The following is a 70,035-nucleotide window of genomic DNA, read 5'->3' as shown; positions in this document are numbered from 1 at the left end:
GGCCAAAGGACTATTTTCCAAGCAAGTTTATTTCAAAGTCACATTTATAAGATTTAAAAAATTTAAAATCTCACTTATTGATTAATTACAGTTAAAATTTTTTGTTGAAAATAGAGATAAAATTATTATTTCGTTAATAATATTAAAAAAATATAAAATTTATTATATTTTTTTCTCATAAGTTTTAAAAACTAACATTTCATCAATTTTAAAGTTTTTTAACTTTAAAATGTCATATTTTCTCTCCTAAAACCTTAGAAATTTTTTCTTTTTCTCTTGCCACTTTCTCCAACTATTTGGAAAGAACAACGACGAAGTGTATTCGTTGACGAAGAGATTCCAAATTCTTCATCGACGAAAAGATTTGGGTTCTAGCTCGTTTCGTCGATGAAGAGATCTAGGCTCTGAATCTCTTTGTGGAATTTCTTCACCCAGGTCTCATCAGATCTCTTTATCTCCGATGAAGAGGTCCATTTCAGATTTGTTTACATGCGTTGACCAATGATTTAGGATAGAGAGGGGAGATCGTCGGCACCGAAGAGGTGAAGAAAAAATTTGGAAGGAAAATACGACTTTTCAAAATTAAAAAATTTAGGTTAGATGGAGTTGTTAGTTTTAAAAAAAAAAAATCACAATTAATATTTATGGATATGGGGATATTTGTTTATGTATTTGGTGAAGTGGTATTTTATAATGTAAAATTATTATATATTTGACCAAGGGTTAATAGAAATTATACCATTCGAAACTATTTGACATTTAGCTGTATATAGGCTAAATAGATATTTTATTATATTTGGTGATTCGATATTTGTTAAATTTCATTTTTTTAATTATTTATAAAAATTGATATTTTTTAAATTTTGTATCAAATTTTTTAAGGTATACTCTTATTTATAATATCTAATAAAACTTTGAAATATGTTTGTCAATTAGGATTAGATTCAAATTAAATCGATTTAATTTTAAAAATCAGTTTGAATTCATTTAATTCAAATTTGAACTAAAAAAATTGATTTTTTTAAAACTAAACTAAATTTGAACTAAGATTTGACTTGATTCAGTTCAAATTTATTATTTGAATTGATAATTCATACATATGGCTTGGTCTAATTAGAAATCATAACTAGAATTTATAATTTAATTCAATTCAAATTTATGTATTTTTATTTCATATCCTAAAGCCATTTTTTATATAAAAATAAATAAAAATATGTCAATTTTCATATTTTATACTTTGTTCAGAAAAAAACAGGCACAAAATTTAAAAATTATACATTAAAAAACTTAAAATGAAAAAAATTTCAATTTATCCCTTTATTGGATAATGTTGAAAACTCCCCACAGTTGGAAAATCTCAAGCCCCACCACGCTTGGTGGAAAATTACAATTATCACCCACCACGCGATCCCACGTTCCCTGCACTGTTTGAAAAATCGCAAAAACTCTCCCTGTCTCCATTCCCGCACTGTTTGGGCTCGTCAAATATGGTGTTCTACCATTTAAAATGGTCTCGATCATTTTACAAGTAATTATCAAGCATCGCAATCATACATTTCCTTGTTGCTAACCAGAGTTTCAAAATAAAAAATATGATTCAAGTTATCATTTTTGTTTTGAGTTTATCCTGTTGCAAGTACGTAAGCATTTGGGCAATTGAGCTTATGGGAGATATGTATTAATTAGAAACACTCTTTGAAAACAAACCTAATGTCATCAAATAATCTACTTGGTTTTGCAGGTGTAAAATCTTAGGGCACAAATATATTCTGCGGGGTATCTGTCAGGTGTCAAAGCCAAGTGAGTTATTTCTTTGTGAAATGTGAACCATTGTTTCCTTTCCTTAAATCTGCGCAAATCTCTTTTTCCCATATTGCATGGGTTTAAGTCTGACGCACACCACTTGTTCGATGAAACGACTAAAAGAAGTTGAGAACAAGTTTTTTGAGAATCCAGTTATGTTTAATTGATAGTTTTAAGCATGATGTAGCCACATTTGGTCTTATGATCTCTAGGTTAGTGTCTGCTAATCAGTTAAAACAAGCTGAGGATCTTCTTGACAGAATGAAGAAAGAGAGTTGTAAAACAAAGAAAATATATTGCTCTCTATTTGTAGGGGCTATGGACGTGTTAATTGCCGGTTGATGCTATTCGGGTTTGCTATAGGATGAAGGGAGTGTGAACCTACTGAAAAGTCTTTCAGTACCACGTTTGGTATTCTTGTGAAGAGAATCAATTAAGGACAGCATTTAGGTTTTATATGTATGTGCAAGTAATGAGTATTCCGATTAGTGTTGCATCCCTTAATGTTCTGATCAAAGTTCTGTGTAAGAACAGTGGGACAATTGATGCTGCTATTTTAATATTTCGTGAGATTCCTCATCACCAGTGCACTCCAGATTCATATGCGCATGGTACTTTGATCAATGGGTTGTGTAGATTGGAAAACGTAGATGAAGCAAAGGAGCTGTTCAAAGAGGTGGGGATAAAAGGGTGTTCACCAATTCTTTTTACTTACATCTCTGTAATCCATGGTTTGTGCAAATGTGGGAATGTAGATGAAGCTATGGGATTGTTTGAAGAGATGAGGAGCAAAGATATAGATCCAAGTGTGTTTACTTATAGTTCTTTAATGGATGGGTTGTGCAAGGGTGCATGTTCTTCACAAGCTATGGAGCTATTTGAGATGATTATTAGCAAACATCATAGACCTAACCTGATAACATAGAGTATTTTAATGAATGGTCTATGTAAAGAAGGGAAACTCGAAGAAGCCAGGGAAATTCTTGATAGGATGAAGCTTCAGGGCTTGAAACCAGATGCAGGGTTAGACAGCAAGATCATTAAAAAATTTCTTCTGCAATATCAGCAAATTTCAAGGGGCTGCAAACTTCCTTGATGTGATGGTTGTTCAGGGGATTTCACCAAATCAATTAACTTGGAGTCTCCATGCTAGCATTCATAATATTGTTGTTCAAGGCCTCTGTAAAAGTGATGCAAATTGAGCATTTCAAGTCTATCTAAGTATGCAGACTAGGGGTATCACAATTGAAGCTGGAACTTATGGGCACTCATAACAAGCTTTTGTAAGAATGGTGACCTTCATAAAACTACTGGCATGTGGATGAAATGGTGCTTGATGGATGCATTCCAGACGAGGGAACATGGAGTGTGGTGGTGAGTGAATTTTGGGATCGGCAGAAAGTGCAAAAAGCTGCTAAATTGTAACAGGCTGAGTTAATAAAAGAATTTGTTGAACATGAAGAAGACACCCGATGTCGAGATGCATGATTCCAAACTGCAAGGTATTGTGTACCATAACTTTTAACCCGCTTTTTACCGTTTGAAGTTTTAATATACTTATTTACAGCACCATGCACTTCTTATTTATCAATCATATTTTGGGTTGCGGAACTTGGAAGTATTTTATGCTTTGTCAATAATTTAACAGATTACTAAGTTTATAGATGTCAAGTTCTTGTATGGATTGGGACATAGGAAACTCTATGATTTCTTACAAAATAGAAATGCTTAAGTTCTCTTTCCTTAATTGTTTCTGCATGTAATGAAAATAGGCTTCTACACCCTTAATGAGAAAATGGGAAAGAGGTTGCATTATTTTACTTTCTCTCCCACTGTGACGCTATACAATCTGTGATTATAATTTTCTTTGTCTTTTAAGTTTTTGATGCAAGTTTGTACATCAAAAAGAGTTTTCCAAAGTATGATAGACTGATATTGGTGTATTGTTGCATTTCAAAAACTTGCAGTAGACTCTCAGCACTAAAAAATTTAAATGATTCAGGGTCTGAATTAATCAGTTAAGCATGTATAAATATCAAGAACCAGTATCATTTTATGACTCCATTCATATGCAATTCCACAAGAAATTATTGGGCCCAATCACGAGCGTTATGGATTTATGGGGGAGTGGGTATAGCCCTTCTTGATTAATTTTTTTGAATGAGACTGGAAAGTCATCATGGAATTATTCTCTCATTTGAATTACTTTTTGAAGATAATAACCTTGTCATTTTTAGCATTCAAGAATGGTACTTTCAAAGAGAAAAAATAATAATAATAGTAATAATAAATACCCAGGAACCCGCAACTTACATGACTTTGAGAAAAATAGCAGTGAAGAGCAAACCAGTGGAAAGCAAACTTAATTACTGGTCAGTGGAAAGCCAATTCCATGGCGCCGGGTAGGAAACACAACAAACAACATGCTACAAATGATACCAATCCCAACTGGCAAAGCTGTGAGCATCTCCTGAGTCTCATCTGAAGGTGTTGGGTCGAAACAATTCACCACATTCTGGTCAAACAGTGCAACAGCTGCAAATACCAGTATTGACATGAAGGCATGCATGAAATCTATAAACCGCAGTCGATATTTTTGAGCAAATTCTGGTGGAATTGTTGCTGAACCATCAATGATCCACAAGCCCCTTATTGTGGCAAATCCATAGCAGATATTTCCATTCTTGTCTTTAAAGCTGTCTGTGAAGCTTAGTAGAAAACATGATAAACCACAGAGGGCTACAAGCCCAGCAGTCATGGACCGGCTGACCGAATCACAATTACCTCCATTTGTGAATATGGGTGATAGAAGTTGGAATGCAAGAACTGTTCCTGTTGGTAGAAGATGGGCCAAATGAGCCGTGCTTTGAAACGTCTGACTAATAGCTTTTTGTATCATGTTTCTCCTTTCCATTTCAGGTAGGGTCATATTTTGCAAGAGAGGGAGTTTTTGTTCCTCATGATGATGAGAGTCAGCTTCCACCTTAATCTCCATGAAGCAAAACTTTAAAAACTTCGGTGAGTTTCTAATACTTTGTTCTCCTATCTGCTGTTGATTTTTATGTCTCAGTTTTTTGTCAATACATTGGCGTGTTTATAAGCAGTGTAATGAGATGTTGCATATTGAGTGGGGGTAGAGAGAGGAGAGAGTAGTTTGTGTTGACTTGCAAGAAACAGAAACCGAAATGTGGATGAAGTGCTTTTTCCAGAACTGCAGGGAGAGATGAGGTGTCAAGTTTGCTTTTAATAATTAGTTAGAAAAACTTTGAAGGGAATGTTGCCTAATGTACATGAGAGAAATTGCCTGATGAAATACGTGAAGCTTAATTCATTTTGCTGTTCTGATTTGGTGGGGTTCTACATCTGTTGCTTTTGTTTTATAATATGTTCAATGTTGAATAGATAGAGCTTGGATTTGCCTTTAACTTATATGATATGTCTAGTTTAGGTGTTTACTCTTTAAAATATAGGAATTGCTGACAAAAGAAGGGGTCATATTACGCTACTTTTCCCATAAGTATTTATATCCTTGCACGCCATATGATATGTTGCTTGGCTGAGGTAAGAGCTACACCAGCGAGCTTAGCTTTTTCCCTTTTAAGAAATAAAGAATTATATTAAACAAAAAAATAAAGTGAAAAGATATGAGAGCGCATGACCAAACAAATGTTAAAAAAAAAAAAAAAGGCAAAAATGAAAAATAGAAAATAAGTAATGTTATATATGCACACTTTTGGTATACAATTTGAGAATATAGATAATGTATCATTATGTGATTTAATGTTATTTTATCTTTAATTCAAAATAATTTAATATATAATAACACTAACATAAAATTAATGAGGTAAATGATGAATAAGCATATAAAAAACAAAAAAAAAAAAAAAGATGCCCATGAGTGTCGGCTGGAAAGATTAGCTGACTCTATAATTCCAGCTTTTATTCTGCAAGTGTTTATGGATCTTCAAAATACTCAGACAGGATGATTTAACATTATTTTCTTGGGCACTTTGTAACCTAATTGAAAAAGATATAAATTAATAAATAGCATAATCTAATACCATGGATTGTAACTTTTTACATTTGGAATTGGGTTATGTCCCCTGACTAAGTTTTTAGGCCAGGCCGAAACAAAGCGGGCATTTTTTACATCCCTATTCTCAGTTATCAGCCCGCTATCAGAACTAAACTAAAAACGGCAGCATGATATGTGGGGCGACGAGTTCGGCCGGGCCGTGGAACAAAGGACTTGTTAGATGTTGTGTTGGGGCAAGCAAAGCCCACGAAACACTTTACACTTGTCTTCCCCTGGCAACGTTTCTGGGTCTCTTTCTTGACTGATGAAACACAACTTTGCAGAGTTTGGTTTTTTCGCCCTTTGGAGATTATGTAAAGTATCCGACCTTTCCTGTTTACATGTGAAAATTAAACCCCAGATCTATATAACTTCCATTTTTTCGTACCACTTTTTACAAATATATAAACACCTTTGTAACAGTCGTCTGCTTTTCGGCTGAAATCCCTCAAAGGTAATAACAGCTGAAATCCCTCATTGTTAATAACCAACATTATTTGTCACTTCTAATAATGTTTTCAAGACTGCATAAATAATAACAGCATCAAAATGGGTCCAGTAGTTGTAATTTTGTGTCCATAAAAAACCTCCAAGATTAATGAACAAAAATTATGAACGCCCATGAGCCATAGTAGAACAGAAACACAGAATCAAAACGACAATTTTCTGTCCAATCTCAACCATTTTTTAGAGTAAATATAGAGCAGTGATAATGAAAATGAAAAGTGGGAATTGGAATAAGGCAGTCTTTTCACAGACAGCTCATGAAAGCTAAAAGACCTATTTGCACAAACAAGTACGTTGATAGGTTGTGACACTTGCAATATTTTTGAGAATTTCCCAAATTATTAAACACCAGAAACTTTGCATTCAATGGGTTTGCCTTTTTGAGTTTCTTTGTATAAATTGATTGGTAGAGTGACTAGCTGGCCTTGCCCTCAAGGTCTAGTGGCAAAAACATCAATCATACCCATGTGAATGGCATTTCACCAAGCAAGTTGGTTTCATAATCAATATATCAATAAGTTTAATATTAATATGTTGTGAAAAGACTTTGAGCATATATTCTCTTGTTTGAATACCATCATTTTTGTAACTCAAACTATTTTTAAGGATTACCATCAACATTTTGCTTTTCGCATTAACATGAAATCAATATAGTTTACCAGTAAATTATCAAACACTTAAAAGGGTTCCATTTCCTTGTCTTCTTCTTCTTCTTAGAGTGTCACGGGTAGTGGGTTTCAAATTTTTTAAGTTTTTAGCTTGCAAGCAAGCATAGACATCAAATCAATTTCTATTTTTCATGAATTTCCCTCATCATTTCTTCTCTTTATCAGATCAAAGAAGAAGCTTTTAAATATATTTTTAAGTAAATGCCAAAATCTAAAGCTTAGAGAGAGCACTTTAGAATATGTGGTAAGATTCTTGACACAGTTTCTGTGAAAGAACATTCATGCCAGTTGGGACTGGTTGATGAAACCACAAGCGACATGACTTTTTCCATCTCTCAATCACTTCTTCTTGTACAATTTTGGCTCTTTCTTTTCATCAACAACTAGCAAAAATTTTAAAAAAATAATAATAAAGATGAACTCCTTTGTTTGAAATTGAAGGCCCCGCCCCAAAAAGAAAGAAAGTTCTAAGACTTTCTAGCTTTTAACACTATTCAATTTCATAGATTAGTTGTTTATTTTTATTTTTTGACATGTAAAAAGAATTCCCAGGTCATAAATAAATTATTTTGATTGTTTTCTCAACTTCATTTATTTCTTCATTCCAGAGGGGTGGTCATTTTGGCGTTGGTTGAATAGAAAGGTGAGTCTTCTGTCAGTTTAAAGCAAGTAATGAGCATTGTCTCAGTAAAAGTCCAGATCTGCCTGAAAACTCATCCGTAACAAGTCCCAAGGCATTGGCAGAATCTCATTTGTTTTTTTTCATGATAAAGGATTAATAGCTTTAAGTGTTTTATTAAACTAGAGATCAACATTCAACATTACAAAAAATTAAACAAAAATCTTAACCAATTCTAACACCACTGTAATGATTCACAAGGATAGGAAATTGAGAAGGGTTTGTCACAAAAGAAGAGAAATGTCATTAAACCCATTTCCCACCCCCCCCTCTCAAAAATGAGGGGTGGCAGGTTGGTAGATGAAGAAATGAAGCATAAAAGGACAAGGCCAAACGACTATTTCCCACCCAAGGTTTAGCGTTTTCTCAAAAGTCCCCCCTTTAACTATGGAAACACCAAACACCCACCCATGACCAGTTAGATTTAACCAAACCCTAACGGTGGTAGAGGTAAAATCGTCATTTTAGCTATAATATTAAAAATAAACTAAAATATAATCTAATTTTGCCCCCCTAAACTTTAAAAACTGAAATTTTCCCCCGCTTAAGTTTTAAAAAATGGCAGTTTCACCCTAGGGTTTGGTTTTGAAATCTCCGGCGACCTCTCCGGCTCCGTTGCCGACGGCCGCTCCCTCCGGAAGCAACCTCTCCTTCCGGCGATCTCTTTCCTCCCATTTGGAGGTCCGATCGGTGCCCGGAGACTCCGTGAGAGACGAAGACTTCATCGGGAAGACGAAGAACTTCGTCTTCCCGACGAAGTCTTCGTCTCCCACAGCGTCTCCAGTCGTCGATCGGACCTCCAAATGGGAGGAAAGAGATCGCTGGAAGGAGAGGTTGCTTCCGGAGGGAGCGGCCGTCGGCAACGGAGCCGGAGAGGTCGCCGGAGATTTCAAAACCAAACCCTAGGGTGAAACTGTCATTTTTTAAAACTTAGGCGGGGGGAAAATTTCAGTTTTTAAAGTTTAGAGGGGCAAGAGGAGATAAAATTTTCAGCCGTTAGGGTTTGGTTAAATCTAACCGGCCATGGGTGGGTGTTTGGTGTTTCCATAGTTAAAGGGGGGACTTTTGAGAAAACGCTAAACCTTGGGTGGGAAATAGTCATTTGGCCAAAGGACAATTATAATTATAGTTCAGACTCAAATGGGTAGGAGCTATCATCGCCTTTACTATTTTTTTTTTTTTTTTTTTGCCTTCTTTTTCTACCTTATTATAATGAAATTTTACATAAACTACCCTCAAAGTTTGTAAAAGTAAAAAATTGACATTGATTTTAACCCACAAATCTTGGCTTGTGGGTTCCCTAAAAATCTTTAAAACAAGTTATTTTGGGCACAGAACAGTGGCATCACTGAGGTTGTGTTGTTCTAAAGTTTTGTTTTTGACATTTTTAATTGTAATAAAGAGTAGATCATGATTGAATTAGTAATTCACTTAAGATGTTTGGTTTTGGACCATTGATAATGATTAGGAGAATGTTTCAGTACATTTAATAACAGAACTACTATATACTAGGTAGCTTCCCACCGCATGGACATTTGGCATTAACAAGCCTCCATATATGACTCTTGTGTGTGAAAACATTTACTACAAAATGGAGAGAAGTCAAAAATACAGGCTAATAATGACAGTGGCTCATGCCTACATGTATCCTCCCTTTCTCTTTGTATGGAGATGATCCGGATTTTATATAAAATACTCTCTCAATTCTTTCAATTCTCATTCATCTTTCTTCCTAAATACCCACATAATTATGGAAATTTATATTGGATGTAGTCTTAATAAGCTATTAATCAAAGTAATTAAGGTCTAAAAGACCCACATGACATGAACAGGTATGGAGTAGCACATCATGAAACATATAATAATGTTATTAATGTCACTTGCATAATTTTATTCTAATATATGAATTTATAGGAACTTAATTTAATATACCTGAAATTAATATCCAACTCTCCAATTTATGGGTGTTTGTTCATCCAAGGACAATAATAAATTTTCCTTGAATTAAATGGGTCATTCAAACATTTTGTTACGTAAGTGTGACATTTTAAGAAGCCCAGCGCGGTAGGTGTGTCAAGTAACCAAAGGAGTTATTTTCATTTAAGGCTTAGTCAAATGTTAAATTCTGACCTGTTAAATTTTTAAAATTTAAATATATATTTATGAATTATTAAAATTAATAAAATCAATCAATTAATTATAGGAGTAAAATTATTATTTAATCATTAATATTGAAAGATGGATAAAATTTTATCTTTTTTTTTTTTGAATCTAAAAATTAATAATTTTTTTTTCAAATTAGCATGTTCATTTTTTCTCTCTCTATTTTTACTAAAAAATTATAAAATATTTATTCTATGTTAGGACACATTTGTAATTATTTAAATTTTTTAAAGAAGTTTTAACATTAAAGATTTAAGTGATATATAAATAAAAGAATAATACAAGAAAGAGACTAACTAAAAATATATATATCCTTTTTCACATTTTATTCTTAATTATAGTGATTTTGATTATTTTTACTTTATTCTGAATTTTATTTTTATTAGAAAAATTTTCCATTGCATAAAAAATGATCAGTGAGAATAGGATTAGATTTAAATCGAATCTATTCGAGTTTAGTTTGAACAAGTCTGAAACAAGTCAGTCTTAGGCAAATTTGAGCTCGAGCTACTCATCAAATTTTTTAATTAAAAATTTTGATACAAAATAATGTCATTTTGATTAGTATATATTAAAATAACATTATTTTAATAACAAAAAATGAGTCAAATTAAACTTGAATCGAATTTGAGTTTAACTTTTATGAACTCAATGAGCTTGAACTTAAACTTAAGTTCAGTAATATATGAATTGAGTCAAGCTTAAACTCGATTTGGTTGGAATCTAGCTTTGTGAGAATCCAATTTTGCAAGCCGAATTACTGTCTCCATCTGTATGCCAATATTTATCTACCCAACGAATTCCGCTCGAGAATTTACCAACAGGAACATGGAAGTGGCATCATGGGTGGACTTACATCAATTGATTGGCCATGATTGTGTGTGAGGTAAGGTAAGGTAAAATTCTCGTCATCATAATGACACATTTATTATTATTATTATTAGTAATAATGAACCCCATTTCCAATTTTTAATTTCACTGATCGCCCTCCATCTACGCAGGTGACATCTCTCATCGATTATTATATTTATGTCATCGTTTTACCAAACTTATTCTGTCCAATCTTTATCCTCATGTTGCCTCACCATTATCTAAATTAAAATGAAACTTTTATTTTTTTTCTTCAAAAGAAAATTGAAAAAACTAAATTCATATTTTAATGAATCTAAAAATTAGTAAAACTAATTAAAAATTAGATTTAAAAGAAAAATTTAAATTCAAATCTTAATTATGTTTATAAAATTTTAATTTATTTATTATAATAATTATAAATATATCACCTGTCTAACCGATTGGAGGTCTCTAATTATTCAAAAAAATGTATTTCAATTTTTCTGTTTTTACCTAAGTAAGGGTTTTTTTTTTTTTTTAAGTAAATTGTTCATTTTTACGAACTTTTGGTAATTATGGCTTTTAAGAAGTTAATTGAAGAAATTGGCTTACAGCTTCAAGGGAGAACATATTGGGAAGTGGGAACCGGAACAGAGTAATTAGAAGTGAAATGTGGGCCCCTTTTGAATCAAAATTAGTTGACTTTTCTGATAAAACGTTTCCGCATGTATGCCACGTTAACGTGTATGGGACCCTTGAGTCCTTCTCCATTCTGCAACATCACTTCATAGGCACACCTCAATTTCATTATTTCATTTTCAGGCCCCTATCTAAATTTATTACCATCTATCAACGGCCAAAACACATTTTTCCACCCAAAGTATATTGAAATCCCATTGCCAACGGTTAAGGATTGAAAATATAAATATTCTCCTTTTTATTAAATTTTATTTTTATTACAAAAATAAAATTATTATTTAAAATTTTGATTGAAATCCATTTTTTAGTATTATTTTTAAGATTTAAAAATTTTATTTTTATTCTCTAATTTTATATTGGCTAGATTTAAAAACTCATATTTTTCTTTTCGAGTCAAGAATTGTAAACTTTTTTTTTTATACAATCACCCTCAACTTTTAAAAAAATTATAGTTGCACCTAGCTTTTTTTTCCCTTTATTTTTAGTGATGATAGTCGAATCTTTTCCTCCTCCTTTCCCTCTCCCTCTTAGGCACCCTCCTTTGTTATCCAACGATTTTCGTCTCATATGAGTCTTTGTTTTAAAACTAACAAAATATAAATCAGAGAAAAATTGTGAGTTTTTAAAATTAAAATAAAAAATAATATAAAATTTTATTTTTAAAATTTTACTAAAGTAATCATTATAATTTTAGAATTATTAGATTTTGTTAATTTTAATAGCTTATAAATGAATATTATATTTTTAAAAATTAACAAATAAAAGTTTAACAACGGACTAAACCTTACATGGAAATAAGTTTTTTAGCCAAACTTTAAATTATGTTAATTAATTGTTGATAACAAATTTTATCAACAAAAGTTGAATATGTTCAAAGAAATTTTTGTGGTAAAACATAAAGCAGTCACATATAGAATAGATAGTAAAACACTAAATTTTTACAGCAGCTAGTGGTAATTATTAATCTACCAAATTTCTGAATGAAATTAACTCTCACATTCAAAGAAATTTCCTAGCTTACTTAAACTAGGAATTTCTGCCATTCATTAATTGTCTAATATTCCCCTTTTCAACTTCCTTCATACCAGTTTTATATTGAACAATAAAATTTATCAAATGAAAGTGACTTGACTGAAATTAATAATTTCTGTCTTTATTAGCACATAATTTGTTCAAAGGTTTGAACTAAACCAAATTTGAGTTTGTTTAAGCTTTCGTTTAAATTGATTTGAGTGAAGTCAAATTTGAGATGGAGTTCAAGTTTTTTGACTTTGTTTAAAAGATGTTTGAGTTTTGTTTGATACTAAAATAATATCGTTTTAGTGTGATTAAAATGATGTTATTTTAATTTATTTATATCAATTTTTTAAAAATCATGAATTTAACTATTTAAACATCCATAAAATTTAAACTCAACATTAAAAAATTTTTAATTTTTAAATTTAAGCTCAAGTTTAATTTCAAATTAGATCGGTTTAGAGTGTGTATACGATAATAGAGTCGTTCGGTTCTCAGAAAATAAAGATTATTTTGATAATATATTTTTTATTACTTATATTATTTTATTTAATTTATCAATATAAAAATTATGATAATTTTCTATTACTAATAATCATGTAACAAATAATATAATTTAATTATTATTTTTATTTTAGATATTAAAAAATTATCAAAATAATTTTAATTTGATTATAACTATATTTTTATTTATTAATTTTTTAAAAAATAATTATATTTTTAATTAATATAACAAATACTAGAAAATATATTTTAAAATAATTATATCTAAATATATTTAAATAAAATAATATATTAATATTTTTTATTATCTTTAATAAAATATAATAATTATTTATATTTATTAATTTTTTAAATAATATATCTTAAAAATAGTCTATCAAATTTGATAGTAAATACCCAAATAAAATCTCCTGGCCAAATCTCTGTCCCTGCTATTAAACAGGTCAAGTTTGACCCCCCTGACTGCCAAATTGACCATCTCTATTTGGGGATTATTTAATTGCGGGCTCAACAGCTTCTTAATTTTAAAAACAATGTAACCGTCACTCGGTCATCTTCATGCACGCAAAACGCTCCCACATCACGCTTGACCCGAGTCAGCGTAGATAGTGATAAGCCATCCTTGTGTATTGTGCTCACAAAACACAATATTACTGCTGTCTCAATTTCATAAATTACTCCAGTAAAACATCAACCGTAAGATTTCTTTTCCTCGAGATCCAGATAAGACCAACGCGATGGTTGCTAGATCATAATAGCAATACATGAGCCTAACCACATATTAACATTATTCCAAAATACTGTCACTGTCTCTTTCTTCTCCTCTTCAAATATATTCACGCCAAGTCTCACACCACAGTCCTCACACTTTCCCTCACTGCCAGCACAATACGACGATGAACTTTCTTCTTCTTGTTCTTCTTCTCATTCTCTTCTTGGTTTTCCCTTTCCCTGCATTTTCTCTAAACCAAGAAGGCCTCTACCTGCAGCGCATTAAGCTTGGGTTTTCCGACCCCGATTCCTCCCTTTCCTCCTGGGCCAACTCGCATGATGAGACTCCGTGTTCGTGGCACGGTATTACCTGCGACTCACGCATTCACTCTGTCACCGCCATTGACCTTTCCAACGCCAACATTGGCGGTCCTTTTCCTTCTCTCTTTTGCCGTCTTCAAAACCTCACTTTCCTTTCGCTCAACAACAACTCCATCAACGGCACTCTTCCTGACGACATTTCCATTTGTCAGAGTCTTGAACACCTAGAACTTGCCCAGAATTTTCTCACTGGTACACTTCCTCACACTTTAGCTCATCTTCCTAACTTGAAATATCTCGATTTAACGGGAAACAATTTCTCTGGTGAAATTCCTCAAAGTTTCGGCAGCTTTCAAAAACTCGAGGTTATTTCTCTTGTCTACAACCTTATAAATGGGACCATCCCGCCATTTTTGGGAAATATTACTTCTCTTAAAGTGCTCAATTTGTCTTACAACCCCTTTTTGCCGAGTCTGATTCCGCCAGAGCTTGGTAATTTGACGAATTTGGAGATTCTTTGGCTTTATGAGTGCAATTTAGTGGGTGAGATTCCTGACTCTCTGGGGCGACTCGGTAAACTCGCTCTTTTGGACCTGGCGCTAAACAATCTAGTTGGTAACATCCCGAGTTCACTTTCTGAGTTGAGCAGTATAGTTCAAATTGAGCTGTACAACAACTCATTAACCGGAAACTTGCCGGCAGGATGGTCTAAATTGACCAATCTCAGACTGCTCGACTTCTCAATGAACGGCTTGACTGGGCCAATTCCTGACGAGTTGACTCGGTTACCGCTGGAAAGTCTCAATCTTTACGAGAATCGGTTCGAAGGGAAGTTGCCGGAAAGTATCGCTTACTCACCGAATTTGAATGAACTCAAACTGTTCCAAAATCAACTCAGTGGCGACTTACCCCGAGATCTCGGCAAAAAATCACCGCTCAAATTGATTGACGTGTCGAACAACCACTTTACCGGCGAAATACCGGCGGGTTTATGCGAAAAAGGCGAGCTTGAAGAGTTGTTATTGAGATATAACAAATTCTCCGGTCAAATACCGGAAAGTTTAGGTGAATGCAGGAGCTTGACACGCATTCGGCTAGGTTCCAACCGGTTATCTGGTGAGGTGCCTCTGCATTTCTGGGGACTTCCTCACGTATACTTGCTTGAGCTCAATGACAATTTTCTTTCCGGTGAAATTTCTAAAACGATTGCTGGAGCAGCTAATCTCTCCCAGTTGATTATAAACGACAATAATTTTAGTGGATCATTGCCTGAAGAGATTGGTTTCTTGAAAAACCTTCTTGTCATTTCTGGTGGTGAGAATAAGTTTAGTGGGCACCTGCCGGAGAGTTTCACAAATCTTGATGAGTTAGGAACTCTTAAGCTTGATAGTAATGATTTATCAGGTGAGTTACCGAGACAGGTTCATTCTTGGACTAAACTAAACGAGCTTAACTTAGCTAATAATGGGTTTGAAGGGAAGATTCCTGATGATATTGGAAGTTTGTCTGTGTTAAATTATCTTGATTTGTCCAATAACCGTCTTTCCGGGAAGATCCCCGTTGGGTTACAGAATTTGAAGCTTAATGAGCTTAATCTTTCCAATAATAGGCTTTCTGGGAAGCTTCCACCGATGTTTGCTAAAGAAATGTATAGGAATAGCTTCCTTGGTAATCCCGGTTTGTGTGGAGATTTGGAGGGTTTGTGTGATGGTAGCGGTGTGGAAAAGAATAGAGGTTATGTATGGTTACTGAGGTCTATTTTTATACTTGCTGCCTCAGTGTTTGTTTTTGGTTTGGTTTGGTTTTACTTGAAGTACAGAAGATTTAAGAGTTCAAAAGCTATTGATAAGTCAAAATGGACGGTGATGTCATTCCATAAACTGAGTTTCAGTGAGTATGAGATCTTAGATGGGCTTGATGAAGATAATGTGATAGGAACTGGATCTTCTGGGAAAGTGTATAAGGTTGTACTTAGCAATGGAGAGGCTGTTGCCGTGAAGAAGCTCTGGGGAGGGGTTAGAACAGAATGTGAAAGTGGTAGTGATGAGAAAGGTCTGGCTCAAGGTCACCTTCAAGAAGATGGGTTTCAAGTTGAGGTTGAGACTTTGGGGAAGATTAGGCACAAGAACATTGTTAAGCTCTGGTGCTGCTGTACGACCAGGGATTGCAAGCTTTTGGTTTATGAGTACATGCCAAATGGTAGCTTGAGTGATTTGCTGCATAGTAGTAAGGGAGGATTGTTGGATTGGCCAACAAGGTACAAGATAATTGTTGATGCAGCTGAGGGACTTTCTTATTTGCATCATGATTGTGTTCCTCCAATTGTGCATAGAGACGTTAAGTCTAACAATATCTTGTTGGATGGGGATTTTGGTGCCCGAGTGGCAGATTTTGGTGTAGCCAAGGTTGTTGATTCAAGTGGAAAGCCCAAATCAATGTCTGCCATTACTGGTTCCTGTGGTTACTTTGCGCCAGGTTAGTGAGTGAATTTCTGGGTTACATATTTTATTTTAATCTTCTTATCTTGAATTGGAATCGTGTATCATTTTTTTAGATACATTCGATATGCTAACTTTTTTATAAGCTTATCAGTGATTACCTAATTTTGCTAATGATAGACGTCTGCCACTTATTCTGATGCGAAATTTCTGTCAGTCAGATTTGCTAAAATTTTTAGTATGCAATGGATAATTTGCACCATCTATTCATAAGTTTGTTTGCTTTTGTAGCGATCATATATTCATTAAGGTTTTATTTTCTATGAACGAATGAGCTTTTCTATTTCCAAATGTGCTATGCATTTTGCAAACTATGTTTTTAAGAGTTTTCTGAGTTACATTTAAGCTAATTCCTTTTCATAAATTTGTTGCAGAGTATGCCTACACGCTTCGTGTGAATGAGAAGAGTGACATATACAGTTTTGGGGTTGTCATCCTTGAATTAGTCACTGGGAGAAGACCAATCGATCCTGAGTTTGGAGAGAAGGATTTGGTCAAGTGGGTTTGTACCAATTTGGAACAGAAAGGAGCGGAGCACGTTCTTGATCCCAAACTTGATTCATGTTATAAGGAGGAAATATGCGAGGTCCTCAACATTGGACTCCTTTGCACTAACCCACTGCCTGTCAACCGCCCTGCAATGAGGAGGTTGGTGAAGATGCTACAAGAGGTGGGTGGAGACAGCCAGCACAAAACTGCTAAAAAGGATGGTAAATTGTCACCTTATTACTATGAAGATGCCTCAGATAAGGGAAGTGTAGCTTGAGAACTTTTTCTCTAGGTTTTGTTTGAAAAGCATGGTTGTCTTAGGAGTGACATAAACTCCTAGCTTTTTCTGTTCTTAAGCTAACTTATCGATTTTCATTCCGCTTGGATTTGCTTCATAGGGTGTCGAGGAAACGGGGAAAGAAAGGAAAAAAATGGGAATGGTTAAGGTGTTGATGTAAAGTTATCATTAACCCTGATAGGGTTTAATCTTACAGCTGCTTTGCTTTGGAATATCACGTGTAGACTGTGTTTGGTGATGGTGATTTTTCTCTGGCAATGCCCAGGTGCATGCTGGCCATGGGAACTTGTGGCCTCAATTATAATACTGTAGTAAAAATTCTACAACTTCTATTAAATAGAAATGAATGAAAGGTCTCCAGTGGAACCTCAAAAATGATGCCTATGTAGCTTTGGTAGTTGGCATGATATTCCAGGCTTTATACTTTGAGTCAACCCTCCGCTGCGGATTTTACTGTAGTCCACCTCTCCCTTCACCAAATTAATGCCCAATCGTTCGAGGTCGTTCCCTTGGGATGTTTCTGATGGGGCCTCCTCTTTTAATATAAAAGACCCTTCTGCATTTTAAGAAAACGACAAAGTTTTTGTTTTGGTAATTTAGCGGGGCCATTCTTGTTGGTTTGAATGTCCTATGTTTGAGAAACCAATATTAATCAATTTTCTTGGCAAGGGGTTTTTTTTTTTTTTTCTTTCAATTGAGGGGCAAAACCCAAAAATAAAAACAGAGCAAAGAGATCAAGGGGTATCTAAGACTCCCTTGAAATCACGGTTGAAGATCTCTTGAAGTTCATAAAGGACCTTAAAGAGCACGAAAAAAAAAAAATCACAAGAGTTAGGACTTTTTTTAGCAATTAAATCTAGTGTTTGTTTCTTGAGCAGAATATAGAATGTATACGTTTGAGTTTAATACTAGTAATAAAATTGACATTATGGTTTAAAATAAATCATATGATGAGAATGATGTCAACCGCACCTTTGCGATCAGAAAGAAGCTGCTTCTAATACTATATGATTAAGCAGTCTTGCTATAAACTAATTGATTTTTCCAGGAAACTAATAATAAGTTTCTGGGTTGCTTAATAAATTGAATTTGATATTACGAAGTAAACTACTGAAAATGTAACTTTGAGGGTGTAGTTGAGTTCCTAATACTTTTGTGCTTGTTTAACTAATCTTGGACGGTTTGGGCTTGCTGTTTCCCCAGAAGGCTAATGAGAATCCCCCCATATTAAATGGCTTCTTCAAGTCTCTGATTTCAGAGGCAATGCACCATTTATGGCAGGGGGGCCGTCGCACGTTAGTGCTATTGCATTTGCAGAGTCACGAGTGATGCATGTTTGAAGTTTGAATGCGAAAGTAATGCCTCTCAGCCGAATGGGGCAATTTGGGTGATAACCCCGAAAGGATGATTTGATTGTTAAAAAAGAAAACTCTATATATCTAAGAGAGCTCGAATATATGTTTTTTGTGATAATATATTTTTTAATTTATTTAATTCAATCAAATTCTTAATTTATTTGATTTAGTAATTATAATTTATAAACCTCAGCCCAGGTCAATAAGTGGACTAGACTAATTCGTTTTGAATAGTAATCCCATAATAATGAGTATTAAACTAATCACAATTGGTTTGATTTAATTATTTAATTATTGTCAATCATGCGGCCACAATGTCAATGGTCTACTGAAGTCACTTCTGCATTACCTGGTCTGCTCGGGAACTAAAATGAATAAATTAAAGGAGGATCCAAGTCTTGATTATCGTCCGTCATCTGCATTTCTTTGTCATTTTGACAACTAATGCTGTATTAGTTGACCAAATGAAATTAAGTGAACCACACTTTCCCACCCAAAGTTTGGCTTAAAAACAGTTTCCCTTTCCACCTTTGTATAAAATTAAACTCTGTTAAAAAAAAAAATTAGTAGGGGATAAAATAATAATTTTATAATATATGAATAAAAAAATAAAATATAATTGTTTATGAATAAGAGTAAAAGATTTTAAATATAACTCTTAAAAAGTTTTAAATTTTTAAAAAGTCCCTAAAATTTTTTGTAAACCTTAATGTCAATGTGCTTTACCACAACATTGATCACAAGTAGTCATCCTCAAGGTTTAAAATATTAAAATGATTTTTGAATTGAGTTATGAATAGTATTTTGGGGAAGTAAATGAAACTTGTTGTGACCATTTTACCCTTATTTAAAATATTATTAAAATAAAAATACTATTATTCTAAATTACAATTACCCTTCCACCATGCACACCACCACTACCTACTACATGCTACCATCATATGCCACCACCCACCACCACCACCACATGTCACCATGCCACTAAGATGCGAAGACTTGACACGCTACCCTCACCTACCATAGCGTGGAGCAATTCTCTCCGTATCAGATCGAGATGACTTTATGAGCTGATTTGCCAGATCAATATTAAGATTTCACCACAATTGAGGGTTTAGCGTTAACTTCAACCCCATTTTTAATTTACTAGTTTCCCCTTGTCTCATACCATTTATTTAGTTTTACATATTTAATAATTCATATCCAATAATCATTAAGGTGAAAATATTTTTTTTTTGGTAATAAATGGATTTTTTTGAACTAAACACACCTTATTAAATATTATAAAGCTGGATTATTTAAGGAATTTTGGATTTCATCGAGAAAAACAAATGTCGAATTAGTAATTTAAGTCAATTGTAATAAAAAGTAAATAATAAAATTATATTTACATACTTTTAATACACAATTTAAGTATACAAAAATGTGTTATCATTTAATTAGATTATTTTAAATTAAAGATAAAATAATACTCAATTATATTATAATATATCATTTATATATTTAAATTGTATGTAAAAAATATGTATATATAATATTGATACGAAGGAATAATTAAGAATAATAAAGATGTTAATAATTCTAATAAATATATAATTAAGGTGGGTAGAGGTGTTGGGACTTACACGGGACGTTGAAATTTCCACCAAACTTCAAACAACCTCGTTTTGTTTACACGCACGTAGGTAGAATTCTACTTTGGTTGTTTTAACTAACCATGAGCAATTATTTCTAATCTTCTTTGTTTGTGTCGAAAAATAAAAATTATTAGTGGATGCTCCAAAAGCAAAGGTGAACTTAAAAAAATAACCTCTCAATTTCCATAAATTGAATTGATATTCTCAGCTGCCCAGAAAGATTAACATATATTCATTGTTTTGCTGAATCTAAGGAAAGCTGTTGAATGTTGATTCTGGTAGGTGAACATTTTAACAATGGATAAAGTTGATCTTATCTTTGGTTAATAGCCTCTTAATTTGCCGCCCTTTGGAAGATTAGTTGGTTAATAAATATTATTTGAGTCTATTTTCTTAGGGTTTTGACAGATTAACTTTATCCCTTATAATGTTGTTGTTTATCTGACAGATTTTGATCGAAATACTTTCACTTTGAAAATTTCATATTCCACCTTTTTGGGTCAATGAGTTTAGAAGTCTCGCTCAAAATCATATTCTTTTCTTTAAGATCATCTACATATGTGTGCTAAATAAGATTAAAATGGATTCCCATTTGGCATCTTTCCATTTGTGTACCTAGATTTATCTCTATTGCTAGTATATAACTTGTCACATTATACAAACCCCATTCAATAAAACTATAATATATATATTTAACGTGTGTTATTGTATGATGTGATAAATTTAAATTTAGAATAAAATAATATCTAATCACATAATGATATATATAAATGTGTATTTATATTTATTAAGTGAATATGCATAGTATGGTGTAACCCCACCATCCCCCCATTTTGTAAAAATTTCAACAGGAGAGAGCCAACCAGGAACCGCACCATAACTAAACTGAGGATATTATTCAACTTGCTCACCAAATCCGTCTTAGTTTTCAAAGCTTAAATCTTTACGTTTTAAGATACTCCTCAAAAACCTTTCAGTTACATGTATATTTTTCAGCACTCTTCAATATTGTGGACTAAGAACTCTTCTTCCATATATATATATATCTTTTTCTTCACAGAAGGTTATAATATTACCCAAATTAATCATCAAGTTTGTATCTTGAAACCTCTCAAATATGAAGCTTATTGAGCATATTATTTTTGATTTTATCTTGGGTCTTCTTGCGGTATCCATCGTCATTCTTGGTATTTTTCTCTATTTGAGTTGCAAAAAAGAACCTGTAGAGTCCGAAGAGTCACTTCCAACCCAGCAAATTGCCGCCGCATATCAATTAACAGATATAGATGCTGCCACTGATGGCTTCAATAGCCGAAGAATCATCGGCCACGGTCGCCTGGGAACCGTTTATTCAGCAGTGTTATCAACAGGAGACCTAGTTGCCGTGAAGAGAATACATCCAAGGCTTGTTCTAAGCAATGCCGGATTCGGTTTCTCGTCGATAATAAAGAAAATCTCTCAAGCACACCACCAGAATATAGTGCCAATTTTAGGGTTTTCACAAGCGCCAGGAGAGAGAATCCTTGTAATGGAATTTGTTGGTATGGTGAGTTTAGAGCTTTATTTACATGAGAATAACGATGGGGCATCTCTTTTGGATTGGAGCCGGCGTTTCAGGATTGCAGCAGGAGCGGCAAGAGGGCTTGAGTATTTACACGAAGGGATGGCACCAAATGTAATACATGGTTGCATAAAGGCTTCAAATATATTATTAGATTCCAAATTTTCTCCGAGGATTTCTGATTATGGGCTCTCTTTTATGGCACGCCAAGAGAAAAGAGGCCTTCTGGGTTATGTAGATGATGAGTATTGGAGCGACAGAGACGGCGGAGCCTCCAAAGAGAGCGATGTTTATGGGTTTGGTGTGGTTTTGTTAGAGATATTGAGTGGAAGAAGATGTGAAGAAGGGTTACTTGTTAAATGGGCACTGCCTTTGATTAAGGCAAAGAGATTAACTGAACTTTTGGACCCTCGACTTGTATTTCCTTCTGATGTTAAACCTTTTGTTAGATTGGCTAAAGTTGCTTCAGCTTGTGTTGGCAATTCTAGAAAGAGCAGGCCTTCAATCGTTCAAGTGTCTGCCATTTTGAACAATTTGGACGATAATCACCATATCTCAGGCAAGCCTTTTATTCATTAATTATATATCACCATTTCTCAAATGGGATCATCAATTTTGAAGCAACATATTTAGACCCACATGAAGAAACTGGAGACGTAAAAGTAGAAGTCTACATTTTTTGACTAGGAAATTTTCTTTATGGATGGTGTTGAATTGTATGCAAGAGATGGCTGAAGAGGAACATGGAGGGCCAGGGTAGGATGGTGCCTGTCAATTGCCGGTGAATTTGACCTTCGTTTCCGTGTGGAAGTGGGCATCTGTTTCGTATTGAAAAGGACCAATTGGTTGATTAATTTTCTTCTTTCTGGGTTGTCATTGCTTAATCATATGATAATAGGGGAATTATTGATTTATAACAATAATCCTCATATATTCAGAGGGACCCATGATCATATTGATTGAACGGTGACAGATTTGGGGCAGCATATATATACCTAGTTTCTCTTTTTGTTTGTTTGTCCTGTGCTTTTTTGCCAACGTCTCCATTTGGGATGAAACTCCCTTGAAAATGATTTTTGTATAATCTTATCTTATTCTTTTATGGGCTCCCTTAATTATAATGTTGTGAATATAATGTTTTAATATTTCTCCATATTTATTTGTCGGTTTGTTTTAAAATTTTCAATGCAAATTCAGGTTATGTGGATTAAAATAAAGTCCCCACCCAAACATAACAACATTAAGGTGGAAAATTATGTGTTCCCTGCAGTAGGATTAACTTTCAATTTAAGTTATGTGAAGTTAATCCTAATATTATTTAAATTTGATTAGGATTGAGATATTTTGATATAATTCTAATTTAAATTAAATTAAGATAGAAAGTTTTTGATTTAAAATTAAAAAATAACATGATATGAATACGATCCACTTACATAGCCTGAGAGGTCTACTTGAGAATGAGACTTACCTTTGTTTGTTATCAAATAAACAGGTGTACAGTGTTGGGCCACGCAATTAAATCTGGCCTTTAATAGGAGTTATTGGAGCCCAAGTCATTAAATCCAAATTACATTTTTAATTTACAAATTCTTGCTCCTTAAATGTTAAAAAAAAAAAAAAATCAAATTTCCAACCAAATTTGTTTTTCTTTTATAAAATTAATGGAAGACAAAAATGCCCTCAAACTAAATAACACTTTACCTTTAAAATTTACTAAATAATTTTTATATCCTAATTTATATTAGTTTAATTAAAGATTATAAAAATATTTGTTAATACAAATATTAAATAAGGTGTCAATCACGTATAATCAAATATTTTGAGATAAATTTAAGTTTAAAATATATTAAGGGTATTAATGAAATTCTTAAAAGGGGTTTTCTCAAATTAAAAATAATTACTTACTTAGATGCATGTGCATGTACGTGTGTGCATACACGACAAGTTTAGGGTTTATACGACATATAGAATTCATACAAATCTGATGAAGCACCTAAAGATAACTTGATAGTCACGTATAATTATTTTTGAGAAAAAGTTGTTCAACTTTCTGTAAAGTTTGAAACCAATGGTTATAATGTGATGGTTGACTTTATTTTTATCTTGAATTTTTATGTTAACTAAAAGGTTTTACACGTTCGTTTTTACCTTGATTACTGTCTAGAATTAAACCAAAAAAAAAAAAAAAGAGCCTCACCCTTGTTACCTTCGAATAAATTTGATAGTTTGTATTATCATATTATGTTCGTATTATATTAATTTAGATTTTATATTAGATATTTTTAATTTTAATTTGATTCAAATTAAAATCGTATTAAAAAATTTTAACCCTACTCTAATATTTTAATGTTTGAATTGTTCCGATATAACTCAAATTGACCTAAAATAAAATTATTTATTATTTTTACTCTTTTAAATATTTTTAGTGTGTTAATTTCATCATAAAGTTATGCCAACCTAATATTTAATGAAACATATAATATAACATTTTGTTTCATTTATAAACGGTTTAAAAATTACATATCAAGATATTTAAAACACGTCAATAATCTTACCTTAAAATACATTCTCACTACTACTGAATAATGAAATAAAATACTTAAATAAAAATCAACAATAATAAAAGTAATTACAATTTTATAAAGATATAACTATATGCAATTTGTAAGGATTTCATTTGTTGTTGATATTATACTTCAACATTTCTATAGTTAATCTCTAATAAATTCAACTAAAATAATGTATTTCTAAATGTTCAAATAAGTTTAGATTAATTCGAGGTTTTTTTGTGTTAACTCTGATATTATTTAATTCAATTTTAAATTATGTCAGGGTGATTTAAAATATATTTTGTATCAAAAAATTCAATCTTAATCTTATTTTTTTGTATTATATCATATTAGATTAATAAATTATATTAAAAATTAACCGTTGTACCTTCAACTCTTGATCTCAAATAACCCAAACTTAAAAAAAAAAGAAAAGGGTTAAGAATACAAAAGAAAGTTGATAAAGTTAAAAGTCATAAAAATTTCAAATAATCCAAATTGGGAAAATAAATTAAATATGACGTAATAAAAAAGTCTTATCCAAATGTGGAAACAACACGACAAAGTCAAAAACCCTAATCCATACGTTAAAGTTGATAATGACCGCGAGAAAGCTTCTCCCCTAAGTTTTCCGTTGCGTGGCTCGTTTGAGAACCTAAAGATGGCGCCGCCTTCTATATTATTCAAAGCCAAATATTCTCTGCCAAAACTTTCTGGATAATATGAAATATGATATTTTATACAAAAAAAATATAAATATAAATTATTTTTAATAATATATTAAAATTAAATTATTAATTTATTTGATTTAATAATTATAAGATAATCATTGAATTTAAAATTTATACTATTTAATATAATTAATTTGAATTTGAATAAGATTTTTTGTACCCAAAAATAAATATATATTTTCTGCAAAGGTTTTTTTTTTTTTTAAATGTATTTACCAAGTATTGTAGCTTGTCTTTTATACTGAAAGCCATATGCATGCCAAGAAAGAATGACTCGTGAATATTTGTCTCATTCTGCAACAATTACTAGAAATATAAAATCTTCCGTCGGTTTTCCACATCAAGAAGATTGATTATGTTGATTGAACAATTACCATATTATTATAGTTTTTTAAAAAAAAAGAAAAAGAATTACTTCAAAATATGTTTCTTTCAGATTGTCAACCCTTATGCCGAGCCTATAATAATCAAAATCAACATAGGAAGGAATCTCTTGTTTCATATTTAGATAACACCAAAATTTACATTAAGAAAGAACCTTAAAACAATCATTGGGTTCTAGATAACTCAGCTCAAATATCATATCATATCAATAATCACCAAAAAAATATCAAATTTTGTATTTACACTCCTAAGGTGTGTTTGATTTGTATAATTTTTTATTATTAAAATTAGATGATTATCTTGAAAATTGATTACCTAAAGAATTACTCGGTATAAATAAAAATTGATAGATATAATATAAATAATTATTGTATTTAGTAATATTATTATATTATTTTATTTAAATACTCTTTTGTATAATTATTATAAAATATATTTCATATTATTTATTTTATTAATTGAAAATGAGGGTGATTTTATCTTTAAAAATAATAATAAGTAAAGATATAATAGTAACAAAATTAAGATTAATCTTGAAATATCTAAGATAAAATTGATAATATATTATATTAAGATTACTGGCATATTTTATTAGTGATATTCTTAAAGAATTTAAATATAATTTTTTAAAATTTAAAAGGTTAAAAATAATAACAACAATGGTAGCTTGGCAAGAGAAGTCTACGTTAAGAAATGAATTAAAATCCATACACAAGTTTGGTGTAATAGATCCGATGTTATTTTCATATTTGTTGGTTCCATGGGTATTCGTATATTATACAAGTAGGAAAATTTTTAACTTTTCCTTATCTTTAAGGACACTCTAGGTTGACACTGGAGCTAATGCCCAAAGCCAAACTTAATTCTCTTTCTGAAGAGGTGAAACGTCGTAAACTAGAACCAGGTTTGCCCCATCTCCACTCTTCCTGCTGAGTCTACTTGTATATATATTTCATTCAATTTATCCTTCTGTTATTTATCTTTTACTTTCCTAAACAAGTTTTAATTGCTGATGTACATACGAACGTATATACATTAGCATAACCAAACTTGAAGTACAAGCAACTATTTTCTCTTCCTCTTATATCCCACTTCTCTCTCTTTGTATTTTCATTCAGATACTGTAACTTGGAGCAGAATTTTCTACAAGGGAAGGAAGAAAAAGTGTTGCAGGAAATAATTTTGAGGAACATCAAGAATATTAAGTGGGTAATCAACCAAACACGTGCTTTAGTTTAAGAGACAAGTTTGCAAGCTAGCTAGCTTAGCTGTACTCGTTTTCTTTTTCTCTGTTGTTAATTGTTATAATTATTAGATATACAATTTTATTCCTGAATCTTGCTAGATTCTTTGTGTTTTGACGAAGTGGAGGAAACAAGAGGGAAAACAGCTTCTTCTGATGGGCATAAAAAGAAGAAAGCAAGAGAAATCATGACGTGGTGCAATGAGTCAGAAGAAGAAGAAAGATCAGCTATTCAGATTGCTAATACACCAGAAGAAATTCGTACCATAACTTGCCCTTCTTGTGGCCACACCATACAATATCAAGATCAGGTTTTATATGCTAATCATTATTAATTTTTAATTAATTATCATTAAACTTGTTCTTCATAAAATTTATACAAGGAGTATAATATTATAGGCGGCGATTCATGATTTGCCGGGGCTACCAGCTGGGGTGAAATTTGATCCAACTGATAATGAGATTCTTGACCATTTAGAGGCCAAAGTACTGTCTGACTCTCGCAAAATTCATCCTCTTATCGATGAATTTATACCAACGCTAGAGGGTCAAAATGGAATTTGCTATACTCATCCAGAGCGGCTACCAGGTAAGTCTTTTACTGTTATATATCTTGATTTATGCTTTTAGCTTAATTATGATTTGTCTTTGACAAAGTTCAGAAATGAAAACCTAAGGGACATGATTGAAATAGATCTTGGGTTGTTGCTTTCTCTTCTGTAATTGCATGTATAGGCTTTCTCCATTGCTAATCAATTAAGCAAATTATTATGACTAATAACTCTTCATGTTTAGCATAGAGAAGAAAGTTAACCAAAGATTCTTATTTTCATATTTAATGGTCTAATAATAAGCCAGAAATTGATCATATTAATCAGTTTTATTTTAAATTATCTTCATGTCTTTAGCGTAATCAACTGAAATTAAAAGCTCTTTGAACTGTTTTTACACTTTACCAAATGCGTTAATCCGTTTCTTCCAAATTTTTCTATACATTAAATTAGACACAGAAGCTAGAATAATTTCACTGTTCGTACATGTGAGCAAAAAAATAAAGGGCAAGCCATGTTAACATAGAGAAGTTTTCTAGCCAATGACATCCCAAGAAAAATCTTAGAAGATATACAAATATTACTTTCTTCGGAGCTTATATCTCTAATTCAAAATTACACCCTCGCACATTAAGACAATTAGTTTCAATGGACCAAGTAACAAATTGAGAAACAAGGTAATAAGTGTAATATTATTTCAAATTTGTTATATGAGTTCAAATATTAGGAAAATTGATAGAATATTAGAAATTTTAGAAAGAAATCTTAGATTTAAGTCTCTGTTATATTTGTGAAATCTTTACTTATATGATACAGTGGATACCACTTTAATGGGCAATGTAATTGCATTTTTTGGCAATAAATTTGATTAGTGTTGTCATCTAAATCTGTTGGATGATATAAGGAGCAAGTTTCTTGTCTTTACATCCTTCACATTTTTTTCCAGTGAAGCCATATGCTCTTGCACAGAGAAAAAGTGTTGCACATGCATCTTTGTTTTATGTAGTGGTTTTCTACATTTATATCTGAATCGGTTTCATATTTTATTGGGAAACTGTACTTTTGCTTAAAGGCTCTGAAAATAAAGCTCACTTTCTATGTAAATTTGATGACAAAGGAGTAAGCAAAGATGGCCAAATCCGTCACTTCTTTCATCGACCATCAAAGGCATACACCACTGGAACAAGAAAACGAAGGAAAGTACACTCCGATGAAGATGGAAGCGAGACAAGGTGGCATAAAACAGGCAAAACTAGGGCAGTTTTTTCTGGTGGAAAAGTGAAGGGGTATAAAAAGATTTTAGTTCTCTACACCAACTTTGGTAGGCAAAGAAAGCCTGAAAAGACAAACTGGGTGATGCACCAATACCATCTTGGCAACAATGAAGAAGAGAAAGATGGAGAGTTGGTGGTTTCAAAAGTTTTCTACCAAACTCAACCTAGACAATGTGGTTCAAGCGTTAAGGACCCAGTTGAGATGAAAGTAAAAGAACGAAGTGGGCATACTGCTGTACCTAAGAGTTCAAATCTCATTGAATATTACAACCCGCCAACTTATATTTCATATGATCATCAAGGGAGCTGCCACAATAGAGAAAGCCTACCTCAGCTAATCCCCAACTTGGTAGTTCAAGGTGATGGGTCTTCATTTATTCGATTGGCCGCCGATCCAAGCAAAGGAAATCTTGAAAGGAAATAGGGAGAATTTGGTAGGTAGAAATGACAAGGACTCGTTTGGTTGTTTCTATTTGGTTGGTGACAGTGAAAATGAGATGAAGGATCAGCATCAAACACTGATCAATGCCTACTTTTGTTAATTTTAGTATAGGTATATCATATAAGAGCAATGCTTTGCGTAACCATCTTTGAGTATACAAATGAATATCATATGATTGAGTGTTATTTTATCTTTAATTTAAAATCACTCAATCACTAGATAATACATATCAAATATATATTTATTTATATAGTTAAAATAGATATGTATAGTTTTATTAATATTGTAAAGCTAGTTATTCTGTTATTGGCAAATGAAAGTGTTGTTGATTTCATGTAAGAGGTGTACAGCGATTATTAATTTTGTTTTTAAGTAATTAATAGGAAGACTTACAGAGACTGTATTTTGTATTGTGTTTTGATGATACGTTATTCTTTGAGAAACTTATGATTGGAAAGAGATGCGTAACCTACCATTTTTCATTAGCTAAGGAATGAGAAACTTATGATTGGAAAGAGATGCGCACGCTACCATCTTTTATTAGCTAGGAATAATACAGTTTGGATTTCACGGGAGATATCAAGAAATATAATTAGTTAGTATGATATAATTTTACTGTTGGACATGCGTAGGGTGATTGCCAAAAAAAGTTACGAAAAACTAAAGCAAGCTGCATGCCCATTCACTCATTGCAATTTGCATGCTTCTATTAAAATATAGCACTGAAACAATAATATTTTAAATTGGGCAAAACTTGTCATGCAAGTATGGAATTTGTTGGGGTCAAACACTGTTTGAAGCAGTCCTGGAGACCTATTGAACAAGTTTCCTTCACTTTTTCTTTCCCTTCTTGACTAATTTTCTGATGTTCACATGAGCAGCAGGTCTATAAAAGTGAACCTTTACCTTATATTTTTTCAGACGATTAAATTACAGTTGTTCTATGATTTGGAAATCTAAATGAAGTTTAAGAAATCATGAAAGGAACAACGATAAGATAATTGATTTAGGGTTAACAGAAGCTGGCTTCCATGGTTGCGTTGTAAAACTTAACGAAGTCTTTTTTTTTTTTTTTTTTTTTTTGGGTAAGTAACTAAACGAAGTTCACTTCGGTATTCATGCTTTAAATGGGAAACGAGGGAAACGAAGAGAGAAGTCAAACAAGAACCTTCAAATGGCCCCGGATTTGTTTGAAAGCAAAATAGATAGAAGAGTCTTCTGGCTCTACAATATTCTAAACTTCAAGCAGTATTTGGTTTTATATAACAGTTCTTTACTTGCTTTCAGATTTCAGTTAATCAAATGAAAACTAGATGATTGTTATGTGGTTTAAGTTTACCATCTATTACAGGACAGATGTTTGATAATGCGCCTGCTATCCCTGTGACATGCTTTGTCATTAAAAACATGTAGATACCTCACGTAAAGAGTGTGCAATGACTCACGTTGTTTAGACGCATGTTATCGCCGAATGCAAACGTATGGATTCCAACACTACACACTGTTGGAAAGGACAGATGTTTTTAAGGTAAAAAGAGATTTGAGTTATTCGATTATAGTTATACATTCATCGTCAAATAAGGCATTTAAGTTGTTATAACAGAATATGAAACGATTATATTGTTTTGATGATATATTAAATGTAAAGTAATTTTATTGTTTACACATTAAATGCAAAATGAATACGCTAATCAAACAACATACATTACATTAAATGTGAAATGATAGCTTTACACACAACCATCTTCAACATGTACTAATCTTGATTATACATGCATCTCCTTAATAAGATGAATATGCAGACTTAGCAATTACTCAAAGCACCATGTGACCCTCCACCGTGATTACACTCTCCCAACTTGCCATGAAAATTAAGAGAGACGCAATGACAAGGGGGACTTCAGTTTTGGATTCAACCTTAAAACAAAATTCAAGAAATCATTCTCTGGACTCTCTCTAGAAAATCTATTAGACTTATTTTAACAACTGAAAAAACATTACACTTTTCATTTCCAGAGTATATGGAACACAATCTCTAAATTCTCAAAAGTTAAAAAGCGAAACATCCCAGATGGCAAATCAAACTTTACTTATGTTGCGGAGTACAACTATTTCCGACTCTAAACATGACATCAATTATTCTGCTCATTCATTCCGGGGACTACGGGGGTTCTTTATTAACAAAACCAAAGGAGATAAACTTCTCATACTTCAAAGTGCAATTTCCCATCTAATCCGTGCCCCCGACTTTAATAGGAACAACATATGTGGCGGCTAGGCCTTGACAAGAATGCTCACACCGTAAAATACACACACCACCATTGGATAAGACACACATCACACCCTAAAAGTTCTTTTTCTGTCGAGCAGCGACCACGGCAACACATGGTTACACTGAAATGATTTTTAGAGCTCCTATTCACATTAACTCATCTATGATCTACATTTCTGGCAAATTATATTCAACCATCCTATACATAAAAGATTGTTACGACTTCTGAAGAACACATTTCTCATAAAGAGCAAGGATCTCCCTCTTATTGGGATTCCTCAACTGAAGTAGCTCAGCACCAAAATTATGTTTGGTGAGTTCTTGCTTAAGTTTCTGCATTGTAAACTTGGTGTAATCATCATGGTTCAATTGTTGACTCAGGTTGTCCTCGTCACCTTTGAACACTGAACCGCCATCTTCTGCCTGTGTGTACTTAAGTGGGCTAGTTGTGCTCCTGGACCTCTTATTTGCTCTAACAACTTTGTCATCTGTTTCCATATCTTGGACAGATCCAACTCCCGCTTCACAGTCTTCTGCTCTTAAGCGTTTGCCGTGTGAAACAGCTCTGAGCTTACTATCCAATGCTGTTTCATTCAGTCGAGCTTTAGTCAGTTCTTGCTGAAGTTCATCAATTTTAGCTTGTGCAGACTGTACTTCAAGAGACAGCCTTTCTGCCATAGCATTGGAAGCAGTACGGGCTTTACGTTCAGATTCCAGAAGATCTTCAAGTGTTTTGACTGTACTGGCTCTCTGCTCATTGTTTGAGTCCAGCAGTGACTCTATCTCCTTCTCTCTTTCTTCAACCCTTGCCTCCAGTAGTGCCACTTTGGAGAGGGCCTCCAACTCTGATTCACGTATTCTATTTATTTCATTAGTCAAGTCAGTTTTCTGTCTCTCCACACTTTCAATCTGCCTCTGAACCCTCTCTATTACAGCCAATCTTTCCATTGCCAACTTTTCAAAGTCATTTTTGGCCTTTCTAGCAGCAGCTGCTTCAGCTCGTTCCTTTTCAGCCAATTCATTAGCCTTCTTAGCTTCCTTTTCAGCAAATTTACACCTTTCTTGGACATCTTCAAACCTTTCAAACTCAGATTTATACTTCTCCTCCAGATGCATCTTCTCCTGTTCCATCATCCTTGCTTCCCTCTCAAATGATAGGGCCTTGGAATTTACAGCTTCTAACTTCTCACTTAACTCTTTGACCTCAAGCTTCAATGATGATATTTCCACTTCATAACTCCTCATTTTTGACTCGGCAGCCTGAAAAGGACTTGTCACAGTTAAACACCACCACCAAGACATCCACATATCAAAATATGATAAAATCCTACAGATAAATACACAAACACATCCATGGGTGCATTTACACATGCATGTCATAGAAAAGAGCCACTGAACAACCATAATGTTATTACATATCAGTGACAGACACTATATTGATACTGCATGACATAGCTGGAAGACATCTATATTTTCTTCAAATAGCTCCTGTACTCAGAGCAAGCATCCAGACTAAGAGTGAAGAAATGTACATGCATGTGTATGCAAAATGGCCTCACCTTCAACTCTAATCTTAAAGTTGTCAAGCACTGCTCAGCATACTCAATCTTGGCTGTTTTCCCCTTCATTTCCTCCTCCTGCATATTAATAAATAAAAAAGGTGACAATATTTTTCTTTTCTGCATAGTCAAGTATTATATTGATCAATTAAATTCCCCCCAAAAAAGAAAAAAAAGATAAACTATGTGATTTCACATTCTTGTCAGTAGTGTGTGTTAGACACAGACAAACTGTTAGGACCCATGTATATACCTGTAAGAAGGAGAAACAGATGGTAAAAGAACAGGGCAGAACAAATGTCATTCACACAAAAAATAGGGCAGGACCATAGGGAGATAATGATGAACATGGCATGAACTGAGAAGGGCTGACAGTTAGGTAGAGGAATAAAGGTTTGAGAAGAGAGACTGGGATTTTTAGAAGTGAATGGAAAGAGAGTGCTGGCCTCTTAACTGCCAAATATAGGATAGTTTTAATTAAGACTAGACCTAAACTGCCCTGGCTCACTCTTGAAAGCCAGTTTGGCTTGAATTCATTTTAGTTGAACTCAAAACAAAAGACTCAGCTTGTTTTTGAAATCGAACTGAATTCAAGTTAAAAGAAGTTCAACTCAGTTCGCGCTTGTCTCATGGCTCGATTTAAGTCATGTTAAGTAATTGTCAAAACACTATCGTTTTGCCTAATATTAGATAAAACAATGTTGTTTTGTCAATAAACCACATACTTGAGCCACGAATTCAAGTTATCAACTTGAGATGTGCTTTGAACTTCAAACTTAAGGACTGAGCCAAATTCAAGCTACCATTAACTTTGGCTCGACAAACTTGAGTTGTCCCATTTTTCATTCGAATCGAATTGTAGATACTGCTCATGTCAATACATATCACATTATTTCCTAATCCATTTCTATTTCTATCTGACTATTTTAGCTTTGGTAGGGAGTTGTTAAGTTGCAGGAGTGGCTGTGCAGAGAATTACTTCAGGTGAGGATTGTAGAGCTGCAGTTTAGTGAGTGCAGGTACCTATCACGCACACAGACACAGAGAGAGAGAGAGAGGAGCACCTTTTCAGCCAAACTTTTAGAGAATTCTTCCCTAAGAACATCTTCCCTCTGTTGCATTTCCTTGTTTGTGCGCTCTAGCACTATAGCTGCCTTCTCTAAAGCAGCTTTAGAATCTCTCACAGCAACACCATATTTCCTTTTCCACTCTTCAACCTCTTCTTGAGAAGACATAGCTTGTTCCCGAACAGCAGCCAGCCTTGCTTCAGCAGCAGTGCTCCTGGACTTGAGAACTTCAATTTCCGAAGAGGCCTGATCTTCCTTAGCTTTCTGCTTCGATAAGACTTGATCATAGTTTCTTTTCCAGTCTGAAATCTCAAGCCGCAGAGAATCCAGTGTCTTTGACAAGCTAGAACACTTCTCTTTCAATGAAATGTTTTCACCTTTCAGATTACTTATAAGGCTAGTGTAGTCATCAGCGAGCTTCTTCTTGTCATTGATAGCATCATCATAACGCTTTAGATATTCTGACTTGTACTTCTGACTATCTTCCAGTTGCTTGTTAAGCAACCTCAGCTTATCTTCAATTGAGCGGCATTTCAACACAAGAGAGCTTTTCTCTGATCCAATCTCATCAGTAAGCCTCTTGACAAGGTCAAGAATTGGACCTTCCAAACTGGGTGGTTACACATTTTAGAAATCATTAATAAGAATAATAAAACCCCCACCTGAAGAAGAAAAAGAAACAAGGAAGAAAATGTTGTTACAAACCTTTGCTGTAAGAACATAGCCAATTTTTGCCATTTTGCTGGGCCATGGCATGAAGCTTCATATTCACATAAAAGAGCATCAAGGACCTGCATGATGTAATCCCAATCATATCAAGTGACATATTTCTAATAAACATTTGAACACAAACGATGTAGGGAACTTACTGTACGGAATATGCTATATGAACTAGTACCACTCCATATGATAAAGCATGTCACTCCAGGTTAAGGACAATTAGGATAGATCAGGTTTCCTTTAGAAAAATAATATATAAACTAAGGCACAGAATGTAATAATACAGACACTCAAAATTTGCCTCTGCATTTTTTTTACTTCTATTTCTCTTTCTTTTTACTTAAAATAGGAAACAAAGAATTTATTAACAAAAATGTACATATAGGCTAACTAGATATCAGCCTCTGTGTACTCAATAGCATGCACAAAAAACAGAGGCATGTTATATGCTATGCGCAATGATTAACAAGACACCAAAATTTGATATCTTAGTATCTTTGGGGGTATAATGTTACTGAGACAGATCATATATCTTGAAGAAAATGAAGTTTAAAACTGTTTTGATTGGAAGTTCTTTTATAGAGAGAAAAACCAAGCAATGAAGACTTACTTTCACAACATTATCTATATTGGCATCAGAAGAATGGCAAGCTGCTCTCAGCCTCCTTTCCATGCTCTGTACAGCATTAGAACAACGAATATCTGCCTCCATTAATACATTCCTTTTGTAATCCTGCATCAATGGCCAATGCAAACTTATATCACTAGGTATAAAAAATGCACCTTATCGGTGCAAAAATAAATTACAAGAATTCAGTAAACTGAATCTATAAATGAAAGGTTAAACACTAAAAATTTTGCTAGATCATCAATTACTTTTTCTTGGTGTATAAACATAAAAAAAATATTGCATAATTTGATAAATCTTTGACCTGTAATTCTTCATGGTTAATTATCTAATAGAGATTTTAGGACAATAAATTCTCAAAGAGGATCAGCACAAGAAGTTTTAGAATTGCATCCCTTTACATATACAAAGAGATACAACAAATTAAGTTACATTTATATTTCCCCAATTTTGGGGAATTTATACAGGTCAGTGGCCACACAAATCCTTTTGACTAAGTAAATCTAAATATTTATCATTAGTTCAATCAGATTCATTAACCATTATATTTCATAATAGCATTGTACATAATTGTTACCTCAAATGCCTTCCGGAAAAATTTCTGGAGAAGGCCCTCATATTTCTTTTTAGCTGAACCAACTCCTACAGCACCAGCATTAAATAGTGCCAGTGATCTTTGAACAGCTTCTTCATGTGCTTCCCTTAAAGCAACCTATGAGCACTGAAATTAGAAAATGATAAAGATCATCAATGATTAGGATGGAGCATTACTTACTTCTTCAGGTGGCTTTGAACGGTCAAAAGTAGACATATAAAACTCTTTAGCAGAATCATATGCTTTACGACACTCAGCTTCTTCAACACTCTGCATAAATTATTGGGGAGATAAGAATAAAAGGAAATAGAAAAAAAAAATAAAACAATGATTCCGGTAAAAATCTCTGATATGAGGAAAGTAAGCTTTGGTATTTACTGAAAAAAAGAATTAGGCAACATGGCATGCCCAAAATTGGTCCCCAGTTAAATCTGCTATCACACTTAAAAGCGAATCTACGTTAGGAGTACAAGAGAATTTAAGGAATAATTCTAACCTGCCATGAGGAGGATATTGTTGGCACTGCACCATTATTCAGAGCATCTAGGTAAGATTCAGTGATACCCACAAGAACTGGACCTGTCATTACTGTAGCCCCAAGTTGCTTGGGCCTTGTTCTCTCAAAAACAAATTTTGTCAAAGCCTCAAGCCCAGCTCTAAATTCAGGTCTTAGTTTGTCCAACTGCATACAAAACTAAAGGCTTTCAGTCTAGAAAATAAAAAGTTATGATTACACAATAAAGGAAGACAGAGATAGGAAAGAAACAATAGTAAGATGCTAACCGATATCTGATCAAGTCGCTGGAGGTCATTTTCATTGTTCAATGGCCTCACAAGAGTGTAACATTCTCTATCTGGAAATAGAGCTCGAATCGAATCCCGGATCTGTTAATATATTATAGTTATACAATAAGCATCAACAAAAAAAGAAAAATGAAAAAGTTAACTTCAGTGCTTAATATGCCCCAGAATTCCCATCCAAGAATCCATGAAGTGTATATCTAAAACAAAAAGGAAGACAATCAAGAACATTTAAATCACCTTTTCAATTTAGTTATTAGAGTGCCCACAAAGACAGCCTTAAAAAGACAAAAGACCAGTAAAATTTATTTGTCATTGCAGAAGCAAACCTAGTACATATCTTACCTCATTTTTTGCAGCTATATCTTTTCCACTCCCTTGAACCGGTCGTAAAGCAATCTCTAAGTAGTCACGGGGAGTTATTTTCCTATTGTCCTCCACCAAATCTAAATAGAAGTCCTGAAAAGTAAAAAAGTTGAATAAGGCCAGAAATAAAACTATTCATCAGGGCATTTTCACGCAAGTAGCAAATTTGAAATCCCAAGCTCATATCTTCAAAATATTTAACAAAATATACATCAATGAATAACTGACTATACTTAAAGAATATTACCCTTAGAAGCCAAACAAAAATTGGGGAGAACTGCCCAAGTTCAGAAGCTGACGTTCTTCCTCCAGAGGCTCTGACACGTATATGTTTTGTCATTTGAGTGACAAGAGAAAGACGATCAAGGGCAGCTTCATCAATTCCACCCATCTATATGTATGAAAAAAATTGATGAATAGGCTATTGTTGCGCAAATCCAGGGAAGAAAAAAGTATTCCAAAAAAGAGGAAAAACATAGAATTGTTACAGTCACACTAGCAGTGAAGTTAACAAGTGCATTGAATCACATAAGAAAATGAATCTATCTACAAGAATATAGAAATCAGCATATGTTGTTCCAACCTGGTTGTAAATGAACATGCTGGATAAAAGGACAGCTAAGGAAAATATTTGAGTACTATATGTCCCCTGTCAAAGAGTAAAAAACAAGATTTAAGATGATAGAAATTTTTAAAAAAAAAAAAGAAGTAACATGTGGAACAGCTATAAAATGGCACAAGACCAAATTATGCAGCCTCTCAACTATACATTACAAGCATTGAAGCACAAATCTGAAAAAATTACAATCATTCTCAACCAATTAAAAATTTTAAAAAATTCCTAGTAATTTATCATAATAAAAGAGAGTGATATCTGACCGTTTGATCATAAGCATCAATTCCTTCACTATCTAATAGTAAAAGATTGTACTCAGTTCCATCAAGAGCAGTCCTCTTCAAAGGTGCACTCCATAACCATAGGCCTTTCGTACATGGGCGGTGTGTTGATGCTACTTGAAATCCACTACTCCTCCCAAGAAGCTGCAATATGGTGAACTCTAATATAAAAGTCTATTCATGTAAGAAGATCATTTTATGGTGCCATACTATTGGTAAAAGAAGCAAACATGAATCAGGATGATAATAACCAGGAGCAGCTTCTAATATCATTTGAGTAAAATGTTCAGATACAAATGTAGGTATATATTGGAGCTCCATATGGCTTTCTTACTAAATGATGTTAGATACTCGAGGACAATGACATCACATTCATATGGATGCTTTCTAACAGACAAGCCTACACTGAGAAAGCATGAGAAGGCAAATTATGAGAACAAACTTGGAAGAGCCTCTAATAATCAACTTGAGCAATATGTTTTCAATTAACACTGATAAACATTTTATTTTATTTTTTGATATGAAACATTATTGTATTGATGTCTACAAAGAGATACAGGTGGACCAGATGTCCACTGTATGAGTTAGAACTTTACAGAAAACTCAAAAATCTTGTGTATATGAACACCAAAAGCGAGAAACTATAGTATCCCAAAAACCACAAAAACAATACACATCAACTTAGGCCCCCTATCCAGTTATGAAAAATGAAGAATGAAAAAGGGCCAAAGACCTATAGCAAAGGATTTCTTTAACAAGTGTTCTTGTGAGGACACAGGATAGAGCTATCTTCATTCAAATAAGCAAAACATATAAGACCTGCCCAGAAAAAAATTTCTCTATCAGAAACAATATTTCAACATAACTTCTCATATTTTTTATTGTATGATTTTGAATAGATTTCAGTGCACAACCACTCCATGAAAAAGCACAAGTGCTCCATGAAAAAGCCAAAACATTTAATTCAGTTTTAGAGAGTGATGCGTAACACCAAAATGAGAACCAACTACAACTACTGTTATCATGCTGCACACCGGGCATCAAAAGTTCTCCAATACTCAGTTTACATGTTACTGTTCTCCAATTTGATTTAGACAACTCTGTTTGAATAGAACCAATCTCATCATAATCTTTGATATACTTGCATGTCCATAAGAAGTTTAAGCCTTGAGCCTCAATTCCCCTTTGTTTGCATCAACCACATCTAGAAAATCACAAGCTAGAGACTGGAGTTGCTGACCTCACAGACCAAAGACAAAAAGCAAACACTATCCCACAAGTAAACTAGTAACTAACCAAAAGCGACAAAAGAAACGCCTTATAGTACTATAAAGCTTCTACCTCAGCAAAGTTATAGCTAAAATCAACACATTTCCAAAAACAAGAACCCTAGATTTCACAATTTAACATATAAATACACTGATAAAATCACAGGTTCACTTCAAATCAACCTAAGTGAACAGAAGTTCACCACATAATTATAATTGCGTTCTAAAGGCCATCCATAAAATGTGGCCAATATGACCACATTTTTAGCTTCCTAAAGCATCAAAATCACTTCAAAACCCTAATTGCACCACTATTAATCAAGCAAACCGCAAACCCTGGACTCCACAACTTCCGACAGAAACCACCAAAAATGGCACAATTTCACTAAATTAAACATAAGCAAAACAAGTTCACCTGATTCAAGATAAAACTCTTGCCCTGGCGAGCGCGACCGCAGACAGAAACTACACCGATTGGCTCCTTGACGAGCTGGAGCGCTGCGACTGCCTCAGGATCCATCCGGAACTTTCCCTTCTCATCGCAGTACACAAGTCGGATCGGCCTTGCCGGACCGGTAACTGGAGACGAAATGGACGGAGACTGTGAAGGTGACGGCGAGAAAATAGACTGCGGTGAGTTTTCGGAATCTCTTCCTCTTCCGAATAATCTCATCATCTTGTGATCTGTTTGCTTTTCTTTGTCCTCGTAATTTTATGTTTTCGATTTCTTCGTTCTCTTGCCTTTGCCTTCGCTTTCGCTTTTAGTTCAGAGAGTGACAAAGAGAGATGGTTTAAAATTGGAGAGGGAAAGTATGAAGTCAAGCGACAAGACTGGCTTTGGGCATATAAAATGGTGGCAAAGGGAGCAGTGAAATTACAATTCTGGACAAGAATTTTGCGGCAAAAGAGCCGATGGGTAGAGGGTATTTTAATCATTGTCTTGATGAGAGACTCGTCAGAGCGTGCGTTGTAATAAAGCAACTTCCCTCTTGGCCTTCATTTTTCTACCTCAGGACAGGCACTAAAAATGCAATTAAAAAACAAATAGTAAAACCCTTTACTTTTCGCAAAAGATAAAAGAGATGACATATTCTAGTCAATCAAGAATTAGTCATCTCAAATCTAAATTATATCAATGAAAAGAGTCACAAATATTCAACAGGCGGCCGGCTGGAGAGAAAGAGAGATGGTGAGAGAGCAACCATGAGAGATAATATCCGGAAAACAAAAAATATCTCTGTGATAGAATATTATTTTTTAAAATTTGGTATAAGATAAAATTATTCATTTTTAAGTTTTAAAAAGAAAAAAATAAAATTTTAAAACAAATAAATTTAATTTATTTTAATAGTTTACAGATAGATAAAAAGATTTTTCAGAATTAAATTAAAAACTTAAAAAAGCGACCATCTTTGGATGGGACTAAGTCTTTTTGGCCATAATTTTTATGCAAGCAAGCATGCATATATAATTTGTTTATTATTAAAGTGCATTGAGATTAGTCAACTTTAATTGAATTTATAAAGTCATTAGGTCCATTACAAGGAAAAGAAGAAAGATTAACGACAATTTGAACGGAAAAAAGAAAGAGGTTCTGAGAGAAAAATTTAATTTTTATTCAATGTTATTTAAAAATAAAAATTTAATTTTTTAATATATTTGATATAATGATTGTGCGACAGGTCTTAATAATTAACGGAACCTTTTTTTTTTCTCTTGCGAGCCAGAACCAAACTGGGAGATGTATTGGTTGGAAAGTTTGTGGCAAACGTTATCCAGTGTTCATTCGCCAATTATTTAACATCACATGATCCTTGTTTGATATTTGTAATGATGATATGCGAATTTTCATGGTTGGGGACCCTGCCTTCAAGCTGTCATCTTCTTTGCAGAAAGTAGAAATAACTTCTGAAAATTAGGAACTTTTTCCTTTATATATAAGTGTTTTATGTTTATACAGTGGTTGGAGATGTTTTATTATACATAAACATAAACAAGGGCATTATTCCATGGCAGAATTTGCTTAGATTATGAACTCTGAGAAGCGTAGTGGATATGATACTTGAAAATTGGTGTCCTTGTTCTCCTTGATGGTAGAAGATGAATTCGGTGGCAACGGTGGCACTAATTCATCCAGAGCTCCGATAGAGAGTACTTTTTTAATGGATTCAAGAACCTCTCTGTTGGAAGAAACCATTTCAGAAAGGGGGTTGGAATCAAAGTCTGAAAGGTATTCTGGAGACTCCGTTTGGAGAGTTACTTGGCCTTGTTTGCCATCTGCTTGTTCAATTTCCTGGGGACGCTGAAGAAGATTATAAGCTTGTAACTGATCGTATGGAGAGCCTTCCATAGGACCTTTCTTATTCATGATCTGATCTTGACCTTGTAAGCACCCAGAAACTGTGAATGGAGATATGCTGCAATTCCATCTATAATCTTCTTTTATATGTTGGGGAGTCTTGCTTTTCTGGCGAACTCGGCATAAAACCCAATCATCCAACTGAGCCAAGAAATAATTAGAAAGAGATACAAGTTAATCAACTCCTAGATGATCTATACAGAAGAGTAATAATATATAGCCACATGATATGCAGGCAGTTTTTGTTTGTTTATATTTCTCTGAAGAAGTCAATGGCATTATGAACTTACGCGCATTGATCCCCTTAGCCTTGGAGACTGAAAGGTATCATCAATAAGCCTGTACTCAAGCATCATCCAGCTGGTTTTGATGCCTTTTGGTGGCCGGCCTTGGTAAAATGCAAGAGCCTTTTTCACTCCAAGACACTTTACCCCAGTAGCCGACATGATCGGCTTATCAGTTCCGGAGGCTTTCCAGTAACCGGAAGCAGCTGCTCTGTTCGGCCGTGCTCCGTTCGGGTACTTCCGGTCTCTTGGGCTGAAGAAAAACCACTCACTATCCCCGAACCAGGCATTACCTGCCCAAGCATGCAGCATACAGAACAATCATTAACCAGAAGAACAATCACAAAGGAACAAGCATACCCATAAACCTAAGCATATAAATATGGTAAAAAAGGGGAGACCAGGAAGTTCCCATGGATTGAATTTGTAGACATCAACATCGGCTATGATAGAAACTACAGGATTTGGAGAAGATGAAAGCTTGTTCTTAAGATAATGGATGATGAGCTCCTGGTCTGTAGGATGAAATCTGAAACCTGGCGGGAGCATTGGAGAGTTCATCCTCATTGTTTCCATTAGCTATAACATGAAATCTTGATGGGGAAGGTGAGCTTAAAGTATGATCATTTTGCTAGCTTCGCATGTCAAGCTATTATCTGCCTTTAATATGCACCAGAATATATATGTATGAAAATGATTGCGAAGTATCATTATAAATAAAAAATTTCCAAGAGTTCAGCATAAAATAACAGTTTATCTACATGTAGTTTATTTCAAGATTAACAGGAGTTGAATGAGACATTTTACGTGACGGCTGAAGGATAAACCGACATTGACTAGACTGTTGCACGGATAAACCGAGCTTTGGACTTGACAATGGTTTTATCTTTTACGTATAGAACCAGTGCATAAATAGCCAAATAACTTATTCCCACCCAAGGTTTAGTATAAATTCAATTCATTTTTATTAATTTTCGAAAATTTAAATACTATTCCATTCGGTGGCTTTGATTGTTGTAATAAAAAATAAAGTCGTGGTTTAAATTAAAAAGGAAACAATTCTTCTCCTTTTTATTTGAATCGCAAATATAGGAGAGTTTCAAACTGTTTGCGAGGTGTGACGTGTTACTGTTCTACGCGTGGATTACGCATGCTAGACTTGAGACTCAATTTCAGGTGCAACCCGAACTTGTGTCCAACTTTTAACCCATATATTGACCGAACATTGACTAGACCGTTGACTCCGACAACTCACTCAAATTGATCCAGCCCATTTCTGGTTCACTGAATCGGCCGTTCATGTTTGAGTGCGATACACAAAGATCCACACATGCCATATGCAAGGCTAAGTCGTCTTTTAATTAAAACGGTGCGTTTTGAGAGTTTTAAACTTAAGACAAAGACGCAACATTTCATTCAATATAAAATACGCAGCGTTTTGATAAAAAGGGAATGGACTGCTGAGATTCTAGTACTGTAGCCGAGAATGTTTTCCTCCTCACTTGGTCTTCTACCTGTTCTGGTTTCATCTCGGCTCCAACTGAAGAAAAGCAGCAGTCAAACCTTCAGCATATCGTCTTCCTTATCATGAATTTGGGAAGGCATAAACGACAAGCTATTGTAGTTTATTCCAAGACGAGAAATTGCATGGTAATTGTTTAACTACAACTGGATAAGGAGACTAGCCTTGGATTCGCCAATATATGATGGAGGCTTCCAAAGAACCAACAGAATGACGCGTGTGCCATTTAAGATATGCTTTAAAGTGATGTGTGTGGGCAAGTAAACATGAACAGAAAAAGAATAATACTGCTCTATACATGCAGTAGCTTTCACCGAGTATGCCCATTTTGACACAATGGATATATACGTTTAATGGTCAGTTAAACCTCTTTTGACAGGAACCTATTATATGGATCTTCATCCGAAACCTGGACATATAATTGGCTAAGCAATCAAAAATAAAAATAGCCGAACTAGGAATCTACCACCATATTACTGTGTTCAAGCTGGAACGCAATGTAGATGTCGTCTATAAATGTTTCTTGGTATATATAGAAGGCACACATAGAGTTGGAGACATTAAAAACTGACAAATTGTAACAGAGGAAAGGTTAAAATTTCCTCTTATGACAGCTTTTGATATTAGTCCAAGCTTGTCCTTGTCTTCAACATTCGATAGGATATTATTCAGATTCAAAGCCCCGGCCCCTTAGCCTCACATATATATCATATACCTGTGCTTAAATGTTTTGCACTGCAATGGACAATTCTTTTTATCTCGGATCCTCTTAATTTAGTACTTACAATGCAAATCCTTCCAATCTACTCATCTTAATTGCTTTGTACGTGCCTAAACTCTTAATGTCAATGAAGGGATATATATAACATTTAGTGAAAAACCATGCTGCTGACAAACTTGCGAAATTGCAATTAATGTCAGTTCGCCTTCATGGATGATTACCCTTTAGAGAAAAAGCGAGGGAGGAAAGGAACAGTAAGATTATATTTCCAGATGAAATTTACCTGCTAACTTGTTAGCTTTTGTCGTCCCGAACAATGCCGATCCTGAAAAAGAAAAGTTAACGCAAGGAAAGTGACCCTATATCAAATTCATCTATCTTTCAACTTATTTTGACAAATCCATATATTGAGGTTATAATTTATTATATATGTTGTAATCTTTTGGCCTTGTTTTTCCTCATTTAAGATTTACATATCTGAATGTCATTATCCATGCAACTGATAAAAACTCAAAAACCATTATTAATTATATATTTAAAAAATAAATTATTAGATGCATAGTTCTTTGGATAAGTTCCCATATAAGAACTGAAATGACACTTATCTGTAAGACGCATGAATCTTTGTACTACATACACAAATGTTTCATGAATTGCAGTACTATCATGCCAACAATGTGGCATGTATGAACTGTTGAAGCCTAGGTGACTCCGATGATGAAGACATTAATTAATTTATCTGATATGTATTTTGTCAATGGATATTTGAAAAGTAGGACCAAGCTAACCTGTATTAATAAGCCAAATCAAATTTAACACAGATTAGATAATGCAAATCTTGCAGAATTTATTAATTTGTTGATCTTTTCTCCTAAATTCATTATGTTTCTGGTTGAAAAGATGACATGCATGAACCTCTTAGTTCCCTTCCCGTAAAAGGTGCGTACTAGACTAATAGATAGTATTGCCCGTAAAGAATAATAGGTGTATCTAGATATAAATATTTAATTAAATATTCTTCTTAAGTATTAATTAATATTTGATTTTAAATATTTAAATAATATATTATTATATAATGAGATTATTATTAAATCAAAATCACCAATGATACAGTGATATAATATCTGAACAGAGTACTCATATTCATTGAGCCTAGGTTTTGGGTCTGGAATTGGGTTGGCAATGAATGGGCCGTCCAAGAGTGGCCTAAGACTGTATTAGCAGTTTTTCCTTTAAGACTACGGACTATGATTGAGTACAGAGAGCAGAAACTTTGCTGGAATTTGTATTTGCTGGATTTTTACATCAATAAGAAATGAAAAGAAGGATTTTTTTTTTTTTGAATTTTCTGGCCGTCTCTAAGCTCTCTTATCTGTTCAAAGAGGGGAGGACCAAGTTTATCAAGTGAAAACATCTTTATTATAAATAAATTGAAGGTAAAGGACCCAGCATGAATTGTAAATGAAAAAACTGGTGTTGGGTGAGGGGACAGAGGCATTATCCAATACCGACCGAAAGGAAAAGAGGCACCATCGATACATGCTTTAGGATTGTGATTAAATCTGTATATACAAGCAAGCAATCATATTCATAGGCATTTCAGCAAAATTAAAGTATGAAGATTTGATATTTTATTCATTCAAACCCATCTTGATAATGGGGTTGGTAATGGAATGGTTAATTGAACACTCATCAATAATGGATGAGAATTTGTTACGTAATCAAACATTGAATGGTCAGAGATTAAAGGAAGGATTTGACACTGCTCCATCGTCATCTGCATATGCAGATAATAACAGTTTGTAGTTGACTTAAGGGAACACCTTTGTTGGTGCCCTCGATTTGCCTCCCATCCATTCAAGATTAGTTTAGTCAATAAATTGCTATCTATGAACATGTACAGACGTTTAGCTTTGATGTTTTACCTTAAACAAATAAATTAAAGCCTCCCATTTCTTCATTCTTATCATGTGTGAGCCCCTTCGATTTTCTTCCACATGTTTCTCAAGTTTGTTAAACGTTTGGCATCATATTTGGGAAGATTCACAAGGCAGGCAAGTTTAATAGTGTAGTATGACTTTTGAGGACTCAAGATAAGCGTGTGGAACCCATATAAACCTGATTTAGTTTAGACAAATTTGTAAAATCACCCTGATGATTGTCCCAAGATTTTACCCAATTTCATTTACACAGTTTTCTAGTATAATATAATAAGATTTAAATAAAAAATAACATATATAATAAAATATATTAAATAATATAATATAAAATATATTATAAGGTATGATATATATTATTAATCTCGGTTAATATATATTTTAAAAAAATAATAATATAATAAAAATATTTTTAAAAATTAAAAATTTTTTAAAAATATATTTATAATATTTTTTAAAATAAATTATAATTAATTTTTATATAATATAAAAAATTAAATTTTCCATATATGATATAACAAGTGATTTGATTGTCAAATCTTCAATCATAAATTGTTTGGCACATAAGAGTGGACGGTTGGAATGAAAATATGTTAATTAACCCACACGTAAAATTTAAAAGATTGGATGGGAAGCACGTGAAGAACATGTGATTCCATCGACATCAATATTGTCATCACACAAGGAAGAGTTTTTGTTTCTAAGAAAGTTTTCTCTAATTCTCCAAACTACTTTCATGGAATCAATCTTTTTTTTTTTTTTTGGTTTTCTGCTAAGAAAGTTTCTCTGATTCTCCGAATCACTTTCATGGAATCAAAACAAGATGATCAACATCTCTCCAGGTATTAAATTCATCATATAGATTACAAAGACAAAATCAAAACAAAGTTAAAAATGCCATCTTCGTCTTGCTTTTGAAAACAAAGAGAAACAGTATTTTATATATATGGAGATCATAGCCAAAGAGCCCCAGCGTCTTTCAAGATAGGCACCAATTCACCAGATATATGAGTAGCCATTACCTGATCCAAACCGCCAAACAATTTTCCTCCAACAAAAACCGCCGGAAATTGTATTGACGCGCCACTAGTCTCGCCCTTCAAACCCTTAATTCTTGACAAATCATCAGCAACACCAGCTTCATCGGCTTCATCAACTTCTAACGACGCCGGATTTACGCCGTGCCCTAGCAACAACGTCCTCACAACGTGGTTCATACAACAGCCACGTCTCCCGATTACCACCACGGCATTCTCCAACACCATTTTCTCTACACTGTGCTTTTCGTCACTATTAGCTTGTGTCGTGCCGTCCGCGGATCGTTCCGTGGAGGTGCTGCTGCCGTCCGCGGCGGCGTGCAGATATGTTCGGTAGGGGATTGCTTCTTGCATGGACAAAGATTGAGTTGTGAGAGAGAAAGAGAGAGGGCGTGGATGAATGAAGGGAGAGGTTAATAATATAAAGAGAAGATAAATAGAAATTAAGAAGACTACAACGTCAACGGCAGTTACGCACTCTTGTACGTCAGAGGGAGTGTGGGTGACGTGGCGTTGCCTCACCATTTGGTTACTTAGACGGATTCTCCCAGCAGCTACATAAACCAAGATGTTTAGAATTTTTTTTTTAAATAATTATTTTTATAGTCCAAAGATTAAAACAATTAATTACGTACGTCTGCTACTTTTGGAATCCGTAGAAAAAGTCTAAGAGCTACTTTAAAGAAGAGGACAACAAACGAAATTTCACCTAAATGCATTGAATCATTGAATTTACCATTGCCGTAAATTCGGGTTTTGATATTTCTAAGAAAAAACAAAAGATGAATTTTCTCGCACTAGTTAAATCTACTATGCCAGTTCAATAATTGCTTTTGAATTTCAATTAGGCCAAAAGCCCATTTCCTAGAATTTTCATTTTTTAACTAATAAAATCTTAAAAATCTATTAATTTAAAAGGTAAAATTATCCTATTATTTATAATATTAAAATTTAATTTTTTTTTTCTCTTCAAACTTTAAGAATTATAAATTTATCATCTATACTAAGTTTAAAAAAATAACATTTTTTCTCCATAAGGCCTAGTTTTTAATTTTAGATGTCATTATTGACTACAAAAATTTCTTGATGTATCATCATACTTCGACAATCTCTCTCCCCTCTTCTAAAATACTGATCGATGAAGATCTCGTCTTCCAAAACAAAGACGAGATTTTTGTCTTTGTCTTTGTCTTTCTAATTTCTTTTGACGTCAATCGAACGCCCAACTAAAAACAAAGAAATCGTCAAAGGGAGAAGAAATTTTGAGAGAGAGAGGCTACCGACAATGGCGTTGAAGTTTGAAAACAAAATATTATGAGAGATTGTTAGTTTTAGGGTTTAGAGGAGGGAAGAAATAAAATTTTAAGGGATTAAGGTTCTGTTAATTTTTACCGTTAATAAATAGGTAAATAAAATTTTTAAAGTTAAAGGGTAAAAATTGAGATAAGAGGATACTTTATGTGGGAAATAGTTCTTTGGCCTTTCAATTAATCAGTTTGAAATATATACTATTATAATAATGTTAGGTGCAATGCATATGAAATTTTGAATTTCAAATTGAAAAAATCTCATATGATCGGTCTTTGTATAAGATAAAGACGATTTTGTCTTCATCTTGATCGAAGATGATTGGAGAAAAAAAAAAAAGAGATAATGTGAGAGAAAAGACGATCGACAAGAGAAAAAAACTCTATAAAGAAAATTATTATTTTTCAAATTTTGAGTGATGAGAAATTATAAGATTTTTAAACTTGTAGAAAAAAATATAATAAAACTTAAATTTTTTATTTTATAAATAATAGTTTTATTTTTAATTCTAATTAAGATTTTTAACTAAATTAACTCATAAATAAGTATTTAAATTCTTGAAAATTGAAAGCTAGTACTTCAAGAATTCATTATATCTTGGGTGGAAACAAATCTTTTGGCCTTTCAATAATTGCTTTTATAACGTTTAGGCTTGCTTTTCAATTAATCATTTTGAAACAAATACTATTATTAGAATGTTAGGTGTCAAGTATGAGATTTAAATTTTATATCAAAAAATGTGAGGGTTTAAATGGTTTTAATCTTTTTATTTCAACAGCCAAATTTTGAGATATAATTCTGTTAAAGCTTTGAACTTTTGAGGTTATCATAATTGAAATTTTTATGTTATCTATCACATCATCATTAGTAATAAAATATTATTAATTATTATTATTATTTATAAATTAAATAAAATAATAAAAAATAAATTATCAAAATAATATTTTAATTGTCTCAATCAAACGACCCCTTAAGATATAATAAAACTATGTTATTATATGATTGAATAATTTTAAATTAAGAATCAAATAACATGTTTATCACATAATAATATATCAATTATGTATTTAATTATTATTAAAAAATATGTGCATGTAAAATTACTCTTCAAATAAATTTTTCAAAGCAAACAAAACAAACAATAATCTAAATTCAAGAAGTTTTATTGGCCTTTAAGCATCATTTTAAAACAAATAACACATTTTTATTTTTTTAATCATTTTCAAAACAGAAAAAAGAATTCACAAAATTCATAAAATAATTCTGCCTGACATTTTGCTAACCGTAAAAGCTCATAGAAGATTGAGATGCCACGCAATAAGTTAGTATTTTTTTTTTTTTGTGCATTCCTTATAAGATGCTTTCAGATGATCAGCCTAGTAAGTGACAATTGACAAAGCCGTTCTTGGACGGTGCTATGATAAGCGTACACGTCATCAAGAGAACAACCGAACACATGACCTCACCTTTCGTCATCACTTATCGCATATTCACGTTTCTTCCGTACAACCTGGCCACTTGGCCTGGAAAATATGCATCATCCTACGTGGCTTTCCACGTTATTATTCTATGCCTGTCGCCGTCAGCCACATGCGCAGCATGTCTTCTCACTTGTGGGTGCCTGACGACGCTTCAGTGATCCCAATGGCCACGGACCCTTGATTCGTCTTTTATTTAGAGTGATTTAAAAAATTTTAATATTAAATTTCCATTATAACCCTCTACATCTCCAACCTTTACATCCCACCCTCTTCTTTCTAGGTGTCCAACAAACTTTACCCGCCATTTTCACTTTCGATTACTTATCGCTAGCATCGATTCAACTTGTATACCCATTGTCAACAGTAATCTCTCTATCTCTAGCTCATTCCCGCTTCAAAATCATTGTTCTCAGATCATCTTATGTCAACCAAACCTTTAACGACATATCTATTTGTTAAACTTCTCGTTTTCAACTCCATACAATGTCAATTAGGATTTTTGGTAACTCATCCTACTTATATCAACATTTCTAACTCTGTTAATTAATTATCATTTATGCTTGAAACTTATTAATGTCACTTTTGGGATCTCCCTCCACAACATGGCTCAATCTCTCTCTAATGTTGCATCTCACCTCTCTATCACACTATCTTTCCATTCTCGACAACCTCCACATCATATTAAAATCAGTGACGGTGAAATGTAAATCAAGAAATTGTTGAGTTTTAGGGATTGAATTGTAAGTTTTTAAATCTATAACAAAACTAAATATACCATGTATAATAAGTTAAAATGAGAAAATGTTATATTTTAAATTTTTTTGTCTAAAATTATATAATAAAATTACTATTTTACCCTTACAATATTAATTTTTTCAAACAAAATTTAATTATGCATGAAAAAAATATGTTATTATGCATTAACAATGAAAATTAAAAAGGATTTCATGCAGTTTAAAATTCGATTAGATAATGATTCTTGACTTTCATGTTCAATCTGCTGGCTGGGTTAAAACGTTTCAAAATTTTGCACTTATTGTTTCTTTAATTGTAATAAATGATTTATTTGAAAACAAGGTTTTTCATATCAGAAATGTTTAAAACATTCCAAGCCATTTATTTTTTTCAAACGCCATCACTTATTGCGATTAATCAAAATCTATTTACATAATATAATTTTAGTCTTTGCTCTAAAATATAATATAATAAATAAATATTTTTTAATTATTGAATTGCGATTTGTTAATTAAATAAGATAAAGAAATTAAATATGCATTAAATTAACGCAAGGGGACCGAGGTTTGTTTCAGAATTATCCAAAAATTTCTCGGTGGAAGCCTGCAAAGCAGGCAAAAATGGCCGCGGTTTACTTTTGAAACTTTAGTAAAGGAGGACATAATAACAGGGACAAAGCGTTGATTCAAATGGTTTGACAAATGGAGATGACTGATCCATTGATACTGCTCCACTGTACGTGGAACTGAGTGAAGAATTGGTCGTCTGTCTATAAAAATCTAAAGAAGCTTAAGTCTTTTCAAGGACCACCATTAACAATGATAGAGCAGGAAGCCCACGGGAGAAGCATTCACTGACCAGTCTAAAGTTTTCATAGTGGATGCGGCCGGTTGAATACCTTAATCTCTATCTTTATAGGAGAAACTGATTTTTTGTTTTCACTCCATCACCAATATAAGGATGATGGGAATACTCTGTCCTCTTCTGTATGAAAAATTTCTCTCCCATTTCTCTTTCCCTTTCCATCTCTATGGGAAAATTTCAACACCCTTTCATCTTCCTATGTTGGTTGAAAAAATAATAAAATATTCATTAAGAATTAAGATATATTTATAATAATTAAAAATTTTAAAAAAAATTCAATATATAAGAGTTTTAAAAATATGTAAAAAAGGGGACAAACTAAAGAGGAGATAAGTTAGAGTATATTTATTTTGCTCCTCTACTGTAGAGATTTTAATCATCTGTGTTCTCATCTTTAATAGAGAATTATCTCTTCAATCGGGGAGAAATGAGTTGAAGATAAGTTTCAAAAGCTGAATTTTTATCTGTACATATAACTTGTGACGATATATGAATTAGAATTAAATTTCTAGTAAGTCTGTATATGTCAAAAAATAATAGATTTTGCTTCACCAAATCAAGAGAAAATCTCGTATTTTCTCCCTTTTTTTTCTTAATAATCTCGTTGAAGTTGAGAAATCTGCTGAAGGAAAACACAATATGAAGGGGTTCAGTTGAGCACAATCATACTGTAAATACCAATAATTCGTTTGGCCCATTACAGATCCCCGCTTGGTGAACAAACAAGAAAGCATTTATTATAAGCCATCTTTTAAATATGTATGGTTTGCGGTGAACGTGAAAAACAAGAATGGTTGCTTTACAATGTATCTACCTAAAAGTTTTGACCACATGATTTTAATATTCAATTAGAGACAAGGACAAAACTTAATTATTATGAGAAATTTTCCACTTTCCACACATGAACCACATTACTTGAGAGTTTGGGATCCAGCACTGCATGTGCAGAATTAAAAGGGCTTCTTGTTCATTGCAGATGAAGATAGAATAAATAAAAATCTTTGGCTAATGTTACATGGCGAAGTTGAAAGCTTACGGTCAAAGGGACACACACAATAATTTTGTACTTATGATTTGCTCAATGGAATGATGGGTTTGAGCACGCAGCTCCCATATAAACTGATGCTTGTTGCTTTATTGCCATCAGATGAGACATTTTGTGCAGAAAATAATAAGCAGCTGTTCCAGATATTGGGAGGAAATTATTGTACCTAAATAATATACTTTGCAAATGTTCAGAAGGATATAATAGATATAGAAGAAACTGGAAAATGAATAGGTTAAATATGAGCTGTTATTAGAGAATCCGTATTCTTCAATTTTCAAGGTTTCCCAGAGAACCAGAATTGTTAATAAGCTACCCATGGCAAAAAAAGAGACTGAATGTATAAGAAAATTTAGGTTCAAACCTTTTCTAATGACATATCAAAATCAAACTCTTAATTTACTTGGTCGGTCATTGGATCCAAACACTGTGTGATTGGTTTGATTTTGAGAGTGATGTTCAAACTCAAATGAGATTTCTCATTAAAAGTAAAGCCAATAAGCTTATAATATCGGGTAGTTTTGACACTTTTTTTCATAACATATTTGTGCGTCTTTCCATAATTCCATCTTGTGGGGCTCAATTTCCATGTTCATTCACCAGAAGATTTTCATATAATTGAGAACAATTTGGTCCTAAAACTTGAACGTTTTAATAAATATGATTAAATTAGTAGTGATGCCATAATTGTTTGACAACATGCTTTTCAAATTGACGTTGTTTATGCGTACAGGTGTGATGAAAAAGAGCTAGGCTTAATTTGCAGCATGAAGGCTCATTTACCAGAGGCCTATTTGGATCCAGCCAACTTCTTATCCTGCCATGATTAAAAAAGCCCGACCCCGGTATGTAGAACAACAATGCTGGGCTCTGAAAATTTGGTCTGGGTTCTGGCAGGAAAGGTCCGGCTTGGGAACATTATAAAAGTTTTAGAACATTATACCCCCCATTTTTGGCTAGTCCAACAGGGGACGAAGGACACCTTGGAATAAAGTATGCAGGCCAATCCAATATGACCCATTAAATAACTAATAAAACATTAAAAATTAATAAAAATTAGAAAAATATAAAATATATATAATTTTGTGAGTAGAATAGTTAAAGACTTATGAAAAACATGATTTATAGAGTCTCAAACTATATTGTAAGTCTTAGTATATTTAATGATTAATCTTATTAGTTATATTTATTAATTGGTAGATTTAAATATAATTTTGTTATTCGATATGGTGAATTACATTATAAACGATTCGATACTTATCATATCAAATCAATCAAACGGGGCTTTGATTTGGATTTTAGAAAATAAAGACTGGACTGAGCCTGGGCAAATCAACTTAAGTGGACGGTTTTTACATCCTTGTTATGGCACACAAGGATGCTGAAAAATATCTTTCATCAACAATCTTTCCATGATACAAGAAGTCCTGTTTTTGAAGAATGGATCCCATGAAAGTGAGGGAGGTACTGGGTTGTTCAAAGCTTAATCTCATCTGTGTAAGCACACGTTTAACTACATAATTTCAATGTCGCTTAAGTGTGCAGTAAAGCTTGGCATACCGGAGAGAGTTCACAACTCACAAGCATGGTCAGTCTTTCTGAGTTAGTTTCAGCTCTTCAGATTTCTCCTAACTAAACTAGTCATGTCTAGCGGCTAATGCGTACGTTGGTTTGGTTCACTCAGGCGTCTTTTCTACAGCAAAAGTGGTATAATAAATATAATCAAGAAGAAGAAAAGGCCTACGTGAACATTGGTTATGTCTACCAGAAAGAATGAAGGAATTTACAACTGTAAAATCTCTATCTATCCTAGCCCAAAGAAGCAAACTCATCAAAAGTATAAGATTAATTCACAGATGTAGCATATCAGAAAAAGTATCCCCCCAAAAAAGGCCTATTTTTGCCCTTCAATCATTGGACTTGCATTGGCCACATGAAAACCATCAAATGAATCCGTCTCATGATATTCCACTGGTTCTTCGCCAGCTTTCTCTTCTTCAATTTCAACTGCAACATGTTCTGTGTCATCAAACTGAAGATCCCGGTCAAGAGAATACGAGCTATCAAGGGTGAAAGAAGGAGAAGTATCAAGGGAAAGCGAAGCGTCAAGTGAAGCATCAACTGAAGGTCGAGAAAAGTGACTAGTTTTCAACTTTTTCCTTGCTCTGCGTCTCCAATTTTTAAGACCCTGAGCCACCTTTTCCGGGAAAACAGCTTCCTTCATTGATGATCCCATCTGATTCATATTGCAGAAAACATTGTAATCAAGAAAGTGATGATCATTAAGTTAATAAAAATAAAAGCATAAAAATTTGATCTTGTGATTCTGTAAACCTGTGTGACCAAAGCATAAAGAGGCAGGGTTACATAGCCGCAAAGGACATGGGTTAAAACTCCCAACACAAGCTTTATGATGATATCTTGGGTTTCTCTATGGAAGCAAGATCTTAATCCAAACTTGTACTGCAATTTGATCCAAAGTCAGTTGATGGATGTAAGCTAACATTAATGATGATTTTGATTGAAATAAAATCGGATAATTATATAGTTTAATGTTGAGTTTAAGTGATTAATAAAATTAAGTCTAATACATTTAATGTTATGATCTGGATAAGTGTGAGTTTAAGGTTTATTAAACCTTTGATGAGTTTTAATAAACTACTATGTAATAGGTAGGTCTCTCTCCGGATTATAATTTTACTCTTCGAAAGTTATTATTCAGAAGAGGTTTTAAGAGCGGAAGACCAATTATTATGATACAGGTAATCTTAGCAGTTTTACAAATTCAAATTGTATAATGTTTCAAGCATAATTATCATATTCTACGATACAGATACGTATCATATGATACGATACGATACAGATGAAAAACGATACATATTATGAGGTGTATTGTAATTAATACGATACAATGAATGTATCATATGATATGAGATAATATATATTACCGATACAAATCAATACACTTTCTAAAGAAAATGATGATGTAGTAAGGATGTATGTGAAAAATTTTAAAATTTTAAAGATATTCATAATATTTTCTAAAATGATAACGTGTCAATTAAATTTTTTTAAAATTGTATCATATGATACTCGATATATGATACGTAAAATTAAGTTTTTAATACACGATTCAACTACTATGATTTCAAACATTCCTATAATCATAGCTAAAGCTTTAATTCAGTTTGTATAATCTAATAGTAGATCTTGTAGGATTAGGATGGAATGCTTTTATTTAGTTTATATATATTAAATCAACAGATGAATCTTAGTTTGTTCAATTTCTGAGAAAGAACCTCAAACACTGCTTACCCAAGTCCATGTGAAGAATGCCAATTGAAACGAATTCTGCAGCATGAAAAATATATATTTGTTAGTTCTAAACTGATCCCATCTCAGAAAAAAATATACTAAAGTGAAAGATTAAGCGACCTGAACCAGTATAAAATGTATCATGTGAAGAGTCAATTTGGGCGAATCAAACCAGAAATAGTGGTCACTGGGGCTGACAAGCAAACTCCCTATAACAACATGAGATTTTTTATGGCTATCTAAGCACATCTGAGTTATTATGGCTTGCAGTTTTGTTCCCACCAGTAATAGCAGCTGCACAAACATAAGATTGTTTTCTTGTGACACTTCGTTGCAATTTTCTTAAAGCATTAGCAGACTTTTGCTCATACATATTTGCTTTTTTCTTACCACTAGTGGAATAAAGGGAAGCCACATATAATTGTGGAATTCTGCAGATTTTCATTATACAGTTGAAGTTAGAACCGAGAGCTAGCTTAATAAGTAAAATAAGATGAGTTAAGTCTTACTATATGCGTTGAAGAAGATGAAAAGAACTGAGAACATCCAAATCCAGGAACTGCCAAAATGATTGCAATGAAGTTATATTTCCATGTAATATATGATTCAGTCAAGCATTTTATGTATACCTCATTCCGGTGACCACTCCAAAGTCCTTTTCTAAAGCTCTTCTTATGTATTTTTGGAAGTCAAAGTTGCTTCCAGAGAAATGAGCCTATAAGAACAAGAGAAAACCAGGAAGATTAGTATAAATCAATAAATAATCCATCAACATTAAAGGGTATACTTCATCAGTAGTGGAAAATACCATAATGAATCCATGTCTGAGGGTCAAGTAATCTGTTTTGGAGATGGGTTTGTAAAACTGCCTCAGAAAATATACCTGAAAAGAAATGAAAAGGACAAAATTATCAAGCTCTCCTACATATCAGGTGGTGAAGCCAGTTTTTCATTGTTGCACTAACCGGCCAACGAAGTAATCTGTTTTCACTCCAAAACTTAAGGTGTCGCTTCCCGAATGATGTTTGATGAAACAGCTGAAACCTTCTTGGATCTTCATACATATATTATGCAATAAGGTTAGTGGGAGAACAGAGTTTACAGTGAAAGGGGTAAAATAAACTTACCATTTGTAAATTGATATTCAAATGTTCTTGTTTCTGCCTCCCAAGATGCCCAACTCCTCATCTGGAAAAAATTCAGAGCAAAAAATTGTCAAACTCCAAGTCAAACTTTCCCACTGTATAATAGAGTCTGTTCAGACTTGATTAATTCAAGTAAAAAGTTGAAAGTAAATTAGTCCATTGTCAAAAATTCAAATTGTGGAAAGTTGAAATACTAAGATTCTGGAATATTCGTTAACCTAACGAGCAAGAAAAAGAGAAAAAGAAATAAAGTAAGCATATTTATTGGAACTGAAATACCCTGGCCATGCCAAGTCCGAATGTGAGGACACAGGAAAAAAAAAGGAAAATGGCCAGAACAAATATCAAATACTGAAGTTGCTTTACACCTTCACTCGACAGCAAAGATGCCTTTCCCTGTTTAAGAATAGCATTTACACCAGAACCAACATTAGAATTCATTAAATCAAAATTTGAAGCTTGTTTCATAATTTTCTTTATATGGGACTACCTGTCGCTGACATTTGAGTTCTTCTTCACTGAAGTAATCTGAACCTGTGCTTCTGCAAGGCAGAAAAGTTTCAGCTGCGCTGGTTGGGATGCATATATTTGGTATAGGCCTCTCACTCACAGTCAGCAGCAATGACATGAACCCCAAGAGCATCAAGTCTGCAAACATAAACCCTTATATATATAGTTTACAACGTTACATGAAAAAATCATTGAGTACAAAAGTGTCATTTCTTGACTACTTTCTCACCTGATTTGATCTTCTCAAGAGCCTTAATAAGGGACTTCTTCTTCTTCTTATTAAGATACTAAAACAAAATCATAAAAGTGCAGCGTTACTTTACATGATGCTTATTAATTTTGCTTGCAAGTAATGGTGTTGTTACCTGAGCTAAAAGATGAAGTAAATGTTCGATGAGAATGGAGAGTGATATCAGGACGAAACAAACAGTTGCCACAGCCCATGTCGGAGTTTTTTCAAGTGATTCTGTCGTCTCTTCAGCCATTTCTCTCTAACTCTCTCTCTCGCTTTCCCCTGTCTCCGTGTATGCTTTAGCTGTTGATGCCAATATAAACAATGCAGCCGAAGAAGAAAAGTGATCAGTTGAAGGGAGTTTCATAATACTAGGAATATTTTTCATAGAAAGTGATGTGATGGTTGAATTAACAGAACTAATGTATTTGGAGAAAAGAACCTTCATAGGTCTAAACCCACACAGTTTTCATACGCCACCAGTGACGCAGGCGAGGAAAATGGACAGCCTAGAGGCTGTGTTTGGTAATATAAATTGAACCTGCGTCGACATTTCCAGCTGTCACATTTCTGTGCATTAGTCAATAACCATTCATTTAAGGCCAAATGACGTACTCCCCACATAAAGAATGCTGGATTTTTTAGTTTCCATCTCTTCATTTTTAAAATTTTATTTACTTATTCTTATGTAATTAAAGTTAATAACATTCAAATCTTTCAAAATTTTATTGTTTTCCACCAAACCCTAAAAATCAATAATTTTTCTCTTAAATCAAATTTTAAAAAATAATATTTTTTCTGTAAGATTTAATTTTCAAACTTTAGTATTATCGTTGATAATCTATTTTTCTTAATGTTTCCTCTCATTTCAGCGATCTCTCTCATTTTACTTAAATCTTTGACCAACATCGATTGAAGCCAAAAAGACGAAGACGAGATATTCATTTTTTTGGCTTCAATTGGCACAAACCGAAGATCTAGGTGAGAGAAGAAATTATCTAAGAGAGAGGAAATATTGGGAGGGACAAACCGTTAGCTATAGCATCAAAGTTTGAAAACTAAACTTTAGAAGAGAAATGTCATTTTTTAAAACTTGATCTAAGAGAAAAATTATTAGTTTTTATGATTTAGAAGAAAAAAAAAACTTAAATTTATTTTTAATATTATATATAAAATAATAATTTTATCATTAAAATTAATAAATTAAATTGTTTATAAATAAAATTAAGAAATAAAAACTTGAAAAAACATAATACATTGGGTGAGAATTAGTCCTTCCACCTCCATTTAATTAGATTTCCCGTAGAAGAAACAGCCGGTGGGCAGAGAGGAATTAGGGTAGGTATGAAGTTTCCATATAGCTATAATATAATATATATATATATATATATATATACATAGTTAATATATACTTGAAGATTTCATTAGATATTTCTTTGAATTGAAGTTCAAATTGTTGTCAAAGTCAAATTCTATGGCCTCGGAAAATTCGACCAAGTTGTTGAAATAAACTGAACCCCGTTGTGACCTCATCTTTGATGGCAATGGCTGAAGGAACTTGGAATTAGGCATGTAATGAGTAAAGAAAATTACAGTTAATTAAATCAAACAATGAAATTTAACTTGATGTCCGCCCACAAGATGATCAAACTGGAGATTAGTTACTGAAATTTAGGCCAAAGGACTATTTCCGGTCCAAGTCTAGTTATGTTCTTAAAGTTATACCTACGAAATTTGAAAAACTTAAAACCTCGTTCATTAACCAACTGAGATTAAAATTTTTTGTTAAAGACAAGAGTAAAATCATCATTTTATTAATAATATTAAAAAATATATAAAATTCATTACATTTTCCTCTCTTAATTTTAAAAACTAACATTTCACTCTTACCTAAAGTTTTCTAACTTTGAAAAATCACATTCCCCCTCCTAAATTTTACAGTTTTTTTTCTTCTCCCCTCTGATGAAGAGATCCATTTCAAATTGTTTTCCGTACACCAATCAATTGTTGAGGGTGGAGAGGGGAGGTTGTCGACACCGAAAATGGTGGCCGGATGGATAAAGAAAAAATTTGAGAGGAAAATATGAGTTTTCAAAATTAGAAAACTTTAAATAAGGATAAAATTATTAGTTTTTAAGACTTTAAAAAATATATATAGTAAATTTTATCTTTGTCTTTGATAGAAAATTCTAATGATAATTATATGATCTGTGAGATTTAAAATTTTTCAAATCCTGTGAAGTGTGATTTAAGGAATACAGCTAAACTGGGTGGGAAGTAGTCCTTTGGCCTTGAAATTTATTATAATGGCGAGTTGATTTCTTACGTGGGGGCAGAGACAATCAGTGAAAGTGTAGCCAATGAGGAAGCAAAGGAAGTATATTGGTGTTTTAAAACTAAACGCGGTTTCGTCGTGGAAATATTTAGTTTGATGGAATTGTTGACTAAACCTTTTAACTTCAGATCTACATTATATCAATCTTCTTGTTGAAAATATGATGCAGAGTGAAACAAGCTGATGCGACGGAAACCAGCAACATGACTGATCCTCCTGGACCTTCCCCTGCTAACAGAGCATATATGACAATTCCGCTTGTCAAATTGAGCCTTTGGCCTGTTGTCTTGTCTCTCAAACAAAAGGAGATTCTTTAATAAAGATTAGAATAACTAGTATATTTATAGTTAAGAAAGAGGTTAAGGACAGAAATAAATTTATCCTGACCCGTTTCCTTTCCACCCACTCATTTCTTTGGTTTATTCATTTTTCGATATATTCTTCAAACCTTTATATATTGAATTACTCTTAAATATTTTAATTATTTTTAATGTGTTGTAACACTTAAAAAATATTTCTAATAGAGATTAAAAAAAGAGTATAAAAAATTTACCCAAAAAGAATGAAAAGAGAAAAAAGAGAGAAATTTTCTCTGTAGTAAAGAAACAATATTTCTCCTTATCCCCACATCAAAGATAAGATGGAAACACAGAAAGACTTTTCCTATGAGGGAGAAGAAAGATAAGATGGAAACACAGAAAGACCTTTCCTATGAGGGAGAAGAAGTGGGAACTGGGATTAAGGCACTTAACCCATGCCCACTCTGATGCCATCTCCACCAAAGAGGACGACCATTTTACAGATTTTAACATCATATTATACGGACCAAGGGAAGTTTTTTGAACACCCCTGGACTTCCGGACGACCATTTCTGCATAATACACACAAGAAAGCGGCCTCCGCATTAATCAACGCTCTCCGTGATAATAAATCAATATTATGTTTCATTAAGTCAGGTTTCATTAATCAATGACATTTCAGAAGAACAAAACAGACAATACCTCAGGAATCTCATTAAGGGTATCACAAAAGCATCTATGCAATACCCTTTTAAGTTTGATTACAGCACATATATTCAAATCCAGGAATCAGTATGTACTTACTAGGTTAATACAAATTGTTATAACCAAAGAAGTTGAGCATCAACATGTTACTTCAGAAGAAAATTTACAAATTTTTTTGTTAAGTGACAGCACACAACAATTAGAGCAACCGGAAACATTTTCTTCCTCTCAGGTGCTTACTACTGGCAACTTCATTAGTATATATCATAATTTCCAAGACATTGCATAATTCCCTGAAAAAGAAATTAACAAACTTCAATGAGATTACAACTTAAAGAACAAAAACAATGAGGCTAACAATGAACCTGCTCTAATCCTAAATTAGACCATGAAAACTAAGTAAATGGGATGACATTTGTAAAACCCGTGCAAAACCCATGACTCTAACTAGCTTTAAGTCAGCTTACTGGGTAGCAGGTCTCCAACATATAAAGCTCTTCAGAAACAAGAGCTTTCCTAATCAAAATGACAGTTTAGCTCATACTGCCACCAATCATCTCCAATAAGCTATATTCTATCATCACCATCCGGTTGAATGACTTTCATCATATATTTTATCCATAGGCAGAAAACCCCTTCCATATGGCATCAAGCACTCATCACTCACAATGTCCATCAGGCATGCAGAGATAAGAGTCATTGTCCTTAACTCTCCACCTTTTGTGATCTTTCAGTTTCTATCATGCAACTGAGGTACACTAACTATGCAATATCAGAAAGTGGATCTCGTACAGCGAAGAGGTTTCTTACATTGGTACAGTTGTTTCCAACTGCCTTGTTCATCATTGGAGGCTTTGGATGAAAGTGCTCTCCAACATGAGGAAGAAGGGAAGCTCTAGGATTCAACTTAGATGTCGCTGGAGCTGTGGTGTCCTCAACAGTTGCAAAATGTCTTTCCTCAGTCAGAGAAAAGCCAAACAGTCTGCAGCTACTTTTACATGAGGAAACTATATCTTGACCTCCCCTACATGCTGATTGAGGGGCAAGAGGATGTGATATTCCAAGTTGAATATGCTCGTTTGACCGGCCTATAGAATTCAAGACTCCCTGATCATCCCCTCTGAAACTATGCTCGGAAGGTGAAGATGCTATGAGCTTTCCCCCATTCATTTCAGAATTATGAAAAAAACTGTGTTTACCAATCTGTTGCCCCTTCACCTGATCATTCAAGCCATGAAGAGGAGGATTATAGTTAAGAACTGGATTATTTACCAGCTGGAACATCAACACTGAAGATGGTGATGAAACTTGTACAGAAGGTGCAGAGGGGCTCATATTAGTATTATAACCCTGAATTGCAGAAGGCCATCCATTTCTTGACCCTAGCATCTGACCACCATTTGTGATTCCAACACAGCCATTATCTTGAGCCTCATTAACAGTAGGTGCTCTTCCATATGGGGACTGGGGAATAATTTCTTGACCTTGCAAGACCTTATGGAATCTGAATGATTCACCAAAGCCCATGCGTTTGTAGGAGATATCAGAATTTACATGAAGGTTTCTGATACCATCTCCTGTAGCAATCCCAGGTCCATATGAACCAGGACGGTACCTCCTGATTTCAGATGGATGCAGATTCTGGATATCAACACCCAAAATTTCTTGACCTTGCAAGACCTTCTGGAACCTCAAAGATTCCCCAAAGTCTGGTACTCCAATTCCATCTGTTAGAATAATACAATAATTAGTCAAACAATGTTACAAAGGGAGGGAGAAGTGCAAATGGTTCTAATGAAGAAATTTTTCTGTCAATGAAGGACCTACCAGGAACTGGAAAATCTGGTTTCCCTGAAGGCAATCCCATCCTTGTCCTCTTCAAACCCTGTGTGATCAAGCTATTGGAACTAGCAACAGGACCAGATTGCTCAATTTCCCAAGGAGAAACCCTTGTGTGCCCATTAACCTCACTATCATCCCACCTAACCTGCAAAATAAACCAAAAACAGTGAACATTAGTATTTGAATAAGCATGTATTAAAAGTCAGAATCCACAAGATTCTGAAAGCAAGAGAAAGAAAGGCAAATGGAAACCAAAAGTATACAAAACAAACATGAAAAACTTACCAGCAAGACACAATTTTTAGACAAACATATCCATCAGCCTATCTAAATGCATAATCAAGACCATAACTGACCATAATAAATGAAGTGTGATTGAGCATGACTCTGGAAGGACACCTAGCTAAAAGTTAGACATGACATCTGCAACTATCAAAGTTATCAATTAGTTATTGAAGCCTATAATAGATGTCCTGCTGAGTGACATAGAAAACCCACACGACTGCAAAGTATAACATTCAATTATCCTTTCACGACTTTGCAACTTGATCCTTCCATTAGAAAAGATAGAGATGAAGTTTTTACATTATACCAAACATCGTCTTGCATGGCATACATAATAAGTGAAGTGAGAAGAAGGAAACTATCCCAATTAGTTGCTGATAATATAATGCCAAAGCAACAAAGCATACCAAAATAACTAGTTGCTGATAATATAATATACGTTTTTTAGACAACCCAAATTTTTCATCCAAGCATAAGTGTGACTGTCAGTTTGAGGTTTTGTTTAGACCCCTACTGTGTCACAAAATGAGGACATGCTACAACAGTCAACATCAGAAGAGAAAATAAAAACCTAACCATTGAAAATAAGCAGGGTAACATGAGCAGCTAGGACTGGTAAACTAAACAAATGAATAAGATAAAACACAACCATGTCTATCAAGCATAACATAGACCATTTTAGGACATTTTCCAACCTAAAGCTTGGATGCGTATATACTTGAAATATGAAAATATGCATACCAATAGGCACCTCCATTTTGACCCAGGCCATCTAAGAGGATCTACATCACTGATTTCAGTAATCAGTCCAGTGCATCTGCCATAAAGATTTCGTATAAGATTTTAATAGCGGTAAGTCAAATAAACTCCTGCAAGCCAAAACATGCCAAACCTGCGTTCCGCTGAGTCTTCTGCTTCAAAACGCATTTTGAATCTCATTCCAACAGAAAAATGGTGTTCAAGGCTCTTCAAGAATTTATGGACAGGGATTATGAACTCTGATGCACTACCCCTACAACATGAATTAGGATAACATGACTCATTAAGATATCAATTAGAAATATCAACAAAGTCAATCTCTATAAATGATTAAAAAAAAAATTGTTAAACTGCAACAGTAGGAAGAAAAATGCTGGTCATAGAATAGTAATTTGGTGATGATAGCACAAGAAAAAAATGATAATTGATAAAAGAATGGTAACAAAAGGGGCGGCAAAATTAGACTTTTGTTTTCTTTGGCAATAAGAGCATTACATTTGAAAATGCTGGTTGTATAAGAATCATCTGACAGAGAGAGCAAGGCATATGAAGGTAATATAAATTGTCAGTACATAACAATGAAGTCACATTAATTACTTGTCAGTACATAACAATGAAGTCACATTAATTACTTGTTAGTACATAACAATGAAGTCACATTAATTACTAACTTTCAAAGAATGTGTAGATAGTTTGAATGAATTGGATTACTGTTTTCTCTAAGAGTTCGCAATTTTATAATGCTTGTAATTTATTGACAAAATATAATCTTTCTAGAGTTCAGTTATGAAGTATAAAAGGTTTTGAAAATCAGCACTGTAATTGAGGTATGGAATTAAAAGAGTACACCAGATGCAAGAAAATAGAAGAATGCAAAATGATCCAAAGAGCCTTGTAATTTATCTATATTTGAAGTATGTCAAAAAAGGAAAAGTTAGTATAGGATGCAAGCACACCATATAAATTTTACAAGCCCAATTAAACGGCTTCACATATTAACATACTGTTATAATGATGCATAAAAGTATCAGAAAATGTAAGCAGCAAAATACCTTGGATTGTAGTAAACGCTGAAAGAACGTTTCATAGATATAGCACTAACCACATCTGTGATAGTGCTGTGACTCAACTGTTGGCTGCATAAAGATGGAAAACAGGCACTGCCTTTTACTTGAGATGCCCTTCGTATCCCCAATCTCAATTCACCATCTTCACCCCTGCCATAGTATAAATATTAGAATACAGAATTGAAATGCTAGTCTTTCAATGGTGTAAGGTCTACGTACCTCAGGAAAAGCACAGCATCTCCAGAGACGAGTTTTTTCTTATTAACAAAAGCACTCCATCCAGTGGTCAGCAAGTGCCTCCGTGGTTGCCCTGCACAATCCAAAAAGAAAATATGAAACAAAAACATGTATAATTTTTATGACATAAAATGTGGGTGTTTTAACATAACTGTTAAAAAAACCATTCAAACACTTGCAGCATACCCCTGTAGATGTGTCGAAATCTCCATTCCAGGCCATGAAGATCCTTTGCTACAAGCTCTTGCGAAGGCCTCTGTTGACTGTAATCCTAGAGTGAAAAACTACTTGCATCAGGACATAATTATTTAAATAAATCATACTTGAAAAAATTGAGAGCAGTATCTGATGGAGCTATTAAACACGTGATTCATTTCTAACTGTTTTCTTTTGTATGTGTGGGGGAGGGGGTGTTGGGGGGAATGCACTGCAGTTACCAGGGGAGGGAAGCAGTCCTCTGCAGCTCGACGAGGCACAGAGAAGCCTCCATGAGTGCTAGTATCAGAAGCAGTAAGGGTCTTGCAGAACATGTGGGGTGTCGATGACTTAGCAGCTACCTCAACATCCTCCTCCTCACCATGCCCTTCAATTTTCCCTTCTAGCAACTTCTTGTCAGTTGGCTACACAGAATACATTACTTAGGCACAATTAACTCATCTTAAGATTTTAAGCCAAACCACCACAAAAATACATAAAACCCTCGCATCACAAATCCAAAAAAAAAACAAATTTCCAATTCAATAACTACCCATTTAGCTGCTAAGAAAAAAATAGCCAGTTATTTTACAAGATAAAAGGTGAATCTCTAGCTCCCAAAACACAAAGAAAATTGTAGATTTAATATAAAAAAAATTGAAACAAAACTCACCTCTGTTTCAGGAACCAGAGTGACCTGCGCGTAAACCTCATCACTCGCAGCCTCCGCCTGCCACAAAGAAGACAAATTTATGAGAAAAGGATATCGAAACTTTATACCACTAACAAACACTTAATTAGCAACAACACATAAAAAATCCCACACATTTTGTTACCACAATTAGCTTTAATTATCCACTAACATGCCACAAAGAAATAGAAAACAATTTTTGGTGCATTTAATTGTATGCTTACATGGAGCTTGACATCAGCAACGCGACAAAACACGTGAGGAGGAAGATCAAAAGGAGCGGCAGATGCGGCGGAATAATCCGCGACATGTTCAAAGTGACCCTGAGGGAAGTACACCACTACAGCCCCTCTCTTAGGGAGAGATATGAGGGGGCCTGCACAGGCGTGCAACAGCTCCAACGACAACCCAGAAGCGCTTAAAGCAGAAGAACTTAAAACGGAAGCAGACGAAGAGGAGGGAGACGGCGACAAAGAAGCAGAGGACGGAGTGTCTTCTTCCTCCGTAGTGTTGAGATCAATTAAACCCACCATTTTAAGAAGAAACAAGAGGAGTTTAGAAGAGAAAGAAGAAGAAAAGCAAGAGTTTCATGAGTGCATTTTTCAGAAGCAAGTTTAGAGCTGTGAATGGAGTGGGTAAGTGAAGATGGGAGATATCAAATCAAGCTTTTAATAGGAAAATTAAATAAAAATTTTGAAAAAAAAAAAAAGTAAGAGACGGGGTTATGTAGAGAAGAGAAGCGAATAGTAAAGAATTGCTTTTTTATCATGTGCAGAGAGAAAGAGCAGTTGCAGTGCTGCAACTGCTGCCTGCTGCAATGCTGAGACAACTGGGTGGGTGTGATGTGTGGCAGAGAGAAAGAAAGAAAGAAAGAAAGAAAGAGTAGCCCTTTAGTAGTGGTTCTTTTTTATGTTTTTCTTTTAATGGAGGAAATAATAATGGGATTTGATAAGGAAGAAAATTAAAAAAATAAAAGAAAGAGAAAGAGTGACAGGAAGAGAGGCGACGGGAATGTACGGCTCCCTGTATTTCCGGGCGGATGTCTATTCTGTCCCCTTCTACTTCCCCTAATCTCCCTCATGTCCCCTCCTCTCCATACTATTTATTTTTTTATTATTACTTGTGGATAATTCATATTATTATTCTCTTTTCTTTTTTTTGTCATCACTATCTAATTTGAATATTTAATTATATTTTTAAATAATATATTATTACATAATTAAAAATTATTATTATTATTTTATATATATAAAAAAATAAAAATTAAATAAGCATAATTTTATTGTATATAAACAAAAACAAAACCTAAATTATGGTGATGTAGCAAAATGGGTATCCAAAATTGGTAGAAAAAGAAGGGAAATTAGAAAAACATTAGGTCCAAGTTGTTTATAAGATGTATAAAGTTAGCAACAAGGTGATCTTCATTGTGTTGCCCAAAGATTTTGACTTGTCTAAATTGGTGTTTGTAGGGCATTATTACTTGTTTTTTTCTTACCCAAAAAGTAATGAACATATGCCACTCATTATGCCTAACCAATCCAACCCCACCTTTTCTTTTAAATAAATAAAATAAAATAAAATCCTCCTTAATTCTTTTGGAGTTTTATGAGTGTTGAATTTTTATTTTATAATTATGAAATTTTATTTTTGATTATAGAAATAATAATTATAAAATGAAAGGCTGGTTAATTGTTGTGTTGGGTTAGTGAAATAGGTCATCATATAGGGGGAACTTAGCATGTACCTTGTTTTTAAGGGGTGTTTTGAGTGATAATAGAATGAAGTCCTTTGGTATAAGAGTATGAGTTCGAGATTTATTTAAATATATCAAAATCAAATTCTTAACTTATTTAGCATAATAATTATAAAGTTAATCAATATATATATGAAATTTTACCTATTTATTTTGTTTAAATCAATATTGAAAAGACTCAAACAAAATTTTTTCATTTCCAAAAAAAAAGGAAAAAAAACCTATTTTTAAAGGTTTAGTCATTAATAGCAATAAATGAAGTCATAAATTTATTTATTATCCAATTGCAATTGGAGATACAATTTTCATCTGAATTTAGGGTCTTTAAGCCTAATAAAGAGAAAATTCTTCAATAAAAATGAAGAAGAGAATGGGAATAGGAATAAAAAATATCCTCACAATTAGAGATGAGAATACGTGTATCCCGCCTCATCTCTATTCCCGTCTTTATCTTTGTCTTTATCTCACTCTTTTGTAATAATATTTTTGTTTAAAATATTAATATACCATTAAAATTTTATATTTTTAAATTTATTTGTATTTTTATTATATATATTTAAATAATTAATATATGATATTTATGATAATTAAAATAGTTAATTAATTTTATTATTAAATATATTTATATTATAATTAAAAAAATATGAAAAAGTGATCCTTCTTTAAAAAATAATAAAAAACCATTATCATTTCTGTAATAAAAACAAACCATGAACAAAGATGGATATCTCCCCTCTGTGTCATCCTTAGTGGCAATGCATTAAATTATTAAAAAATCCATTACACTTTAATTATTTGTACTTTTTTTTTTTGAAAATAAGAAAAGAGAAAAATATGGGTGCATTTAAACAGTGTGACTTTAGAAAGGTGTGCCAATTGTCAGTGAGCGAGAAGGGTAATAATGTAAAAGTGATGAAAAAATGCCTGACAATAATGGAAAAGGAGCACGTCTTTCTCAGAGCCATCGATAGCAATGAGCCCAATCCAAGCGTAGCCTAGGCTTTGATAGGTAGTAGTCAGACCCAGTGCAGTACAGATAGTAGGGCTAGCCATATAACCCGGACAAAACGGGTTACGACTCAACACCCAATTGCTTTTCACTATTAACTCTCCTTATCCTTTTTTTTTTTTTTTTCTTTTCTTAGTAACCTTATCTTCCACGCGCCGTCCTTTTTAATATTTCTAAATCTGCATTAATAATAAAAAGATGTCTACAAAGCATACATATTTTCAGAAAAGAGCGATGAACACAACGCGCCTTCTGGCAGTGTGTCTTAAGATGTGTTTTGGTTACCGTTTGGCTTTGCTTTTGGGCAGGTTCCGCTTTGTTAGTTGGAGCCGCTTGCTTAACTAATAATTATGTAGTACCAAAATTTTAAAGGCCAAATGACTATTTCCCACACAAGGTTGGATGAATAATATCGTACGGCCGAACCTTTATTTTTTATCCAATTTTAATATAAAAATAAATATATATTTATAAAAAATAAAAAATTTAACTATTTATTTATAAATTAATTTTTATTAATTTATATTTATTTTTGCAACTCAAAACGAAAGTCCAACTCAAAGTAAGGTTCACTCATTAAAAAAATGAGAATTCTTATTTTTGTATTTCAAAAAATCAAAATTTTATCTATCTTTCACTCTTATTATTGAATTTTATTTAGTTTAATAAATGTTTTGTTTTTATTATTGTTAATAAATTGTTTTTACCATTTAAAATAAATATTAAATTATTAATAGTTTTTTATTAATTTAAAAATTTATCAGTTTTACTCCTTAAAAAAATGTTAAAATTATAATTAAGTTTAACATATTATATATTATTCAATTCTTTTAGATGATATTGTCATTTTGAAACTATTGTGGACATATTAAAATTTTATAAATACCTTTGGTATTTTCAAAAAAATACAATTCTCCATCAAAACTTTCGAAAAGGGAAAATATGAAAAATAAAAGAGAAAAAGAAAAAGAAAAAGAAAAAGGGGAAAGTGAAAATAGAAAGATCAAGAGGAAAATGAGAAATTCAAAAAAAAATTGTAAAATAACATTTCTACCCTTTCACTTATCAAAATTTACTAACCGGATCAGGATTTTAAAACTTGAAGCAAACCTTGAGTGGACAACAGTCTTTTGGTCAATCATAAATAGGCCAAAAGACTTATTCCCATCCAAGGTTTATTGAAAACCTAAACCAGTACTT

The 70,035-nt window shown here is 33.3% G+C and overlaps 9 protein-coding genes and 1 pseudogene across 20 annotated transcripts; 4 read left to right on the top strand and 6 right to left on the bottom strand.

The window, feature by feature from the left end:
* Positions 1-650: 650 nt before the first annotated feature.
* LOC123218886 lies at positions 651-3,623 on the top strand (annotated as a pseudogene).
* A 449-nt stretch (positions 3,624-4,072) lies between these two features.
* LOC123219312 (protein DMP4-like) lies at positions 4,073-5,228 on the bottom strand. The gene has a single exon (XM_044641195.1). It carries the CDS (start codon positions 4,796-4,798, stop codon positions 4,166-4,168), a length of 633 nt encoding a protein of 210 aa, XP_044497130.1. The 5' UTR covers positions 4,799-5,228; the 3' UTR covers positions 4,073-4,165.
* An 8,568-nt stretch (positions 5,229-13,796) lies between these two features.
* Positions 13,797-17,475, top strand: LOC123219172 (receptor-like protein kinase HSL1). The gene is made up of 2 exons (XM_044640952.1): positions 13,797-16,453; positions 16,851-17,475. Exons 1-2 carry the CDS (start codon positions 13,843-13,845, stop codon positions 17,240-17,242), a joined length of 3,003 nt encoding a protein of 1,000 aa, XP_044496887.1. The 5' UTR covers positions 13,797-13,842; the 3' UTR covers positions 17,243-17,475.
* A 3,600-nt stretch (positions 17,476-21,075) lies between these two features.
* LOC123218415 (serine/threonine-protein kinase-like protein ACR4) lies at positions 21,076-22,968 on the top strand. The gene has a single exon (XM_044639871.1). The coding sequence runs from the start codon at positions 21,370-21,372 to the stop codon at positions 22,390-22,392; it is 1,023 nt and encodes a 340-aa protein (XP_044495806.1). The 5' UTR covers positions 21,076-21,369; the 3' UTR covers positions 22,393-22,968.
* Positions 22,969-26,363: 3,395 nt separating this feature from the next.
* On the top strand, positions 26,364-29,172 carry LOC123218038 (NAC domain-containing protein 73). Of its 10 annotated transcripts, none has more exons than XM_044639221.1 (5): positions 26,364-26,381; positions 26,596-26,686; positions 26,823-27,031; positions 27,120-27,309; positions 28,329-29,172. In XM_044639221.1, the coding sequence occupies exons 3-5, from the start codon at positions 26,909-26,911 to the stop codon at positions 28,967-28,969; spliced, it is 954 nt and encodes a 317-aa protein (XP_044495156.1). In that variant the 5' UTR covers positions 26,364-26,381; positions 26,596-26,686; positions 26,823-26,908; the 3' UTR covers positions 28,970-29,172. The 10 variants fall into 10 exon arrangements, with proteins under 10 accessions (XP_044495156.1, XP_044495152.1, XP_044495158.1 ...); XM_044639217.1 differs by having other exon boundaries at positions 26,366-26,381; positions 26,596-26,682; positions 26,844-27,031; XM_044639223.1 differs by having other exon boundaries at positions 26,366-26,381; positions 26,596-26,682.
* A 1,887-nt stretch (positions 29,173-31,059) lies between these two features.
* LOC123218853 (guanylate-binding protein 3-like) lies at positions 31,060-39,989 on the bottom strand. The gene is made up of 14 exons (XM_044640506.1): positions 39,576-39,989; positions 37,875-38,036; positions 37,579-37,644; positions 37,243-37,386; positions 36,975-37,088; positions 36,612-36,713; positions 36,325-36,510; positions 36,009-36,098; positions 35,811-35,945; positions 35,216-35,338; positions 34,591-34,676; positions 33,883-34,495; positions 32,819-32,896; positions 31,060-32,519 (listed from the first exon to the last, which is right to left on the bottom strand). Exons 1-14 carry the CDS (start codon positions 39,834-39,836, stop codon positions 31,476-31,478), a joined length of 3,204 nt encoding a protein of 1,067 aa, XP_044496441.1. The 5' UTR covers positions 39,837-39,989; the 3' UTR covers positions 31,060-31,475.
* A 1,120-nt stretch (positions 39,990-41,109) lies between these two features.
* On the bottom strand, positions 41,110-42,379 carry LOC123218885 (NAC transcription factor 29-like). Its single transcript, XM_044640537.1, has 3 exons — positions 42,205-42,379; positions 41,810-42,096; positions 41,110-41,660 (listed from the first exon to the last, which is right to left on the bottom strand). Exons 1-3 carry the CDS (start codon positions 42,377-42,379, stop codon positions 41,184-41,186), a joined length of 939 nt encoding a protein of 312 aa, XP_044496472.1. The 3' UTR covers positions 41,110-41,183.
* A 4,412-nt stretch (positions 42,380-46,791) lies between these two features.
* On the bottom strand, positions 46,792-47,597 carry LOC123218099 (glutaredoxin-C9-like). Its single transcript, XM_044639318.1, has one exon. It carries the CDS (start codon positions 47,543-47,545, stop codon positions 46,937-46,939), a length of 609 nt encoding a protein of 202 aa, XP_044495253.1. The 5' UTR covers positions 47,546-47,597; the 3' UTR covers positions 46,792-46,936.
* Positions 47,598-54,194: 6,597 nt separating this feature from the next.
* Positions 54,195-58,131, bottom strand: LOC123219444 (MLO-like protein 12). The gene is made up of 14 exons (XM_044641421.1): positions 57,789-58,131; positions 57,653-57,710; positions 57,404-57,561; positions 57,193-57,309; positions 56,896-56,956; positions 56,734-56,822; positions 56,577-56,651; positions 56,398-56,483; positions 56,278-56,327; positions 56,159-56,199; positions 55,889-56,062; positions 55,769-55,804; positions 54,788-54,916; positions 54,195-54,689 (listed from the first exon to the last, which is right to left on the bottom strand). Exons 1-14 carry the CDS (start codon positions 57,906-57,908, stop codon positions 54,348-54,350), a joined length of 1,536 nt encoding a protein of 511 aa, XP_044497356.1. The 5' UTR covers positions 57,909-58,131; the 3' UTR covers positions 54,195-54,347.
* A 2,842-nt stretch (positions 58,132-60,973) lies between these two features.
* On the bottom strand, positions 60,974-67,013 carry LOC123219347 (auxin response factor 3-like). Of its 3 annotated transcripts, none has more exons than XM_044641250.1 (11): positions 66,295-67,012; positions 66,053-66,109; positions 65,622-65,804; positions 65,371-65,455; positions 65,167-65,257; positions 64,933-65,097; positions 64,014-64,133; positions 63,863-63,938; positions 62,822-62,981; positions 61,805-62,721; positions 60,974-61,287 (listed from the first exon to the last, which is right to left on the bottom strand). In XM_044641250.1, the coding sequence occupies exons 1-11, from the start codon at positions 66,601-66,603 to the stop codon at positions 61,249-61,251; spliced, it is 2,202 nt and encodes a 733-aa protein (XP_044497185.1). In that variant the 5' UTR covers positions 66,604-67,012; the 3' UTR covers positions 60,974-61,248. The 3 variants fall into 3 exon arrangements, 2 of the variants coding, with proteins under 2 accessions (XP_044497185.1, XP_044497184.1); XR_006502846.1 differs by having other exon boundaries at positions 61,462-62,721; positions 66,295-67,013; XM_044641249.1 differs by having other exon boundaries at positions 61,194-62,721; positions 66,295-67,013.
* Between the last annotated feature and the right edge of the window lie 3,022 nt (positions 67,014-70,035).

This window comes from Mangifera indica, chromosome 6, assembly GCF_011075055.1.
Source record: "Mangifera indica cultivar Alphonso chromosome 6, CATAS_Mindica_2.1, whole genome shotgun sequence".
Lineage (NCBI taxonomy): Eukaryota > Viridiplantae > Streptophyta > Magnoliopsida > Sapindales > Anacardiaceae > Mangifera > Mangifera indica.
Note: the sequence above shows the minus strand (reverse complement) of the source record. Positions and strands in the feature narration are given on the sequence as shown.

Bases quoted from the DNA above. Each gene is read 5' to 3' on its own strand.
- LOC123219312 (XM_044641195.1), bottom strand. From the start codon at position 4,798: ATGGAGATTAAGGTGGAAGCTGACTCTCATCATCATGAGGAACAAAAA.
- LOC123218853 (XM_044640506.1), bottom strand. From the start codon at position 39,836: ATGATGAGATTATTCGGAAGAGGAAGAGATTCCGAAAACTCACCGCAG. The intron at 37,645-37,874 runs GTCAGATATCAC...ACTCTTTGACAG, and splicing joins TTGATGCTTATGATCAAACG to GGGACATATAGTACTCAAAT. The intron at 37,387-37,578 runs GTTGGAACAACA...TCATACATATAG, and splicing joins GCATGTTCATTTACAACCAG to ATGGGTGGAATTGATGAAGC.
- LOC123218415 (XM_044639871.1), top strand. From the start codon at position 21,370: ATGAAGCTTATTGAGCATATTATTTTTGATTTTATCTTGGGTCTTCTT.
- LOC123218885 (XM_044640537.1), bottom strand. From the start codon at position 42,379: ATGGAAACAATGAGGATGAACTCTCCAATGCTCCCGCCAGGTTTCAGA. The intron at 42,097-42,204 runs GTCTCCCCTTTT...ATGCTTGGGCAG, and splicing joins CAATCCATGGGAACTTCCTG to GTAATGCCTGGTTCGGGGAT. The intron at 41,661-41,809 runs GTAAGTTCATAA...TTCTTGGCTCAG, and splicing joins GGCTAAGGGGATCAATGCGC to TTGGATGATTGGGTTTTATG.
- LOC123218038 (XM_044639217.1), top strand. The intron at 27,032-27,119 runs GTTTTATATGCT...ATAATATTATAG, and splicing joins CCATACAATATCAAGATCAG to GCGGCGATTCATGATTTGCC. The intron at 27,310-28,328 runs GTAAGTCTTTTA...ATTGGGAAACTG, and splicing joins TCATCCAGAGCGGCTACCAG to TACTTTTGCTTAAAGGCTCT.
- LOC123219444 (XM_044641421.1), bottom strand. From the start codon at position 57,908: ATGGCTGAAGAGACGACAGAATCACTTGAAAAAACTCCGACATGGGCT. The intron at 56,823-56,895 runs GTAAGTTTATTT...ATATGTATGAAG, and splicing joins TGAATATCAATTTACAAATG to ATCCAAGAAGGTTTCAGCTG. The intron at 56,200-56,277 runs GTAAGACTTAAC...GAAAATCTGCAG, and splicing joins CATCTTCTTCAACGCATATA to AATTCCACAATTATATGTGG.
- LOC123219347 (XM_044641249.1), bottom strand. From the start codon at position 66,603: ATGGTGGGTTTAATTGATCTCAACACTACGGAGGAAGAAGACACTCCG. The intron at 65,456-65,621 runs GTAACTGCAGTG...TTTTCACTCTAG, and splicing joins AGGACTGCTTCCCTCCCCTG to GATTACAGTCAACAGAGGCC. The intron at 62,982-63,862 runs GTATGCATATTT...TTTATTTTGCAG, and splicing joins CAAAATGGAGGTGCCTATTG to GTTAGGTGGGATGATAGTGA.
- LOC123218099 (XM_044639318.1), bottom strand. From the start codon at position 47,545: ATGGTGAGGCAACGCCACGTCACCCACACTCCCTCTGACGTACAAGAG.
- LOC123219172 (XM_044640952.1), top strand. From the start codon at position 13,843: ATGAACTTTCTTCTTCTTGTTCTTCTTCTCATTCTCTTCTTGGTTTTC. The intron at 16,454-16,850 runs GTTAGTGAGTGA...AATTTGTTGCAG, and splicing joins CTGTGGTTACTTTGCGCCAG to AGTATGCCTACACGCTTCGT.